The 72089-nt window shown below is 49.6% G+C and overlaps 1 protein-coding gene across 5 annotated transcripts; it reads left to right on the top strand.

Moving 5' to 3' along the window:
• The first annotated feature begins 23069 nt into the window (after window positions 1-23069).
• LOC147966039 (uncharacterized) lies at window positions 23070-40166 on the top strand. Of its 5 annotated transcripts, XM_087528589.1 has the most exons (6): window positions 23070-24057; window positions 27579-27643; window positions 27722-27803; window positions 27887-27997; window positions 28529-31650; window positions 31725-40166. In XM_087528589.1, the coding sequence occupies exons 5-6, from the start codon at window positions 31539-31541 to the stop codon at window positions 32591-32593; spliced, it is 981 nt and encodes a 326-aa protein (XP_087384715.1). In that variant the 5' UTR covers window positions 23070-24057; window positions 27579-27643; window positions 27722-27803; window positions 27887-27997; window positions 28529-31538; the 3' UTR covers window positions 32594-40166. The 5 variants fall into 5 exon arrangements, with proteins under 5 accessions (XP_087384715.1, XP_087384717.1, XP_087384716.1 ...); XM_087528591.1 differs by having other exon boundaries at window positions 27579-27803; XM_087528590.1 differs by having other exon boundaries at window positions 27887-31650.
• Window positions 40167-72089: the final 31923 nt, after the last annotated feature.

Raw genomic sequence — 72089 nt, forward strand, 5'->3', positions numbered from 1 at the left:
ATACAAGCTCATGTTGTTCCTGAGCCTGAAGTGTCTAATGAACAGACTGCTAATGAAGGATTTGATGCAAACGTTTTACATGCTCCTGGTGATGAACAGATAGTGTCTAATGAGGGATCTAATGCAAGCATTTTGCAAGCTCATTGAAGGATTTAGTGTCTAATGATGATCTACTATGTTGAGAGAGACAGAGATTTGCAGGCATTGATGACAAGCAAATTATAGTGCATTTTCATAGCTTGAGGAAACATCGAGGCCATCTACCAGAAAGTCCCCGTATCATGACAACATAGCATAAATACTTTTCTAATCTATTGTTTGAAACTATTGGCATACTTGTGCAGGATAGATATATTGATATGCAGTTTGCGCATTGGTTATACATGCAATTACACTTCGATATTTTCAGCCAGAGAATGAATAATTCAAGCAGGTACAGACCATGTTTGTAGTCCTTGTACACCATGTTGCATTTTGTGTTTTTTGGTGCTTGCATCATTTAGTGTTTATAATCTGAACTACTTTGGATCATTAGCTGGTTTTCAAAGTGCATGTAGCTTCACATTTCTCAAGTTATGTTGATTTCCGGAGTGCAAGTGCCTTCGTATTTTTTAAGTTAAATGTTCGCCCCTGGTAACTTGAATTCGTGGATCAGCCACTGCACACAAATCATACACGAATGCCAGTACGAATTAAATGAAATGCAGGGACTTACGCTAGCTCGTTGTACAGGCTCACTGCAGCTCTTCTTGCGCTTGGGATGTTGCATGTACAAGTCCATGTTACCACTTGCTTGGATGTGCATGCCTTGTGCTGCTTGCATCCCCCTCTGCATTTTTGACACGGCGTATGGTTGATCAAATAAGAGGAATCGACCTTGATGTTGTACCGGAGGATAGATACTTACAAGGTTATACGGGTGTGCAGGATGTGTACCAGATCCCGTAGCGCCGTCATGCTTCGCTAAAATATGGATTTGCTTGTTTCAGATGATATCTCTAGAAGAAATAAGAGTTAAGGTCAGAGTGGCATAGGCGTGTAAGCTAAGAGAGCAGTGAAAGGATATCCAAACATCGTCGGAACAGTGCACAAGGGAGTGATGTGTGGATACCTAGTTCGGGTCGGCGTTTGGGCATGCTCGCCTAGCTAGAGTGCGAGTCACTTCAGAGCCGTTGAGGGTGATGCGCTAGCGTTGGCTGGTCGCGCATGGATGCAGATCTTGAGTGGTAGCGGAGCGCTATGATGCGGTGGACGAGACCGTTGGTGAAGCCCCAACGGCCTCGGGGGGCGGAGGTGCGATGATGTGCTCGGTGAAGTAGCCCCGATGAGCTGGGAGACGGTGTCGGTGAAGCACACCTGATGCGGTGGAACTCGGTGTCTGTGAGGCACGTCGGTTGCGGCGGCCGACATTGTCGGTGGACCACCCGGTGCGATGGATGAGGGCGTAGATGAGGTAGCTCCGGTGCGGTGGTGAAGCGCGACCGTCGTCTTCGTCGTTGTCGTCCGGCACAGAGGTGGGGAACGGTGGGGAAAGAGACGAGACAAGGGGCGATTCGAGGGTTGGCGGCGAATTAGGGATTTGAGCAATCTGGGCGCGGAAGGGGACGGTGGAGAAGAGAGATTTTGCAGGGCTGGAATTGGGGCCGCCAGACATTTCAATCCGAAACGTGGAAGCACGAACTTATATTATCATCATCCTTTTTTTGGGGGCGGGGAGGGGGGTGGGTGGCTGGGTGCTACGCGTCCGTTCGACACACGCGACCACCCCGACAGGACTATGCTTCGGTGCCTTAAGGCACCTGCCTTTGTGTCCATGACATATGGGCCCAACAGGTGGCTGGCCCATATGTCAGTGAACCAAAGGCAGTTGCCTTTAAGGCACCAAAGCAGTGTCCACCCCGACACGACCCTGGTTTGCCTGGTGCGCGTACATTTGAGAATGCAAACGAATCTTCTTTCATTTGCAAACAAATCTATATGTATTACCATGCCCGTGTTTTCCTTGCAATAATTAGTCATTCGAAACGAGATACTCCATCCATTCACTTTTGTAAGTCGTTTCAGACAACTTAAAATGATCTGTTTTGCACATTGTCTGAAAGGTCTTCAAGGTCTTATAAAAGTGAACAGAGGGAGTACTATAAATTAATTAATGAGGAGTTATTTGAAAAAAAAATCGAAACGGTACCCACGCTAATGTGGATTAGAGTGTGTGTCACATAACTAGTTATTTGAACTAGAGTGTGTCTCAGTTAGTTATTTGAATTAGAGTGTGTGTCACGTAGGGATCTCCAATTCTAACGTGGATTTCGCATTTCACTGTATCCATGCTACTTTTTTTAATACAAATTCATATGTATATGATGAACACCATGGTAGTGAGAAAACTTTTGGATGGATTCAAACATATGACCTACAAAATAGCACAACAAACTGAGTCAATGTCAACTTTTCGAAACTTAGTATGGCACGAATTCGAAATAATTACCCATATGCCTGGTCCTCGGTTCAAATCTTACAATGTACACCAAATTGAAACATCGATATTAAGTCTCGTACTATGTACATTCAAATGTTATTTTTAGCCCCCCCCCCCCCCCCGCACAAACGCTACATACTTCCTGTATCGGTCAATCTTCCTCTCCTAACCACCTTAGGAAGCTATCGGTTTCCAACACACGTTCATTCTTTCTCTCCATGTTTCGATCTCTAAGTTTCTCAACTACACAACCCCTTTTTCCACTCTATTACCAAATGTATTTACCTCACACACCCGCCATTGCACCCCATGCCGCTCTCTCTCCCCTCTCCCTCTCACCCTCTCGCGCTAAATACATGCATTGCCTATCTAGCCGCCCAACCTCTCGTGCATGCGCACACACGCACGTTGTAGGTCACTCCCTCGAGACTGTCTCACTCTTTCTTCCGCACGGCGGGCCACACTCGCTCAATCTCGCTATCTTTATCTAAGTCTCATTTAACCTCATTTTCTTTCACACACAAATGATATATCTCCCTATTCGGGCCTCGATCGACACACTCTATACTATCTCATGCAGATTGTCTATCTAGGTCAGTCCATCCAAGCCGCCACCACTCTTTCGACCTCATGGTGGGCCACGCTCACTCAATCTCTCTCTCTCCGTATGTCTCGATTGACCTCGCTCTTTTTCGTACAAAAAAGATATGTCACCATGTTTGAGCCCAATTCGACCTATTCACATTGTATACTCTCTCACGCACATCGTCTATCTAGGTCACTCTCTCCAACCCGTCTCACTCTTTTGATCGCACGGCGACCCTATGTGATCGGTTGACCTTGCTTCCTCCCACACACAAAATATATCTACACGTATGTGACTGGATCATCTATCAAGCTCTATCTTACATCCCTCACCCTTGCCAAAAAGCTCAATCGGACAATATCTCTCCAGAGCATATATATTCGTTCAATGAATGTTGGACCACACTCACTTTGTCTCTCTATCTATATGTCTCTCGATTGACCTTGCTTTCTCACACCGTATCTTCCACGCGTTGAAGCTACTACCTCTCCATCCCTCGCAAAGCCGGAGCTATTTACATTGCGAGGGGCACTCCAACCTTAATTTGTGTAGGCATTTATTCCGGTCGGTTTAGATTATATTTTCGTAGCATTCGGCTCACAACTACTCCAATCACCGTAGCGGGTAATTAAGCTACGGGGAACACCTAATATGAGCACCGGGGAGCCGTTGGATCGAAGATGCAGCGGCACACACGAGGCCTGGATGTTTTATTTACAAAAAAAACTTTGGAGAGTTTGGAAATTGTGCATAATTACAAAGACTACTCCCAAGCCATTGGATCTCACTTCCAACGGTGTAAAAACTCGTATCACCATGGTATCTAACCTGCGGGGTGGATGTGATATTCTATGCCGCTGTCATTTTTGTTCGTAAACTTGCAAAAAAACGTGTAACTCGTGCCATTACTTGTCTAACTGCGCAAAGTGTTTGTTCAAAAAAACCATCCTACACTCAAATATCAGAACAACACACGGGGGTCCCACTTGTCATTAATCAAATTTGGACCTAAAACTAACAAATCTGAAAGACGATATTCGAACTGGCAACCTGGACTACAAAGCGTAAGTCGATAGCCTGAAAAAACAAATGGTTGTTGGCTTTGTCCCATAACTTGATTTTATACAGTACTTGCGTTGAGTAGAGTAGAGGGAGTGCCTCGTCAACACGTGCATGACCGTTATCTCACTTACTGGTGGGTCCCAGGTCTACGATCTCAATCTCTCTTCTCTCCATCGTCTAACCTTCGCACGGGCACACACGAAGAGCGGCGTTAGCTTGCCGTGGTGTTATTACAACTAAAAAAACTTGGAAAATAGAAGAATCGCCTAGAACAAGAGATGTTGTGGCTGGTCGAGATGGAGCTAACCACATCAATCCTCTGTGCCACATTTGCATGATGAAGCTGTGTGGCTAGTGGGGTGTTTTCAACTGACTGGCTGGGTCCCGAGGTCGAACCATAGGTACTACGTCTGATACAGTATATTTTTACACGCACATTTTTCCTCCGTGCCGAGACATGGCACACCCTACCGCGCGGTTTCGGGGTCCTCCCGGGTGGTGCACGCATATATTCTTCCTGATGTGGGACGCCCTACCGCGCGTTTTCTGGGTCCTCCTTGGTCGTAGCGCCGAAGCAAGTAAATGAGGGTCGTAAAATCACGAAAGACCACCTTTCCCGCCGAGTACATCAGTGAATCATGGTGGCTAGCTAGTTGGGCTAGTTCGACCGATTAGCTAGGCCGCCGCCACATTTGTTTTTTCACCCCTTTTTTTATCTACTTGCCGGCAGGTAAATTTAAATATCCACCGTGGTGTTGCTCTGGTGTTTGGGTGCGGCAGGATTTTTAATTTTTTGATTGACGGGAGCAGGCGCGGCAGGATTTTTATTTTTTTTATTGACGGGAGCAGGCGCGGCAGCAATTAGTCATGATGACTCCGCCTGTACCCACTGCTCCCTGATGTGAGAAGTCTTCGACTGGTGTTTTACCGTGGTGAAAACCAAAAGATTCCCCGCTCCCTCCGCCTTCCCGTATATTGCATTGCCTTTCAGCCATTTCGCCCCCTTTGCTTCCTCTCCCCATTGCTTCTACCTGGTACCATGGCGGCGCAGCAGATCATGGAGTCCGAGGTGAGGCTCCTGACACAGGAGCTCCATGCCAAGGATGCGGAGCTCAAGGCCAAGGACGTGGAGCTCCGTGAGCTCAAGGAGGAGAGGAGTGCCATGCTCCTCCGTTATATGCGGGAGTTTACGGATCTTCAAAAGCGGTAGGCATCCACCACAAAGATGCTCGAGGCATCGGCGGCATTGCTGCAGAAAGCGGGAGATACGATAGGCCGTCAGGGGAGCCGGCTGGAGCGTGAGCGGGCCGATAGTGATGAGGTCCAGGATCACCTCAGCCACTTGGTGAACCAAGTTGCCACGCACGTGTTGCGGCAGCGCGATGCCTACCGTCGTGCCAGCGCGACAATGCCGGTCATCGGGTTAAACCCGTTCGACCACCCAGTCGACTTCAACGAGCTGAGGCTTCCTGACCTGGTCTCCTTCTTCACCTATATCTCCGAGGAGCTGAGCCGTCTCCGCGCGATGGTGGGGGCTGAGCTGGACAAGGAGGGGTTGCGGGCTACCATCACCGTTGTCGGGCGAATCCTTTCAGGGCTCCGTCACCGGAATCCATTCGTGCCATTGGACGCCGTCTTTGACGAGCTGGCTCCCGTCGACCGGGAGCGAGCTCTGCAGGCGGTTGCACCCTGCATCACCAATGTCATGCGCCTCGAGAAGCAAAGGGACTTCCGTGGTGTTTAGGCGCCCTCTGCATGGGTATGTCCATGTCTCGGTGCAACATTACCGTTGGATCAAACTCAGACGGTGCAGATCGGTCACTGTAGCACAAAGCGTGTGGGTGTGTTTGGTTGCATTCTCATCTCAATATAGTTGTTTCCTCTTCATGTATTTTTGTCAACCTACTAGTGTGTACTCATGCACCCTTCATGCACTCTGCCAAACACCCAAAAGTGGGTCGAGAAGGGAACTTTTGCTCCCATCCCGTGCACCCTTCATACACCCTGCCTAACACTATTCGTGCTTCATATGGTTCATGTTTCATGGAGTACTGTAGCATCATACTCTCCGTGCGCTGTGGACCTAGTTCTGTTAACATTGATCTCACCGTTCATTCTCGACCGGACAGTCGAAAAAGCGGTACTATGTTACATATAGGAGTAGTTGACATGCGCACAACATCATTTGTTATCGTCATATCTTACTACACTAGCAACAAGATTGTGTAGTACTGACGTATGAACCATTGCACATGCCTAGTAGTAGGAGCACTGTCTATGTTCAAGTGGCTGCCGTGTTTCGCACTCCTCTGTCGTAAGAGTGGAAACGCTTGCTGTAATCATTTTTTCTTCTGAAAAACAATGGACACGCTCTACCGTGCGGATCCTCCTCCAGCCATGCACTAAATTACTCACTTTCGACGACGTGTGGAACAGCCAGCATCGGGGTCCACCAGCCATGCACTAAATTACTCCATAGTAGAGTGACGGTAGACTACCCCGATCGAAGCACCGCAGTAATGCCCAATGAGCCGTCAAATCACAAAACCCCCTCCTTTCCAGCAGTAAGTTGTACGGACGAAGCAACCATCATTTCACTCTTCTCTCTCAGCTTCCTCTCTACCCGACCCTCGCTTCTGCCTCATCCTGTTCCTCATTTCTTCAAGAAAACCCCGACCTAATTCTGCCATTGTTCTTCTCTCCCAAAGAAGGAAAGGTGAGCGCATCAATGGTGTTGATTCTGGCCAAGGCCCGGTCTTGCAACCCCAAGACTGATCCTATAACTCCCTCTCTTTTCTTCTTTTGGGTTTGTGATTATGGTTTCTTTTCTTTTATTTCTATTTGACAGTTTCTTGATGGACGCTGGAGCACCGGCCGAAGTGATGTCTATGGCTCCGGCCAAAACCATCGAGGCTCATGGTACGAAGAAGTGCAAGCACCCCGCCGAGACTACCGCAGACAAGCTCAAAGCCATCGCCCTGTCCAAGCCCCCCTCTCCGGGATCCCTCATTAAGAAAGTCCAGGTAATATCTCTTCTTGACGATCTTTTTCTCAATCTTGATCGTGTTTTTTCATCTAACACGCAGTACTAGTACTAGTAGTACAAATTTCCGGGTGATCTTGCATGTGATTTTTGTGTGCCAAATGACGGTTCTAAATTCCTCTTTTGACCAAAACATGCGAGAGGTTGACACTGATTTCTTATAGATTACTTTCAACTACTCCCTCTGTCCCAAATTTCTTGTCTTAGATTTGTCTAGATACAGATGTATCTAATACTAAAATGTGACTTGATACATCCGTATCTAGACAAATCTAAGACAAGAATTTTAGGACGGAGGGAGTACTTTATGAACATCAATGCTACCTTTTAAGAGGGTATATTTGCCTCAGTAACTTGTGTTATGGATATTGCATGTAATCCCTCTGCTCTCATGCCTTTGAAGACATGTTCTAGTGTCTTTGTTCACTCATTTCTGTGCGTATATGTAGTCATATATGGAGTATAATATCGAAAATCATCTTATATTTCTGAACGGAGGTAGTAATAAAATATGGTTTCTGTTTGAATTAGAACCAGGTCCGCGGTGGAGATGAAGTTCTCAAAGTCATGCCATGTGAACTGGAAGACCTGATGATGAGTTCTACTGCTGAACTATCCAGCTGCTGTGTCCTTGTCGCCACGTGTCCTGAACTAGTGTTTTCCTGTAGCATTGTTGTCAGGCGTGTTCTCGAGCTGTACTTGACCACAACAATTTCCTGGTTGTGCCTTCGATTACAAAGGGTGTAGTTCTTGTAAAGCTTCCCAACAAATCTGATGCGGCCTGTCTTCATCATCATGTTTATGAGTGGAAAGACCACTCTGTTAGGTTCTCCAAGGTTGACAAGATGGTGATGGTGCATGTAGACATCTCACACGAAGTCCATGGCCTAGTCAGTTATGCGGGGTTCATCCCGTCGGTCAGTGGCAAAAAATAGTCTGCAGAGTTTAGTTAGTGCAAATTTGCTTATCTGCAGTAAGTACTATTGTTCAGTACTTGATTTGTGTTTGTGAACCCTGTATTGTTTATTAGTACTGCCGCTTTTGGTGTGTGGTCAGTCCTAAGAACGGTCTATTTCAATGTCTATCCACTCAATTCAGTCTGTATATTTTGAAGTATCCATATCATATTTTTTGTGAGGACGGTCTTTCAATTATGGTTACACTCCAATATCTGAATGCATTGCAGGGTTTATCGCACCCACCAGGATTTCCAGCCCCATGGATGTTCGGTCCATACGATTTGTCACAACCTTTGGACTGTCCTGCTTGTGGGAGTAGGTGGGGCCCCTGCATGCCACGCGTAGTTGGACGATCAATCTTCTGTTTAGTACTTCAACATAGTGATTTCCTGGTAAGGATTCACTCGTGTCACATCAAGTAAATCTTATTGATTCACTGTCTAAATCTTATTGATTTAATGTCATGTTTTTTTTCTTTTCCTGCAATTTTTCTATGCAGGTTTTGCCATGTGACATTCATCACAGAATAAACCGTTTGGTTTGCTCTACGATGTCGTGTCAGTAATGAAGGCACTATACATCACTTATATTACTGGAAAAAATTGGATCAGTATGTTGTCGGAGTACAAGCTGAATCCCTATGATGAACTGCAGTTTGGTTTAACAAAAACGCCACAATTAGTCCTTCTCACGTTTAAAAGAAATGAAGAAAAAGACTAGATCACGGTCATGGATCCTAGTCAAGTTAGAAAGCTGATCATAGCAGACCAGACACGATCGCCGCTGTCTTGCACAGATCGAGCACCGGCAGTTGCTCTAGCACTGACAGCGGCAGCAACTCAGTCTGATCCAGCTGAGGATTGGGCACCGACTGCGTCAGCGGATCAGTTTGATCTACCGAAGGATCAGGCATCGACACCGGCACCTGCTCCGACACCGGCACCAGTTCTACAAGGAGAACCATCTCCGGCGGCAGCAGCGGCTTCGGCACCTGCACCAACAATTGCACTTGCATCTGCTCCGGCCCGTGCAGTTGCACCGGCAACAGACTGGGCTGCAGTTCGCACTACATATACCAAAGTCCTTACAAAAACCGACATGTCCACCTTCTTGGTAAGCATTGGCCGCCCAAGTGCTTTGTTCTTTTTTCTTTCCATGTTGTTTCACATGATTCACTGTGTTGATCTAACTGTTTGGGTATGTCTTCTTGTTTGCAAACAGAGAATTTCTAGAGCAACAAGGGAGTCGTTCAACAATCCGGGCGACCGCGGCCAAGTTTCTCTTACCATGCACATCCTTGGTGTGAATGAACCTGCTCAATATACCGTAAGTACAAAGGATGGTCGCATGATGATTGATGCTAAAGGATGGTCAAGGTTCAAATCTAAATCATATCTTGCGGTAGGAGATGATGTCAAAATCGAACTTTCTCGGCAAGGAGAGCTGGTCCAAATCAACTTTGAAATTCTTCAGTAGCAGCACGCAACTACCGAACTGATCTATCCTCCGAGAGATTTTGATGTAATAATCTGGCATGGTGAAACAAGTGTCCTGTGTGTATAAGTAGTACGACAGTATTATTTATCACATGGTATATCGTTGATAGAATTGCAACTCTGATTCCTGGTTAGGAACTGTCGTTCGATTTCATTCCAACAGCTGTCGTGCTTTATTCAATTTTTTGTATTCGCCTTGCGACAGCATCTAAAACCAGCGCCGTACCGATCGCTTGCAATATGAAAAGCGCTGAGGTAGAACACATGGGCTCCCAAACATGCAGGGTCGGCCTGCGGCCCAAAGTCCAGAACCTTGAGCCTATCTGAGTATTATATTCTCAGCTGAACCCCCATAAAAAAAGCTGAACCCCCATAATGCCCGTGCGTTGCAGAGGGAGTATATTTCTCGGCAAGGTGAGCCTCTGATATAAAATATTTGTATATTTCTTTATAGAGGGAGTATCTCTCTGCCAAAATATATATTTATGTGTAACTAGTTACTCCTGTCTTTCTACTTCCTTTCGCTGATATGTGGGGCAACCGGCAACGGGGTCCACGTGCCATATGCACAAATTAGAGTGCACAACTTCACGGTAGACACACCCCGGTCGTAGCGCCGCAGTAATGCCCAATGAGCCGTCAAATCACAACCCCCCTTTCCAGCTTTAGCAGTAAGCTGGACGGACAAAGCGGCAATATTTCACTGGGCCTGAATCCCCTTCTCCCTCCTCTGCTTGTTCAGAGAAAACCCCCATCTCGGCGATTGCATAGGGTTTTCTCATGGAGAACTAGGTACGAATTCTTCATCCATCCCCGATAAACCCAAGTCCCTTGGTCGCAGGTAATCCTAGGATGGCAGTCGCCGCCGTTGATGCATTTTTCTTCCTACTGAATCTAGTGTGTTTCATTTGCAGTGCCCAAAGTGCGAGTACCCTACAGGTTTCTGCGCCCTCGGCGAGACGCCACACTTGTTCCTTCTCATCCTAACACAGCATTTTGAAACGCGCACAGTATGTTCCTAGAATCCTCTTTTCTATCCGGGAGGGTGGGTTTTTTTTTAACATGCTGTGTTCTCATATTATTTTTCCTGCAGTGTATTATTTGCTCTGCTAGAACACATGTACTCAAGATGCTCGGCCTTGCCATAACTGAATACACTAGTTTAATGGTCACAGTGAAGACAAGCCATGGATATAAGTTCCGAGTTGGGTTCATGAACCAAGAAGATCGCTGCTTTTTTATGGCCGAACTTGGATAAACTTTCTCAAGTGTTACGGACTGAAAGTTGGCGCACGAATGTTGATGGAAATAGCAGAACCTGGTCTCATCTTCACTGCGATCTTCCACCCCGACGTCGTTCCAATTGTTCATCCATGTTAGTTTTGTATCTGGTTCTTGCTTGTTGCCTCGATTACTTCTTAATCCACATGTTCTGTCTAACTAATCACAATTTAACTTTAGAAGTAGCAACGAATCTCTCACGAAGATGCTACTTCTAACTAATATTTTCTTATAATTGGTGGCACGTGTAGGTTTTTTAGAGTTAAGCAGTCTGCTCGTTTGTTACTCTGTAATAACTCGGCTCTTACTAATGGAACTGAAGTTGACTGGATCGACATCCACAAGTTCCTACACTTTATTGATCGTCTTGAGGTCCTTGTGGGGCGTTTCAATGGTGGAAGGCCACGTGGGATATGTGTGCCACTACTGCACTCGTTGAACATGTCCAACTGTGTCGAGAAACTTATGATACGAGCTGTTTTCTGTTATATATGTTGTTCATAAACTATTGCTTATACACAGTTTTACGACTGTGATCTTCTTGAAACAGGAACTGCCGAGTTCTATTGTTCCTATACAGATGCCTGACCATGGTCGGGCCAGACTTGCGCTTGGTCACAACATGATGTTTATGTCGACCGACTCAATTCCCCTTGGAGGTGAAAAGATACTTATTCATGGGTGGTCTCAAATAATGAAGGCCCGTCCATCTTGGAGAATAGGACAAAAGATTATGTTCATGCTTTTCCATGGCTCTAAAGCGAATATCCTGTTTATTGACTACGTTGCGAGATGAAGCCGCTTTCAGAAGGTTGTGGATGCGCGGGGTGGCGCCTGGGCCTTATCCTGGGGCTTGGCGGCCTCACCCTTTTGGTTAACTGTAGGCAAAGTAGCACTGTTCGAGGCGTGCTTTGTACGGTTGAACCTGTATAAGTACTCATACCGCTTTCATCTTTGGTTGTTAAGTGCCCCCGCTGGTTTCAATTAAGGTTGTTAAGTACTCCTGCTGCTTTTGCAGTCTGTCGTGTTTCTTCAGTCCTGTCCTCCTCCAGCTGCCAAAACCAAACCAGCGCCGGCGGGGCCGCCTGCTTCCGCCTCCCACGGCTGGCTGCGCCTCAGCGCACGCATCGCCGCCCCACCGTCTCCTAAATCGTTAATACCAACGTCCTCCGCGCGCTTTGGTGCGCTCGCCGCGGCGCCGCCCTCTCGCGTTGTCAACATGGTCATCAAACAACAGGAATCGGCAGAAGTACATGGAGAGGATGACAGTAGGGGCCCACCACGTCAGCGTATGGAAAAATAAAATGCTTCCTCCTAGTGTTTTCCTGACATCTGGGACCCACGACATTGTGAGCGTACATAGTCAATAGACAAGAGAACAACACAAGATCGGCTGACACCTAGGACGTAGCTACTCGAGCAGTATTTTTTTTGGTTTGGTATTGTTGAGATGGAGCAGGGTTTGAACTGGGCTGTGGCTCGTCTAGCCCAGGCTTATATTTTAGGTTCACCATGTGACCAGCCCAGCTATTTTTTCTTTGTGAAAGTGAGCCCAGTTTATTTTTTCTGAAGAATACCCAATCCAGGCCTACTTATTTTTCTACGCCCCGATGGGCTGCAACTCTATCAGGACACCTGCAAATCTTGAAAGTAATATGAAATGGGTTGTAAATATAAAAACAGATGACAAATTGGCAATTACTTTATAATTTCTGAATTTTATTACATTTTCATATTCCTATTTCACTGGCATTAACCTAATTTAAATATATCTTCAAAGTACTTTAAATCTGGCTGGACATTTTGGTATTAAAAATAGTTTGGAACCCACAGAAATATGCGAAATTGGCCCTGGCCAAAAAAACGACTGCAATAAATTGCATAAGAAGTTGCCATGAGCTATATATAAATTATTAAAAAAAGAGGGAGTGGTCTGACTTGTGGGCCTGTTTAGTTGACGCGTATGCAAGATTTTTTTAGTTATTATATACGTCAACAAACGATTCTAGCAGACATAACCATTGGTTGTCAATCCAACGACCGTCGTGTTTCTTCAATCTCTGATCTTCTTGCTACAGCCGTCAAAGTAGCGCCGGCGGGACCGCCTACTCCTGCCTCCCGTGGCCGGCTGTGCTGCCGCGCAGGCCTCAGTGCCCCCTACTACTCCCACCGCTGGCCAGGGCATCCCTCTACTCACCCACACCCCCTGTTATTCTGCGGCGACGGCAGCCTCACACCGCAGCCGAATCGGTGAACGCTCATACTCCTCTCCGCGTGGGCATCCACTGCCCCGTCTTCCCCGACTCCGCGTCGTCCCCTTCCTATGCCTCGCCGTCGTCCACCGCCATGGTGCTCTCGGCGCGGCGTGGTCAATGTGGTCAACGACCGACTTCCATCGGAAGAGTACTGTACGTGGAGAGGCTGACAGCTGGGTCCACGGCAGCCGCAAGGAAGTGCCTCCTTATTACGCGGAAAATAATTATTCCTCCACCTGACAGCGGGGACCCACCGGACGAGCCAACAGTATTTTGCGAAAAAAATCGTTTCCCCCTGACTGCTAGGACCCACCAGACGGGCCACCGTATTTCGCAAAAAAAACGTTCCCCCTGCTGTCAGCTCGGACCCACCGGAAGTGCCTCCATATTACGCACAAAAAAATGAATACTCCCCCGGCTAGCTAGGACCCACCTTGGTGGGAGGCTGACTTGTGGGCCTACTAAGTTGACGGGGACGAAGGGCTTTGTCAACTTAGTCAATATGAACAATTCTAGCTCCAGTGACCGTACGATGTCCATCCAACGGCCGTAGTGCTTCTTCAACCTCTGGTCTTCTTGCTCCAGCCGCCCAAAGCAGCGCCGGTCGTGCCGCATGCTCCTGCCTCCCATGGCCGGCTGTGCTGCCGCGGAGGCCTCACCGCCCCCTACTATTCCCACCGCTGGCCAGGCCCTGCAGCGACGGCAGCCTCACACCGCAGCCGAACCAGTGAACCCCCGTACTCCTCTCCGCGCGGGCTTCCACTGCCGCGTCTTCCCCGGCTCCGCGTCGTCCCCTTCCTAGGCCTCGCCGTCGTCCACCGCTGTGGTGCTCTCGGCGTGGCGTGGTCAATGTGGTCAACGACCGACTTCCATCGAAAGAGTACTGTGCGTGGAGACGCTGATAGCTGGGTCCTCGGCCGCAGCAAGGAAGTGCCTCCTTATTACACGCAAAATAATTATTCCTCCACCTGACAGCGGGGACCCACCGGACGGGCCACCATATTTCGCGAAAAAAACGTTTGCCCCTGACTGCTAGGACCCACCAGCTACATCTTCGCATGCAAGGAAGTGCCTGACAGTCGGGACCAACTTGGTCGATGTGTACGTAGCATTGTCATTCTAGTCGCGAACGTGTACGTACATATATACTGGTCGATGTAGAGGCACGCACGTGTCGTAGTAGAGGCGCGCACGTAGCATGTACACGTACGTACAGCGGCCAGGGTGCAAGAAAGAAAATACGGCAATGTATGTGTACATACGGGCGGGGTCTAGAACGCCTACTCGCGCATACGTACGGCCAGGGCTCATGTACATGGCTGGGTCGGAACGGAGAAACAACGACGTCATCGTGTTCATGGGGAGGCAACGGAACGCCTCGTGTTCATGGGGAGGCAACGGAATTCATCGTGTTCATGGGGAGGCAACGGAATGCGTCGTGTTCGTCGGGAGGGCTTGGACGGAACAGGCGATGGAAACGAGGCCTGGCGTACCGCAGAACGGAGGAAACGGCCTTGTGTTCGACCGGCCACATTTGAAATGGGATCCTGTTCATCGGGAGGGGTCTGGCGTACCGCAAAACGGAGGAAACGGACCTCCTACGGTCAAAATGGGGGTCCTGTTCATCGGGAGGGGTGTGGCGTACCGCAAAACGGACGAAACGGACTTGTGTTGGAGCGCTACGGTCGAAACGGGGGTCCTGTTCATCGGGAGGGGTGTGGCGTACCGCAAAACGGGACTCCACGAGATACTGTTCATCTCCACCGTCGACCCCCTCTAGCCTCCACGAGCTACTGTTCATCCACCGTCGACCTCCTCCAGCCTCCACCTGCGACTGTTCATCCACGGGCTCCTGTTCATCCAGCCTCCACCGCGCGCTACTCCACCGCTACTGTTCAACCAACCCTCTCCATGGGCTCCTATTCAACCACCCCTCCATGGGCTACTGTTCATCCTGCCCTCCACCGTCTATTGTTCATCCTGCCCTCCACAGGGTGGTCCTGTTCATCCAGCCCTCCACGGGGTCCTGTTCATCCAGCCCCAACCGGCTCGATCGATCGGGGTCCTGTTCATCCAAAGGCAACACCACGGGGTCCTGTTCCTCCACCCCCACCAGGAACTATTCATCCAACCCCCCCCCCCCCCGCAACGCTCACCGTTCAACCAGAGGCAGCATCGATCGGCTTCAGTTAGCAGCAGTAGCGAATGAATTGCTCGATCGGGTTCAGTTAACAGCCATCGATCGATCGCTCGGGTTCAGTAACGCATAGCCTGCAGTGCAATCACTCGGGTTTAGTTAGAGCCGAACGCCTCGCTCGGGTTCAGTTACAGCCAATGCCTCACACACGCGCGTACGTGTACGAGAGAAGCGCACATCGCTCGGCCCCCGACCTCCCACCGTAACTGGGAACTCCCCAAAATTTTCCTCCCTCGCTTCTACCACGGTTCTTTCCGTCATGGACGGCCCAAATAATGTCATGCAGCTGCATCTCCGGCCCGCCCAGGACGAAAATCCCATTTTCTGTCATGATTTTTTTGTCATAGAAGTAGGAGCCCACCACATCTATGATGATACCGGGTTTTGTCACAATTATCGTCGTAGAAGTGTCATATGTATGACGGAAAAAAATTTTGTTCGACCCAAAATGTCACGGATGTCTTTTTTTGTAGTGATATTCCATCTTGGTATCATGTGTTTGCCTTACATCAAAGTAGTGACTGTCAGTATCATGCATGAATGAGTTCTAAAGAGAGAATTTTATTGCTTTTTCTTGTCGGTTTACTTGACAATTCAAAATCAATAAAGCGGAAGGAAGTTAGCAAGGCAGTGGATAAAGCTGCTCCTTCCAAACGGAGGGCCTCTACAGTTTCTACCCCTCCATCCCCTCCAAGATGATTTCCAAGACAAAACATGCATAGACACTCAACATAGTTGTGTTTATGATGAGCACGTCTCCCCTAGTGCACCATCACCGGTGCTCCCTCTAACTTGGCACTGTTATATGTGGTTGCATGTTATGTGTGATGTCTAGCTTGTATTGCTGCTAATTTTGTTGAATTACATCTGCTTACTTTACACATTATACTTGAATAAGACACGTGTTCCTGTTTCTAGAACATACGATATCTGTCTATCACACCATGTTCTTACATCAAATTACTATTGTTGTGTAACCTGCAACAATCACTTATCATAAGACACGTTTGACTTCGGAGTGTGATATATGTTACATCTCGCATTCTTTTCTAGCTTATACTACTAATTTGTTGAAATGGCACTTATGACGAGACAGTTTTAACTTGGTAGAGTGATATTCGTTGCATCTTTCATATGGTGTCTAGCTTTCATTGCTTCTTATTTGTTGAAATGCCTTCTCCTGAGCTTACACATCATAAGCTGTGAATATGCAATGGCACTAATGACGAGAGACCTCTAACTTGGTAGTGTGATGTTGTTTCCATCTTGCATATGATTTATTTCTTGTACTGCTTCACATTTGTTTAAATGCCATTTATGATGAGACACTGTTAACTTGGCAGAGCGATATTTGTAGAATCTTTCATATGGTGTCTACCTTCCATTGCATTGTTTCTAATCTAGTGAAATGTCTTCTGCTTAGTTTACACATCATAGTTCTGGTTATCTCTTCCGTCCTGTTTTTCATACATATTACATCCTCGTATCATGTGGTTGTCTAACATCAAAGTTCAGTTCGTCTGTATCACACATCAATTTGTTCTGAAGAACTAAATTGTTATTCATTTTTCTTGTCGGCTTGACTTAACATGGCACAGAGAAAGAGGAAGAAACACAGAATAGCAGGGAACGGGAACCGGAAGAATCCTGCAGATTCTGCTGGTACTGATGGTGCAATTGAAGGTCAAAGTCCAACGGAAAATTCTACAAACAAGGTATCCCATGCTACACGGGCTGCAGAAAAAGCCAAACAGAAACAAAGAGCTGCCACCAAACAAGCAGAGACATCCCTAGTTCTTGCAACACCTTCCACAGTACTACCAGCTGCACGAGTTACTCATGCGTCAACTGAGCTAGCAGCACGTTCCCAAGCACCCTTGCCACCTGACACTACTTACCAAGCACTCTTGACACAAGACGAGTTGGCAAGATCAGATGAACCTTGTGAGCTTCGACAACAAGAAGGTAGTTGCTGGAGTCAAGTTACAGTTGCATGCTTCTTTATATGTAGTCTCACTGTTTGATGTACACTAACACTTCCTATGTTCGTTGTTGGACTAGCACCTAGGCGCAAGAGGAAACAAACATCAGGGATAATGCTCGATAGGTTAACTAAATCTAGAGGAGGAAGAATGGAGATCCGTTTTGAGTCAGGTTTAAAAAGGCCACGTGATGCTACAGAGTCAGCCAAGTTAGTATCAAAGGCAGCGGTTGTCGTTAGGTGTCATGTACGTATCCTCCCAACATGGATTCAGTATAGGAATGACAAAGACGAAACCCAGTTCAACACCCTCCTCGACCATTTATCTGTAAGTATGGTTATGTATGGAAACTAGTAATATCGTCTTGCTCTGTCCCATACTTTCTAGGTTGCTGATAATGAGACTCCCATAATTTTCAACAGATGAGGTTCAAGTTGGATAGCCAAGATGATGCAACCAGACAAGCTTGCACCCATGTTTTCAAGTCTGCTCTGCGACAGTATCGGTATATGTCGTGGAATCGGCACGGCAGATGTCCTAGTGTGAGGACTTAGTCGTGAGGCCAACACATCTATGTGGTAGCTTGAGAGGGGTTGAGTGGACTCGAGAGACGCAACGCAGGACAAGGGTTTAGACAGCTTCGGGCCTCGGGAAACATCATCCGGTAACAACCCTACGTGCTGTTTGAGGCTATCTCTCATTATGATCATGAGGAAGTTGCCGTAAACCGGCTCTCCCAGTTAACCCTAACCCTTTAAGATTGTTTCTTCTTACTTGTCCCTCTTTGGGGAGCTCTGCCCCTCCTTATATATGTTGAAGGGGCGGGTTACATGTAGAGTCCAACTCGGACTTAAGACTTAACTATTATGACTTCTCTTCATGGGCTTCTTAACATCTTGGGCTTCATAACGTCTCAGGCTTCATAACTCCTAGCAACCCAGTTACCACTGCCTACCCGGAGTTAACTGGTGCCAGTTTAAGATTGTCTGTCGGGAGTTAACTGGTGCCGGTTTAAGATTATCTGCCGGGAGTTAACTGGTGTCGTTTTAAGATTGTCTGTCGGGAGTTAGCTTCTGCCGGTTTAAGAATATCTGATGAGTTATCATCTGACTTAACCCCTGTCTTAACTGTCATCCGGTTTAACAACCTGCCGGTTTACCGTCTGACTTAACACCAACCGGTTTACCACCTGTCTAAACACCTGCCGGTTTACCACCTGCCTTAACACCTGCCGGTTTACCAAGTCCCAGCCGGGTTATAACTCTGGCCGGATCATACCGCGGGGTATATCCCCGACATTAGCCCCCAGTTTAATTTGGATTTATCCATGTTAAACTAATCCTGATCATCCTTAAGTCCTTGTTACTTCCTTCTTCTGTAAAATCCAAGTCAATAGGCCAGCTTCATAATCAATTTGCTGACAGTGGTTTGTCATAGAGAAATATTGTGAAGAATAACTCCTTTGACTTCAGCTCCCAATGCTTAACAAAAATATTGGTCTTTGAAATACTCATCTGATCTTCAGCCGGTTTAAGAATGTAGAACCTTGCCGGCTTATCATTGCCGGTTTACAAATATTGATGGCACCTGGTCATAATTGTAGTTAACATCAAGCTTGAAAATGTACCTCTTATATGCCTATCACTTGTAGCCCCCAAATCTTAAGAAGGTAGCATAATAATAGCTTAAGACTTGCTTAAATATGAATGTCACAATCTTGAAGAAATCCGGGTTGTTCATCTCAATCACCAGTCAAAACTGAGTATTCCACATATGTAGCCCCCAAGTGCCAGGTTGTCATGCTTGCCGCAACCTGGGACTTGAAATTGCCTTATGCTTATAAAAACTTCAACCAGTGTAGCCCCCAAGGGTCGGGTCATTATGCAATAATGAGCAGGGACTTTATAGATATGATCATGTAGACTTGAACATCAACGTGTAGCCCCCAAGGGCTGGCTCAGTAAGATAATATTGAGCTGGGACTTTATATATACTTCATTGAGAATAACATTATACGATGTAACCCCCATCATGGGGCTTGAATCCACATCCACAAGGTTGAGAGCTTTGTGCTTTACCAACTGAGCAGTGGATCCTTCAATAATAGATGAAAATTTGTGTACCTTGAATTGTTGACAGGAGAAATTGGTAGCCCCCAAGGGCCGGCTCATTACGATGTGATGAGTCGGGTCTTCAATAAGTGATCAAACAATGACTTTGCATTAGCCCCCAAGTGTCATGGTGCATTCTTGCGGCGACATGAGAATTGTGTATTTGATGTAATCCCAACTTGAATAATGTAGCCCCCAAGTGTCGGGTCGTAAGCCTGCAGCAACTCGGGACTATTCCTTCCATTGTATAATAAATCATATCTGTTGATAAAATAAGACGAGGATTGCGCTAAAGCGACTTTGAAAACCTCACTCATAATATTGGTTATTGATAACCATAATAAAAAATCCAGCCATGTTGGCTATTAAAGATTTGAATAAGTATAACCTGGTTTGCAAACCGATTCCTGCCATATAAGCCGGTATATCCATTCACATATGATACATGCTATGATGATGTAATGATGATGTATGATGTAATATATGATGATGTATATGTATCATCAAGAGGGTTTAAGCTATGGTTCGGATACGACCAGAGCCCCCATGTAGTCATAATTGTAGCATTGCGCCGATCAAGAGGTGTAGCTATGGTTCGAATACGACCAAGCCCCCAAGTGATTTCCCTAGTGCCCTTATTCTTATCAAGAGGTGTAACTATGATTCGAACCCATAGCCCCCAAGTGATTTTCCTGGCGGCCTTATGCCTATCAAGAGGTGTAGCTATGGTCCGGATACGACCAGAGCCCCCAAGTGATTTCCCTGGTGCCCTTATGCTTATCAAGAGGGTATAAGCTATGGTTCGGATACGACCAGAGCCCCCAAGTGATTTCCCTGGTGGCTTTAAGCCTATCAAGAGGTGTGACTATGGTTCGAACATAGCCTCCAAGTGATATTGTGAGCTGTGCTCATGGGATACCCATGTTTGAGTTGTGTTGTGCAACAGACTCTCTTTGGCCCCTTATGATAATATTGGCTTGATAGCTGGATTACCGAAGTAACCAGAGCAGTGCTCTTATGATAATATTGGCTTGATAGCCGGATCAAGAGGGTAGTAACACTATGTTCTCTTTGGTGAACACACCTATGTTTGAACAGGAAGCCCCCAAATGATATTGTGAGCTGTGCTCAAGGGGTACCTATGTTTGAGTTGTGCTTTTGCAACAGACTCTCTTTGGTCCCTTTAATGTTTCCTGAAAACTCGAACTTGCGAGAAATTACTCTTTTTGAATCGGAAATTGTTAAACCGGATATTGAGAGCTTCAAAGCTTTGTGGGAGATATCTTTACCTTGAGCCGGATTTTTAAACCGGAATCCTTTCTGATGATCCGGAACTCCTTCATTGAGCCGAGATTTTGTGATTTTCATATACTTTTTAAGCCGGAATTTTTCTGACGGCCTTTAAATTTTCACCAATATGGCGATAGCCTTCATGACTGGGTTATCTTCCCTCCAATGACCTGGAGTTCTTGACTTGCTTTAAACTGCCAGTCATTTACTGAGTCATGTCATCGTAGCCCACAGGTCTTAAGACGACTCGAGGAGTTGGCTTGAGATTCTCCATATTTGACCATGATGTACACCGGCATATAGTTGAACAGCGAAATGCTGTAATATGTTAAAGCTGGAAACTAGGTAGTGAGTTGATGATCTTGAAGGAAATATTCCCTAGAGGCAATAATAAAGTTATTATTTATTTCCTTATATCATGATAAATGTTTATTATTCATGCTAGAATTGTATTAACCGGAAACATAATACATGTGTGAATACATAGACAAACAAAGTGTCACTAGTATGCCTCTACTTGACTAGCTCGTTAATCGAAGATGGTTATGTTTCCTAACCATAAACAAAGAGTTGTTATTTGATTAACGGGATCACATCATTAGATGAATGATCTGATTGACATGACCCATTCCATTAGCTTAGCACCCGATCGTTTAGTATGTTGCTATTGCTTTCTTCATGACTTATACATGTTCCTATGACTATGAGATTATGCAACTCCCGTTTGCCGGAGGAACACTTTGTGTGCTACCAAACGTCACAACGTAAATGGATGATTATAAAGGTGCTCTACAGGTGTCTCCAAAGGTACATGTTGGGTTGGCGTATTTCGAGATTAGGATTTGTCACTCCGATTGTCGAAGAGGTATCTCTGGGCCCTCTCGGTAATGCACATCACTTAAGCCTTGCAAGCATTGCAACTAATGAGTTAGTTGAGGGATGATGTATTACAGAACGAGTAAAGAGACTTGCCGGTAACGAGATTGAACTAGGTATAGGATACCGACGATCGAATCTCGGGCAAGTAACATACCGATGACAAAGGGAACAATGTATGTTGTTATGCGATCTGACCGATAAAGATCTTCGTAGAATATGTAGGAGCCAATATGGGCATCCAGGTCCCGCTATTGGTTATTGACCGGAGACGTGTCTCGGTCATGTCTACATTGTTCTCGAACCCGTAGGGTCCGCACGCTTAAGGTTACGATGACAGTTATATTATGAGTTTATGCATTTTGATGTACCAAAGGTTGTTCGGAGTCCCGGATGTGATCACGGACATGACGAGGAGTCTCGAAATGGTCCAGACATAAAGATTGATATATTGGAAGCCTATGTTTGGATATCGAAAGTGTTCTGGGTGAAATCGGGATTTTACCGGAGTACCGGGAGGTTACCGGAACCCCCCCGAGGTATATGGGCCTTAGTGGGCTTTAGTGGAAGAGAGGAGAGGTGGCCAGAGATGGGCCGCGCGCCCCTCCCCCCCTTGGTCCGAATTGGACAAGGAGAGGGGGCCGGCCCCCCTTCCTCCTCTCTCTCCTCTTTCCCCCCCTCCACGAATCCTATTCCAACTAGGAAAGGGGGGGAGTCCTACTCCCAGAAGGAGTAGGACTCCTCCTGGCGCGCCTCTCCTGGCCGGCCGGCCCCCCTCCCTTGAACCTTTATATACGGAGGCAGGGGCACCCCCTAGAGACACAAGTTGATCCACGTGATCATATTCTTAGCCGTGTGCGGTGCCCCCTTCCACCATAGTCCTCGATAATATTGTAGCGGTGCTTAGGCGAAGCCCTGCGATGGTAGTACATCAAGATCGTCACCACGCCGTCGTGCTAACGGAACTCTTCCCCGACACTTTGCTGGATCGGAGTCCGGGGATCGTCATCGAGCTGAACGTGTGCTAGAACTCGGAGGTGCCATAGTTTCGGTGTTTGATCGGTCGGGCCGTGGAGACGTACGACTACATCAACCAAACGCTTCCGTTATCGATCTACAAGGGTACGTAGATCATACTCTCCCCTCTCGTTGCTATGCATCACCATGATCTTGCGTGTGCGTAGGAATTTTTTTGAAATTACTACAAAACCCAACAGATCTTCACAGCACTCATTGTATATCTTTAGCGTTAATAATGCGATATGAATCCACGGAAGGTTGAAGTCGATCATGGCGGGTTATAAATGATCCTGTTGGAATTGTATCAGTAACCCGGCCAGTGGGTCATACACGCTGATTGTTGAAATTACCCAAACTGCAGTGGCAACAATTTGTACTCCAATTCATTGAGCCATCCGGTGGAAACTGATAATATATTATGATTTGCTCCAGATTTGTTGAAATAGACTGGACCGCGGGGCGACGGTTTATAAACGTCCATTGGGCAGCTTGTATGGGCGGGTGCGACCCTGATATGCCGATATGGATTGGTCTGCAAGGGCAGTAGCTTGGGTGCTTCTATTGAGTGGCACGAAGAACAAATTTCCGCGATATAACGTCATTTGGAAATAAATAATTGCCTTGCACACAAAAAAGATACAGATCAAAGTAATTGTTTTTTATTAAAAACATGTATTAAAAGTAGATAGAAACAATATCACCTGATATATTTTGTCAGACGAATCGGACGCTGATAATGGATAAATACGTTTCCTCTGACTTTTTCATGCAATAGTGCTTAGTAGTAGCTTTAAACTTCTAATACAACAGCCACCGCCCTCCTTATCCTTCTCTTTTTTAATGAGATTTGGGACTGATTTGCTTTCAACTTCGGCGGTAGTAGGCCACATAGTAGTACTCCCTCCGTTCTTGCACATAGACTCCAGCACAGGTACCAATGTGTGCGCTGGCTACAGGGACGACGACTCGGATGGTCGCGGGTGCGGATTCAACGACAGCGCGATGCAGCAGAGGGGTTGAGCCGTAGCAGCGATGGAGAGGCACCGACGACTTAGCACAAGGCCACAGTTGTTTTGTTTGACAACTACACCCGGCGACGGGTCGGAGCCTGCGGGCGAGCGATAGCGGGCGGCTCGGGACTCCCGTGGTTTTAATAGCAGGGGAAGCCGGCCATAACGGCGCGTGAAGGCAGATGGCGACAGCAACTTGACAGCCCAGCAGAAGCTCAGGCGGCGACGGCAACTTGACAACCCAGCAGAAGCTCATATCCGTGTAAGCAGGGACGGGCCGCGTCAACGGCGGTTTACTGGCAACTTCAAAGCGAGGCGGCGGTCTTGGCACGGCAGCAGCCGCGGCGGTTTTGAAGCGGTTACGCCGGTTCAACGGAGTCCATCCGAGGTGAATTGCCACGGCAGATCACGTAAGAGCTTCCGTTGGTATTTTCTCTGTAGGAATTTGCATTGCTTGATCTGATAGTACAGAGATGGCTCAAAATGAGGCCAAGTAGGGGCAGCCTTCTTCCTACTCCAGAAGTCGTAGCCGTGGTCAGTGTGAGCCGGCTAGATGGACTGGTTAATTGTCTGTCATGCTCACGAATTAGGACCAGTGATGCTAGTAAATTTCTTCTTCCTTGATGGATGGATTAGCAGTAGGATGGTTCAAGGACTGGATCGATTGTTTGGCTGTAGAAGTCACTGAAAGAACACGTACAATACATCGTCCATGTTGTAGAAAATCTTGGTTTGGTCAAACGATGCATCCATTGCCTAGCATTGGTTCTGTTCTGTTGAACCGGGGCATGTACACACAGCGCCGCGGCGATGGCGACTTGAAGCGGAGTGACGACGAGAGAGGCGGCGGTTCTGGGACGAAGCGAGATGCGGCAATGGTGGCTCGCAGTGTATGCAGGCGGTTTAAAACTGAAGACGAGGCTGAAAACGAAGCGCCGCGACAACGGCGCGCGGACGACGGCTTGCAGGCAACGCCTTGCAGCTAAAGATGAAAGTAGGACCCATGGTTGGTGCAGTGGTTCACGGCAGAGGCGAGGCGAAGCTGTAACCACGAGGGCAACTTGTGATGACGGATGGCTCGATAACGGCTTGGTGATTCACTGGAGAGGCCGCACCGGCGGGGGTGGCTCGGTGACACCGCTCGACGGCGAAGAGGCGAAGCAAAGCGGCAGCAGGAGGTAATTTGGTGGTGGCAAACCGACCCACAGGCAGCGGGGCGAGTCCGCGGCGACCCGGCAGCGGCTCGAGTAGAGGTGAGCCGGCGACGGCGACTCGTGGAGGAGTGCGGCTGAAGCGGCTCAAGGCCAAGATGGCGGCAGGCGACTCGAGGCTGTACCCGCGGCCGCGGGCTGTCGGCGGCGGCTCAACGCACGTCCGTGACGGCGGGATTGAAGCAGAAGGAGGCCGTGGCCGGTTTAGCGCAAGCGCAGAGCACGAGGAGGTGAGGGCGGTTTAAGGTAGAGGCTACTGTAGAGGTGATTGAGGCCAGGGCCGGCGAGTCACGGCGGCAGCTTGCGGCGTAGGTAGCGGCAGGAGCACAGTGGAATAACGCCGAGGTACGAGCCGACACGGCAGAGGCCACGGCGGTTTAGCAGCGGAGACGCTCGGAGAGCCCCGACGAATCCACAGCGGAGGGGTGGATGGTTGAAGTCTTGAAGATGGCGAGAATGAAAATCCAACTCGACACACGCATTCAAAGCGCGAGGCCACTTCAAGGCCGCGAGCGATGAGGTGGCACGGTGAATCGGAAGCGATACGGCTCAACCGCGGAAGCTCGGCTTCGGCCGTGGGTGCAAGGCGAATCACTCTGCGACGATTCCTGCGGGGGACGTTTGATAAGCCGTGACTACCGCGCCCCTCGGTGACTGAAGGCGAGGGTGTAAGGCAGCGACGGTTTGCTGGTACGGTGGCGTGAGGCCACTCCCGATGGAGGTGAGGTGGAGGCCTGGTTCAGAGGCGAACTCAGGGCAACAGTTGCTTGACACACAACCCCGGCCACGGCACAGGTCAACGACTCAGCACGGCCGCGTTGCGGAGGCTTTGGTCGAGGAAACGCAAGGCATGATCTGGCAGTGCGGCTTGCAGCGACAGGTTACAACAACGGCGAGTCACCTCGTTGTAGTGGATGCGGACCAGCGGGCATGATCCGGGAGGGCGGCTTACAGCGACAAGTCACAACGACGGCGAGGCCGCATTGCGGTTCAAAGCAGAGGCAGCATGGTCACTCGGCCGCATTAGACGGCCGATGAGAGCGGCACGATGTAGGAATAGCCACGGACGCAGGGCCGTGTGAATCGGAGCTTGCGGCGACGGAGTCCGGCGGTTTAACGTGCGGTAGGTCGCAGAAGCCTCGACAGTGGCCAGGGAGAGGTCGTGAAGTTACGGCTCGAAGGAAAACCGGGAGCTTGTTAATGAAGCGGCAGCCGTAGCTTCAGAGGGGACCAGGTTACGGTCGTTGATTCTGGGTTGGCCTGATTCGATTGTAGTATTGATTTGAATAATATAAAACACGAGACCGAGTCGTGATCGTATGGTCCCTGATTGCTTGCCCACTCACAGGTGTTTTGACATGGATTGCAGCGTTCGGTGGCTGCAGCAAGATTCTTGTATGTCTTAGTGACCCACAATAGCACATGCGAATATTGACCTCCTCCATGCTGTAGTAGCTTTTGGACAATCCACGTCCGGATCATGGTGGTCTTCTATTCAAGAAACGCATACTTAAAAATTCCTTTTTGACACTTCTCGTGTTCCAAGATACTGATGACTCGCCCAAATAGAAGTTTGTCTCGGCTCTCATAGCGGCCACTGTAACCGATATCGATTCGTCTCCATATCCGACGGATCGCCGGGTCATGTTTATCACGCACGCGTAACACTAATTTTCTCTTGACCTCAAATCTCAAAGATTGCAAATTTAGACTAATGAATTTGAAGCTGACGCAGATCCTTCTAAACGGGAATTTTCCCCTGCGAAAAATTGTGAATTTCTCGATCCCTAGAAGAGATCCCTCCAAGAACTCCTCACCATCATGCGCAGGTCCCACGATGGGCGCCAACTGTCGTGGAATCGTCACGGCAGATATCCTAGTGTGAGGACTTAGTCATGAGGCTAACGCATCTATGTGGTAGCTTGAGAGGGGTTGAGTGGAATCGAGAGACGCAACGCAGGACAAGGGTTTAGATAGCTTCGGGCCCCGGGAAACATCATCCGATAACAACCCTACGTGCTGTTTGAGGCTATCTCTCAAAATGATCATGAGGAAGTCGCCGTAAACTGGCTCTCCCAGTTAACCCTAACCCTTTAAAATTGTTTCTTCTTACTTGTCCCTCTTTGGGGAGCCCCGCCCCTCCTTATATATGTTGAAGGGGCGGGTTACATGTAGAGTCCAACTCGGACTTAAGACTTAGCTATTATGACTTCTCTTTATGGGCTTCTTAACATCTTGGGCTTCATAACGTCTCGGGCTTCATAACTCCTAGCAACCCAGTTACCACTGCCTGCCGGGAGTTAACTGGTGCCGGTTTAAGATTGTCTGCCGGGAGTTAACTGGTGCCGGTTTAAGATTGTCTGCCGGGAGTTAACTGGTGCCGGTTTAAGATTATCTGCCGGGAGTTAACTTCTGCCGGTTTAAGATGGTCTGTTGGTTTAAGAATATCTGCCGAGTTATCATCTGACTTAACCCCTGTCTTAACTGTCAGCCGGTTTAACAACCTGCCGGTTTACCGTCTGACTTAACACCAACCGGTTTAGCACCTGTCTTAACACCTGCCGGTTTACCACCTGCCTTAACACCTTCCGGTTTACCAAGTCCCAGCCGGGTTATAACTCCGACCGGATCATACCGCGGGGTATATCCCCGACAGTATAACTTGAGGAAAACTCACTTTGAAGGCAAGGCTAACAGTGAACTTTCTCAAACATCTCCAGTGGAAAATATATCCGATGAAGACTGGAGGGGCCTCGTTAAACACTGGTCTGATCCGAAGTATCAGGTACATTATATATATGTAATCAGATCACATGTTGAAGTCCTATTTATGCATGTGCCACACAAATCTATCTTCTTGTAGGTGAACTGTTCAAAGAACAAGGCCAACCGTACGAAAGTGAAATTCCAACAGACGACATGATCTCGTAGCTATATTGCACACTGTGAGGCTCTTGTAATTAGGTGTTGTTTCACTCTTTTCGTTGTACCATATTATCAGATCTATATTGACTTGTTCCAAATGCAGAGGAAAGACCGCAAGGACCAAAAAGTACCTGAACCAAATGCTGTGGAAATCTTCAAGGACTGTCACACCAGCAAGAAGAAGGGCATGACTACACTAGTCAAAGCCGCTGTTGTAAGTCCTTAATCCTCATGCCTTTTAACTACTACTTACTCTGACTTGTGCCTTGAACTGCATGGTTTGCAACCAACGTCTATTACTCTTTTCAATTTTATACACAATTGTCTTAGCGTATCATTGCACCTTAGAAGGTTTAAAAGAGAGGAGTGATGTTCCTTTGATCTTGACCTGTAATCTAGTTCCGTGCTGGACTTGCCCACACAACGTTATAATTGCCTGTTTTTCTGTTCTCAGTTGTTTTGTGATATGAATGATGTCAAACTATGCTTACCGTATTATAAACTTCGTCCCTTTATCCTTAGCCCTCAATACAATGTGAATAAATACGCAATACATTAGCGATGGTACATGGTCATATGTTTGGAACCTGGTTTTATTATGTACTTTGCAATAAAATACAACTAATATTTTACATGGGTTCACCAGAATAAGTTCTGTATATATACCAAAGATATTTTGTTTGGTTTCGCTACCTCCTTAATATCTCCTGTTCTGGTACTACTAATGTAAACCTCAACTTTTCAGCGAGCTATGGAAAACATGGTGGAACCGCCACCTTCTGAAGGTGGCGAGGCAACTATAACCGCAATGTCAGCTCTTGCTGCAGTGGGTCAGTACCTGTCCACTAATAGTGCCAAAAGCACATTTGTCGGTGTCAAAACCGGCGGATCTCGGGTAGGGGGCCCCGAACTGTGCATCTAGGCCGGATGGTAACAGGAGGCAGGGGACACGAAGTTTTACCCAGGTTCGGGCCCTCTCGATGGAGGTAAAACCCTACGTCCTGCTTGATTAATATTGATGATATGGGTAGTACAAGAGTTGATCTACCACGAGATCAGAGAGGCTAAACCCTAGAAGCTAGCCTATGGTATGATTGTTGATGTGTATGTTGTCCTACGGACTAAAACCCTCCGGTTTATATAGACACCGGATATGGTTAGGGTTACATAGAGTCGGTTACAATGGTAGGAGATCTGAACATCTGTATCGCCAAGCTTGCCTTCCACGCCAAGGAAAGTCCCTTCCGGACATGGGACAGAGTCTTCAATCTTGTATCTTCATAGTCCAAGAGTCCGGGTTGAAGGTATAGTTCGGCTATCCAAACACCCCCTAATCCAGGACTCCCTCAGTAGCCCCTGAACCAGGCTTCAATGACGACGAGTCCGGCGCGCAAATTGTCTTCGGCATTGCAAGGCGGGTTCCTCCTCCAAATACTTCATAGAAGATCTTGAACACAAAGATAGTGTCCGGCTCTGCAAAATAAGTTTCCACATATTGCCATAGAGAGAATAATAATATTAACACAAATCTAATCTGCTGACGTATTCCGTGGTGCGACACGCCACGGCCAAGCCTTTATCCAAATCGTTTCATTATCCCACCTCAGCGTGTTATGTGAGGTGGTTTCCTTGGCACGTCTTGTCAAAGCAGAGATCGTGTCCCCTCATTACGGGATTCTCATCAATATGGGCGTGGGTAACCCAACCGCTTCTAGGACTCCTAGATCATAGGCAAGTCCAAACGGACACGGGGAGGACGCTTGATATCCACCCTCTTTATAAAGGGGCAAAGCTTTTACTTTTTCCTCCCGTGCTCAATCGAATCCTTCCCCCGCCCCAAGCTCAAACGCCCAAAGCTTAGGTCAGGTGCTCCGAACCTTCAGTCATGTCCGGATCCATCCTTCAAGGTCGATGGATGCCCTCCTCCGTCACAGAAGAAGACATCAAAAAGTTGAGGGAGGCCAGGTATCTAACCGCCGAAATATCGCATCGGCTGCCTCCCCGGGGGCAGGCCGTCCCCTCTCCCAAACCCAACAAGAGCATTGTGTTCGTCCCCCACTTCCTCCGGGGTCTAGGTTTTGCACTGGATCCTTTCGTCAGGGGCTTGATGTTTTATTACGGGCTAGATTTCCATGATCTAGCTCCGGACTCCTTCCTGCATATCACGACTTTTGTTGTCGTATGCGAGGCCTTCCTCCGGGTTACCCCCCACTTTGGCTTATGGCTCAAGACCTTTGAAGTAAAGCCGACGGTGATTGAAGGGCAACATACAGAGTGTGGAGGCGCCTCAATATGCAAGATGACGGGAGCTCCGTGGCCCAAAGGTTCCATCCCAGAGGTGTCTACATTGTGGCAACAGGAGTGGTTCTACATCACGACTCCTAGCAGTGCCAAGTGGGCGGCCGCCCCCGTTTTTCGCTCGGGCCCTCCACCACGACTGATGTCATGGATCAGCAGAGGACTGAGCTGGGGTCCAGCCAAGGATGTGCCTTTACTGCAAAGCCGCATTCGAGATCTCTTCAACGGAGATCTCAGTTTGGTCGCGGTAATACAAGTTATGCTGGTTCGTCAAGTCCAGCCTTGAAACGTCGGCCCTTCGCTTGTGGGAGTTCAATCCCGAGGGTCCGCGTGTCATTCAAAATTTTCTCGGCCTGACGCATGAGGATATGTATAAGCCATTCTTCGAACATCAGGTAGATTGTCCGGAAATCACAGAGGACGTGGGCTTGAGCAGTAACCGCGCCGCCGAACAGGTAAAGAATCTTCCGGCCAAACATATTATCTTTCCTTCATTACGAAGTTATTGAGAGTTTGCTTTTTCGACCAGGACTGGCTAACAAAGGCGAAGTTGACTCGGTGTTCGGCCCCCTCCCTGAGGGTTTGGAGAATCCGGTACTGGAAAAGATGCTCCAGACCGCACCTTGCCCGGATCCCTTGAAGGAAGATACTGTGGAGGGTAATGCGGCGGACGCGGGCCCCCAACGCTGCCTATTCTAACCGAGGGAGCGAGCGTCTCCACGAAGGAAGACGACCGGAAAAGGAAAAGGACTGCTCCTGGGAATTCGGAAGCCGATGCTTCCAAACGGGAGAAGAAATCTTCTACCGGGGGCCCTACCTTGGGGGGCGGTGCTGCTGCACAAAGTCCGTGGGGGGATCAATTCTCCTGGGAGTCGTAAGTGACCCGAAAACTTTAATAGTACAGATATGCCATCTTTTTCTTCTGAGAAAATAACCACCACATATATTTATGCAGTTCGGGCCTTAGCCCCTCTCAAATGAGCTCGTCTTCGGGGGATCTTCTTCCAGAGATGATGGAGAGCGAGACGCCTCCTCCGGACTCCTCTGCTCCGGAAGCGGGCGACCCTGAAGTGTCGTCGCGGAGGGCCTCTCCGAGTGCGGAGAAGCCAGAAGGTGATCCAATTGATCCCCAAGGCTCCTAGTGTCCGGCTCCCGAAGAGGGTAGACAAAAGAGTCCGGCGCCTTCTAGTGTGCGATCGGCCATCTCAGATGATCACCGTGTGTTGATGAATATGGTGATGGAGAGGATATCGTCCACCGAAAGCGGATTGCATGAAGCTTTTATGAGTCTACTGACAGGCTTTGAGGTACGTGAAAAGGAATGTGTAATAGTCCTGCACATGCTAGGCGTGCCGTGTGTAGATAATAGCCCCTGAGACTCTGGTTGTCGTCGGAAACGATGACGAACGGAGGATCATATTCCCAGGTAATAACCATACTGCCTTTATGTGCAGGAGATGGAAGCTCCGGTGGCCAGCCGGACTAGCCAGTTTGCCCATTTAGAAAGGCGGTTGGATGCGGCAGATGCCGACATCGATCTTGTTAACAGAAGGCTTGACGAGGCGCAGGGTAAGTATCCTTTTCTGGTAAATGCCAAATAGGAAGAGTATGATGCCAGTGTTTTTAACATGTTATGACTGCAGATGGAGCTGCCACTGTTGAAGCCTTGCGGGCGGAACTTGCCCGAGCCAAGGAACAAGCAAGATTGGGTAATGCAGCTGCTTTGAAGGCGGCCGAAGAGTTGCGAGCCGAGAAGGCCGCACATGGCGAGAGCCGGAAGAAGATGGCCAATATGGCCGTAGAATTAAAAGCCGCCGTAGACCGTTGCCTGGCTCTTGAAAAGGAAAACCAGGCGAAGGCATCAGACCTTGAGAAGGCTGCTGTAACGGGAAAAGACCTCCGCTCTGCTATGAGGGCAAAGAAGGAGGAGCTGCGGGAAGCTGGGGATATTGTAGCCGGGAAGTCCTTTATGCTGCAGAGGAAGTACGGAGATCCACGGTATGCCCCTCTGGATCGGCTATGGAGTTCGGAGGATGCGTATATGGATTTGGCGGCGAGCGTTGCCGATGCGGCCAAGTACTTCCAGAGTCAGACGGACCGTGAAGTGGACCAGCTGTTTTGGAAGCAATTCCTTTCTTCCGAGCGTCCGCTTTCGTTGACGGACCAATTAGCCGAATGGGCCGAACTAAATAGGTTGTCCGGACTCTCCATGAGGTCTGTTGTGGATCAACTATGGCCTGGAATGTCAATACCGAGCAGCTATTTCAGCTTGGTGCAGCAGGTCCTTGATGTGGTGCTGCGCATAAATGCGATGAAGAGGTCGGCGTGCATAGAAGGCGCACGGATGGCCTTTGCCCGTGCTAAAGCATACTGGGCAGAGATGGATGCTACCACTGTTGCAGCGCAGGATTCGGCCATAGGTCGAAGGGCTGCGGAGCACTACTTTGAGGAAGTTCTTGAGGGTGCTCGTTTGGTAGAGACCCAGTGCTCAAAAAATATTATGTTTGATTGACATGTAATCTCATCGTAAGAGAAATGCTTTTTAAATTTTTATGAGGCTACTTTTATACTTTTGCCTAAAAGTAATGTGATGCCTCCCGGGCGGCCGTTTATGTATACATCTGTATAACCTGAAAGATTGAAGTCGTCGGCTTCAACCCCCACGCATATAATGCGGAGGTGTTCGCAGAAACACGTGTTCACACTTAACCCAACGTCTTGGTCCTATTAAGGAGGTGATAGCGGAGCGAGCAAGGCAACCGGACTATAATGCTTTAACACTTTCACTTAGCCATAGGAGTTTGACAGTGGGGCTACTAGATAGCCCCTGGTGGCTCCGCACTCTCCCGATCCCGGGGTGCGTATATTCCTGGCCGGAAAGCGGCCCTTCGTTAAGGTGGAGGAATTCTAACATTCCCATGGGTCATCGAGTGGTTGACCAGTCTCATGCTAGATCATGACAGTCAGTTTTCGACTTTCTCTACTGAGGCGTCAGGGCACAATCGCAGTAGTTCTCCTGGTGCTACCTTAGCCGGTAAAGCGGAACGTAAGGCACCCAAACATAGGAGCCGGGCAAACCCAACATTTGACCAAAGACAATGATTCAGAGCTGATGCATATAGGGCCAAACTCGCGACGCCGAACACTCCCTAAGGTATTCGGTCTTTGTGGTATAAACCGGGCCTGAAGAATGGCCTTTGTAAGAAGCCCCTTGTGTCCAGGTACATGCATTGTTCTGGCGTGGCCACATGCCAAGACGTCAGCACCCTTCTCAACGGTGGATATGTATCAACAAGAAACAGTAAAAAAGGTTTACGTAGGGTCTTAATCTAAAAGGAATCCTTGGGTCGGGTCCCTGCCGCACGTCTGTTCATGTGTCTCTGTTGTGCCGTATCCTGGACGGGTGTAGCATGATGATCATCTGTAAAAGAGAGGAATTTAGGTAAAAAGGTTGTCGTGCAAAAGGATAGTTTTCTAAAGAAACCATGTATAATTCAAGATAAGAAGAAATCGCCACTCGTCTGCGTGTGTTGAGCCCCTTGTACTTTTGAAAGATAGGGGTGTGACCGTTTATTTGATATGAGTAGCGGCGTCGGATTTGGTTAGTTGCGTCTGAGGTCTTGACGACTTATTGGATGCTTTTGCTGGTCCGGGCGCCTTTAGTGTGCGGCTGCCAAGGCAACCTCACTCTCTTCGGCGCGCAGAGATCGCTTGATACTTCCGTGCACTGAAATGATGCCATGTGGACCGGGCATCTTGAGTGTTAGGGAGGCGTAGTGTGGTATTGCATTAAAGCGAGCAAAAGCTTCGCGTCCGAGTAGTGCTTGATAGCCACTTTTAAACGGAGTGATGTGAAAAGTTAAATGCTCGCGACGGAAGTTGTCGGGGGAGCCGAATATAACTTGTAGTAGGAGGGAGCCCGTACAACGAGCCCCTGGGCCTAGCGTTACTCCTTTAAAGGTAGTATTGCTATGGCGAATTTGTGTTGGGTCTAACCCCATCCCGCGGATTGTATCTTGATATATTAGGTTTAGGCTACTGCCGCCATCCATCAGGACTTGTGTGAAGTGGTATCCGCCAATTACTGGGCCTAATACCAGTGCAGCCCATCCTGCGTGCCGGATACTTGATGCATAATCACGATGGTCGAAGGTGATCGGTTGAGACGACCAGTGGCGGGACTTCGCGGTGATGGGCACTTGGGTATATTTTTCAGGGAGTGCCGCATTGTTTTTTCTCTTGATCACGTGTAACACGTTTACTATTTTGACGTCGGGTGGAAATTTCTTTTGTTCCCCTTGTCTTGATTGGGAGGTTCGTCCTCGTCTTCACTTGGTGTATCTTCCCCTTTGTGTATGACGTTAAGCTTGCCGGACTGCTTGAAGACCCAACATTCTCTGTGGGTATGATTAGCAGGTTTGCTAGGGGTACTATGGATCTGACATACTTGGTCTAGAATTTTGTTGAGGCTGGACAGTTCATCTCTGGTGCCTTTGGAGGGCGGCTTTTGGTTTGGCCGAGGGACTTTGAATCCGGCATTTACTGCCGTGCCCTTCATGCTGTCTTCTTTATTCCGGCGTTTGTTATTACTGTTGCGCCGTGATTTCCCGTTTCCATCTCTAACTTCAGATGTACTGGGGTTGCTGGTGCTGCATCTGGCTAGCCAGCTGTCCTCACCCGCGCAGAAGCGGGTCATGAGGTTTGTTAATGCGGCCATCGTTCTCGGCTTATTTTGGCCGAGGTGTCTGGCGAGCCATTTGTCACGGACGCTGTGCTTGAAAGCCGCTAAGGCTTCAGCGTCCGGACAATCAACAATCTGGTTCTTTTTAGTAAGAAACCATATTCCAAAGCTTTCGGGCTGACTCTCCGGGCTGTTGAGTTATGTGACTCAGGTCGTCCGCATTCGGAGGTCGGACATAAGTCCCTTGAAAGTTTGCCCGAAAGGCGTCTTCGAGCTCTTCCCAACTTCCAATGGAGCTTTCGGGGAGGCCTTTGAGCCAGTGATGAGCTGGCCCTTTGAGTTTGAGAGGTAAGTACTTGATGGCATGGAGATCATCCCCTCGAGCCATATGTATATGAAGGATATAGTCCTCAATCCAGACCCCAGGGTCTGTTGTTCCGTCGTATGCCTCTATGTTTACGGGCTTGAATCCCTCTGGGAATTCGTGGTCCAGCACCTCATCGGTGAAACATAGGGGGTGTGCGGCACCCCTGTAGCTGGGTGTGCCGCGTTGTTCGGATGCTTGTTGTGTTGCATTGTATGCTGGGGCGCGCTTGCGTGGTCCATAGATGGATCTTGTTGCACCGTCCTTTGGGTGCGAGCCCTCACATGGGTCGCGTGTTGTATTGTGAGCGGCGTTGAATGTCGTTCTGTGGTGGTAGAGGGGTCGTCTATCCAACCAGGTGGCTGCTTTGATATTTGGTTGTGGGGGGGTCTGAGGCCTCCTCATCGAATTCGGGTAGCAGCTTCCGCTTTGGGTAGCTCTTGGAGGGGCGATTGTCGCCGTACCTTGCTGCAGTGTTGAGTATTTTGCTCCATCTGAACTGGAGCGTGTTTTGCGTGGCATTGAGCCTCCGCTTCTGCTTTTTGAGGCTCCTTGCGGTGGCGACGAGCCTTTTACGGGCATTCTGCTGCTCCGAGTGCCTGTCCGGCGTTGTGTCGTCCAGACCATTATCATTCATAGGGTTTGTTTGTTTTGTTTGATTATCCGGATTGCCGTTGTCTGGCAGCGGTTCGCCTTGCTCCAGCGCTGGATCAGTGTGATCGCTATTTCTGTCGAGGCGGGATTTGGGGCGGCGCTTGCGTCGCCGCTTTGACTGCTTTTCGAGGGAACAATCCTTCGGTGCGTCCTTCCGTTCCTCGCCGTCATCTTTGGGTGCGTCCACCATGTATAGGTCATATGACGAGGTGGCGTTCCAGGGCTCGCTAGGCGCTGATTCTTCATCGTCTCCTTCATCGGCGTCCATACAGTCAATGTCGTCGGAGTTGAAGTCGAGCATGTCGGTTAAATCATCGACAGTGGCTACCAAGTGGGTGGTGGGTGGGTTTTGAATTTCTTCATCGTTCGAATCCCAACCTTGCTGACCGTAGTCCGGCTAGGGTTCTCCTGATAAAGAGAGAGATTTTAGTGACTTCAGGATATCGCCGAAAGGCGAGTGCTGAAAGACGTCCGCGGCCGTTAACTCCATGATCGGCGCCCAATCGGATTCGCTCGGTAGGGGCGCGGAGAGTTCGGAGTCCGGAGAAGAATCCGGCTCCATGGAGTCACGAGCCTTGCAGAGTATGGGGCTGGTGTTCGGCCCAACCGCCGTTGGGATTGCAGCCCCCGAGGCGGCGTCCACCCGCCCGTCCTCGATCGACGCAGCCGGCTCCGAACTAGAGGTCGGAGCCGATGCGGGTGTGGCCTCCAGGGCACTGTTCGGCGGCAGAGCTAGATCATGCTCGTCGTGACAGTGCGGCGCGCTCGGCAGTGGTTCAAATCCGTCGAAGATCAAGTCCCCGCGGATGTCGGCCGTGTAGTTTAAACTTCCGAATCTGACCTGACGGCCAGGGGCATAGCTTTCGATCTGCTCTAGATGGCCAAGTGAATCGGCCCGCAGCGCGAAGCCGCCAAAGACGAAGATCTGTCCGGGGAGGAAGGTCTCACCCTGGACTGCATCGCCATTGATGATCGCAGGAGCCATCGAGCCTGACGGCGACGGCACAGAGGAACTCTCAATGAAAGCACCAATGTCGGTGTCAAAACCGGCGGATCTCGGGTAGGGGGCCTCGAACTGTGCGTCTAGGCCGGATGGTAACAGGAGGTAGGGGACACGAAGTTTTACCCAGGTTCGGGCCCTCTCGATGGAGGTAAAACCCTATGTCCTGCTTGATTAATATTGATGATATGGGTAGTACAAGAGTTGATACCACGAGATCAGAGAGGCTAAACCCTAGAAGCTAGCCTATGGTATGATTGTTGATGTGTATGTTGTCCTAAGGACTAAAACCCTCCGGTTTATATAGACACCGGATAGGGTTAGGGTTACATAGAGTCGGTTACAATGGTAGGAAATCTGAACATCTGTATCACAAGCTTGCCTTTCACGCCAAGGAAAGTCCCTTCCGGACACGGGACGGAGTCTTCAATCTTGTATCTTCATAGTCCAGGAGTCCGGGTTGAAGGTATAGTTCGGCTATCCGAACACCCCCTAATCCAGGACTCCCTCAACATTCCTGCGTAATATTGGGTTGGTTGTTAGGGAAAACTCGTCCCAACTGCCTCGTGATCAAGATATGCAAGCTCAAAACAATGTTGTATTTGCGCTCTAGACACAAGTCCATTCCCTAACAGAGACCCGTTGTGAAACAAGGAGAGACATTGTTCGATGTTGTCAAGATATGCATGGTTTTGAAACCAGACTATGAAACATTTGCTATGTTGTTCAGGAGCCTAGGAGAACTGAAGGCGAAGGTTATGGTGCTCCATCAGACAATACAACATGAAAACATAACAGTCACGTCAAATGAACTGAGCTTCTGAACTTCTGGTGGTGCATTTATCTGCTAGACTGTTAACTTTTATGCCAACCTTCCTTTTGTTTTATAGTTGTAATTTGATTTGGTGCGATACAAAATTTATTCTTAACGTGCAGCCACCGGCTGAAGAAAACAGCAAGCCATTTTTCTAAAGTGTAGGGTGTTCCCTATATTTGCACTAGTGGTGAACTTTGATGCCCACCGGCTGTAGTTAACATGGGCCTCCTATGGGCCGTAGAAACAATGGGCCTTCTAAGTGCCGTAGAAACAATGGGCCTTCTAAGTGCCGTAGAAACAATGGGCCTTCTATGTGGCATAGAAACAATGGGCCTTATACGGGCCGTAGACACAATGGGCCTTCTATGGGCCGTATCATCAATGGGCCTTCTACGGGCTGTATGATTGGTTGGCCAAACATGGGCCAATAATAGACCACACTATGGCCGTACATGGGCTAGAGTTGAAATTGTCCGTTCATGGGACGACCATAACGGGTCGTCGTTAATCGGCCGTCTTTGATGACGCTATGAAAACGGCCCAACGTATTAACGGGCCACAAACGGGCCGACTGTAACCACGGGCTGAATTTGGCCCACAAGCAGAAAATGACAGTAACGGGCCGTAAGTAAACGAATGCTGGAAATGATCCCAAGAATAAATGGGCCCTGACAAGGCCGAAAGATAACATGGGCTGGAAACGGCCCAATGGAATAATGGGTCGTTAATGGGTATAAAGTGATACACTGTTCATTACGGGCCAGTTTCACCATGTGCCGTTAATGGGTATAAAGTGATACACTGTTCATTACGAGCCATTTTTACCACAGGCCGTTAATGGGCTGGGAGTAATAAGGGCCTCATATGGGCCGAAAGACGCCATGGGCCATACATGGGCCAGAAGTTAAAATGGACTGGAATTATATTGGATGGCCCAGATGATGCTACTTGGCCCTAGGTTAGCGGCTGTAAATGGGCTATATGCGAACGGGCCGTTAACAGGCTTGCCATGGGCCGGCCCGCCACCTTTTGACCAAGTCAAACGGGCCGGCCTTTTCACAGGAATGGGCCTCTATTGGGCCATGCCATGTGTCGACGTATCATAGGCTCTTTGGGTCCAATGAGTGAAAGACATCTGTCCCAACGGTGAGCCGACACGTGTTTCCTCCAGCCAATGATGATTTCACACATGGAAAATCCCTATTGGTCGGGGCTGTTAATGGGTTAGATCCAAAACTAGACCCAATAGCTTAACGGCGTTCCGTTATGGTGGATGCCACGTGTCAGTCACCCTTGACGAAAGCACTTCTGTGATGTGCGATTTATCGTCATGGAAGTGGACACCTTCCATGATGATAATTTTGGTAATGTCATGGAACACTTCTACGACAGCACAGGCATGACTATCTTGATCCTGTCATAAAATTGTCATGGATGTACATGCATGACAGAAAACGTGACCTAGTGTGACAAACACGTATCATCACGGAAGTGTATTTTTTTTGTAGTGCTCCTATGGTCGCGCCAGGACTACGTGAGGGAGGAGATGGAGCGCCAGCATCGTGCCCTGGAAGAAATCATCATGCGATGCCGCGACTCCGACAAGGGTGTCATCGTAGTGCTCTCCGACGGCGATGACAAGGTCGCTGCACCGAGCCAGCTAGTCCGCAGCGGCGATCCATGGCAGGGCTGCAGCAAGGACGCTCCGAAGGACGGGCCGCCTAGTGACGGCGGCGATGACTACACCGCCTTCTACAAACTCCTCAACATGAACAACTAGAGTAGTTTTTTTGTTTTAATCTATGTAAATTCGCCTAAAATATCAATGAAATCGCATAAATTTCATCTAAATCTATGATACATCTCCATCGTATCTACTTTTCCAAACACTTTTGCCCTTGTTTTGGACTCTAACTTGCATGATTTGAATGGAACTAACCCGGACTGACGCTGTTTTCAGCAGAATTACCATGGTGTTATTTATGTGCAGAAACAAAAGTTCTCGGAATGACCTGAAACTTCACAGAACTTCTTTTCGGAAATAATAAAAAATCCTTGCAAAAGACGAAGACCAGGGGGGCCATACCCTAGCCACAAGGGTAGGGGCGCGCCCCCTACCTCGTGGCCCCCTGGAGCTCCTCCGACCTCAACTCCAACTCTATATATTTGGTTTCGGAGAGAAAAAAAACCAGGGAAAAAGATTCATCGCGTTTTACGATACGGAGCCGCCACCAAGCCCTAAAACCTCTCGGGAGGGCTGATCTGGAGTCCGTTCGGGGCTCCGAAGAGGGGAATCCGTCACCATCGTCATCATCAACCATCCTCCATCACCACATTCATGATGCTCACCGCCGTGCGTGAGTAATTCCATCGTAGGCTTGCTGGACGGTGATGGGTTGGATGAGATTTATCATGTAATCGAGTTAGTTTTGTTAGGGTTTGTTCCCTAGTATCCACTATGTTCTGAGATTGATGTTGCTATGACTTTGCTATGCTTAATGCTTGTCACTAGGGCCCGAGTGCCATGATTTCAGATCTGAACCTATTATGTTTTCATCAATATATGAGAGTTCTTGATCCTATCTTGCAAGTCTATAGTCACCTATTATGTGTTTTGATCCGTTAACCCCGAAGTGACAATAATCGGGATACTTACCGGTGATGACTGTAGTTTGAGGAGTTCATGTATTCACTGTGTGTTAATGCTTTGGTCCGGTACTCTATTAAAAGGAGGCCTTAATATCCCTTTGTTTCCGCTAGGACCCCACTGCCACGGGAGGGTAGGACAAAATATGTCATGCAAGTTCTTTTCCATAAGCATGTATGACTATATTCGGAATACATGCCTACATTACATTGATGAATTGGAGCTAGTTCTGTGTCACCCTAGGTTATGACTGTTACATGATGAACCGCATCCGGCATAATTATCTATCACCGATCCATTGCCTACGAGCTTTCCATATATTGTTCTTTGCTTATTTACTTTTCCGTTGCTATTGCTATCATCACTACAAAATACCAAAAACACTACTTTTGTTACCGTTACCTTTTGCTACCATTACTACTACTATCATATTACTTTGCTACTAAACACTTTGCTGCAGATATTAAGTTTCCAGGTGTGGTTGAATTGACAACTCAGCTGCTAATACTTGAGAATATTCTTTGGCTCCCCTTGCGTCGAATCAATAAATTTGGGTTGAATACTCTACCCTTGAAATTTTTTGCGATCCCCTATACTTGTGGGTTATCAATCTACCAAATTTCGTCAACTTTGGGTTCTTAATTTTTTGGCCGATGTTGTTGTGGTCGCGGCTGGGAATCGAACCCCCCCCCCCCCCACAACGCTGGAATTTTCGCCGGCCATGCCCCAAGAGGCCCTATTTTTGCCCAAAACACGCCCTTGGGGGCGAACGGCTGGAGATGCGCTTAGCTATAGATGCAGTTGGATAATGATCTATAGATAGAGGGATGTGATGCTCATATGTTGATTATGCCATGGATATTCACACCATGTTATCTTTCGGAGAGAAGCAACTAGTGAACCTATGGATCCCGGCCCATCTTCTTCTCATAATATTTCTATCGCAAATGATGCTTTCTTTTACTTTCTTGCTGCAATCAAATCTTCTATACAGTTGTGCTTCTAATCCCTTGTAACTAGCAATGCTAGTGAGACTGACAATCTCACTAATTTTGTTTGGGGCCAAGGTAGTATTGTATCTATGTGCGCATGTGTTGATCATTAGATTGAAGGAAATATGCCCTAGAGGCAATAATAAAGTTGTTATTTATATTTCCTTATATCATGATAAATGTTTATTATTCATGCTAGAATTCTATTAACCGGAAACTTAGAACATGTGTGAATACATAGACAAACTGAGTGTCACTAGTATGCCTCTACTTGACTAGCTCGTTAATCAAAGATGGTTAAGTTTCCTAACCATAGACATGAGTTGTCATTTGATTAAATGGGATCACATCATTAGAGAATGATGTGATTGACTTGACCCATCTGTTAGCTTAGCAAAATGATCGTTTAGTTTGTTGCTATTGCTTTCTTCATAACTTATACATGTTCCTATGACTATGAGATTATGCAACTCCCGAATACCGGAGGAACACTTAGTGTGCTATCAAACGTCACAACGTAACTGGGTGACTATAAAGATGCTCTACAGGTGTCTCCGATGGTGTTTGTTGAGTTGGCATAGATCGACATTAGGATTTGTCACTCCGTGTATCAGAGAGGTATCTCTGGGCCCTGTCGGTAATGCACATCGCTATAAGCCTTGCAAGCAATGTGACTAATGAGTTAGTTACGGGATATTTCATTACGGAACGAGTAAAGAGACTTGCTGGTAATGAGATGTGATCACGGACATGACGAGGAGTCTCGAAATGGTCGAGATATAAAGATCGATATATTGGAAGGCTATGTTTGGACATCGGAATTGTTTCGGATGAGTTCGGGCATTTACCGGAGTACCGGTGGGTTACCAGAACCCCCAGAGGAGTCAATGGGCCTTATTGGGCCTTAGTGGGAGAGAGGAGGAGGCGGCAGAGGTGGGGGCGCCCCCTCCCAAGCCCAATCTGAATTGGGAGGGGGGCCGGCCCCCCTTTCCTTCTCTCCCTCTCCCTTTTCCTTCTTCTCCTACTCCAACTAGGGAAAGGGGGAAACCTACTCCTACTGGGAGTAGGACTCCCCCCTTGGGTGCGCCATGAGAGGGACGGCCCTCCCCTCCTCCACTCCTTTATATACAGGGGAGGGGGGCACCCCATAGACACACAAGTTGATTGTTTAGCCGTGTGCGGTGCCCCCTCCACAGATTTCCACCTTGGTCATATCGTTGTAGTGCTTAGGCGAAGCCCTGCGTCGGTAACTTCATCATCACCATCATCACACCGTCGTGCTGATGAAACTCTCCCTCGGCCTCAACTGGATCAAGAGTATGAGGGACGTCACCGAGCTGAACATGTGCAGATCGCGGAGGTGCTGTAGCTTTGATACTAGGATCGGTTGGATCGTGAAGACGTACGACTACATCAACCGCGTTGTCATAACGCTTCCTCTTTCGGTCTACGAGGGTACATAGACATACTCTCCCCCTCTCGTTGCTATGCGTCTCCTAGATAGATCTTGCGTGATCGTAGGAATTTTTTTGAAATACTGCGTTCCCCAACATAGATGTGTACTCAAACTCGTGTTGATTCGATAAACCTTGAGGTCACTTGAGGAACATTGTTGCTTGCTACAAACCATTACACTTGGAGGCCCAATACCTTCCTAGTTGAAAGGAAGCACCCTCCTAGCGCACTATATATAAGTCGAGAGGAGGGCGCCGGGTTGAGGGTTGAACTCTATTGTAACATTACATGCAAATGGAAAAATGCCACACACGAGTTGGGTATTACCTCCTCCGATGAGGGCCCGAATATGTATAAATCCTTGTGCATACTCTCATTTATACCTTTGGGTAGACACAACGCTCCTCCATACACACCCTATACTATTGTCAGGAAAATAACCACTACAGGACTACTCAAATATCACAAATAAAAGACACAAAATGGTCGTTGTAAAGTCAAGCCTTGAAGAAGAATGATTGTAAGTCTTACAATGACACTCGCACTACTAGGGAAAAGCCTAGCAGTTGCGAGGGCACCTGCGCTACTAGTAAGGTGCTATAGCTAACTTGTAGGACTAGCGATGTTTGTCCCTCGCTACTACTATACATACTTAGCAGTAGCGTTGTACAGACCAACACTGCTGCTAATTAGCTGTAGCGCTTGTTTACGGCGTTGCTGCTTCCTGCTAAAGAGCACTACTACTATATTCTCACATATTTTTTTGCTACGTATTTGTGAAGTTTTTGTACAGGTTTTATACAGTATTATAATCATATTATAAACATGCAATATACTCATGATATCATATACATAATAGTCTCATCATATCATCCAACACAAATCATGTCATCACATCATAATCACGATATAACGATACAAGTTAACTGACATGTCTTATCATACATAATGTAGTACTTCTTGAGGTGCCGGTTCGGATCCCTCTCTCGCACTAGCATGAAGCTAAACTAACTATTTTTCGCTTCGGCTCTGCTATCGAACACTCTCTGGTTGTTGCTCGGAAACCGGTACACCTGGGCCTAACACTCAGGCCACTCGTCATATACTCCTGAAACCTTCTCTACGTACACGGCATAGCACTTCTTCGCCATCGATCATCTATGTACCTACATCATCGCATGATTCAATAATATGCAACATAATATATAGTTGAGCAACAGAAAGAGATAGAGCTAGCAAAAATAGAAGCAACATATCATAAACATGAATGGCAAAGTTCATCATACCCAAACTGCCCTAACTAGAGCGATCTACGCTAGTTGAGGAGGATGGTTTAATTACATCACAAAGTTTCATTGTGCATACGTTTAAAGTTTCGTCATAGAGAAAGTAGTGACTAAACAAACACATTGTCATTGTCAATCACTCCAACATGTCGTGCCAACCATCCAAATCAGGGAGGAAGTCCCCGAGTGAAGTGAAAGGCTTCAGGTCGAGGAACGTGGATCTTTTACAAATGTGACTAAACGTGCAGTCGAATTGATCAGAAGCTAAAATTAGGGGTAAATTAATAATTACTAGCAGTCTCATAAACTCCTTCGTGACCGCGTTTGTATTGAAAACCTTGTTGACTGGGTCCCAATGGTACCGGGCCCTGATGAAGTCACGCTCCTAGGGGACGGTGAACTCTGCCAAGGGGTCTGGGATCCCCAGACTTCTGTGTTCCGCGTCCTCCTTGGCCCATATGGGCCTCTTCCCCGCATAACCACGGCTTCCGAGGTGATGGCACCCCATGTTCCTCTCTTGAAGCCCCTTCATGTACTACGACTTTTCTGTGGCAGCTTCGGCAATGCAAGCCTTCTTGAATATGTTGAAATGCTCTTCCGTAATTGTCGGATTATCGTTTACAACCTTGGAGTAGGATTCCTCTTTGATGATGATCCGATGTTTCACCCTTACTTTCTAGGCAGACAACTCGCCACTAAACTTGCCCATGGCGCGTCTATTTATCTTCTTCATTGCTGGTTCTTGCCACGGTCAAGTATATTTGATTTCATTCCGGCCCGGGAACAAGAATCCATGGGCAACTTCATTAGGAGGGAGGGTTCCATATTTGGTATCTTCTTTAATTTATCATAGTTGATGGTGGCGGTTCCCCGTAGGATGTAGCCTATCTGATTGTCGTAGCACATGTGCGCTTCCGCATACTCTTTTGGATCGATATTGCCGGGGTCCACCTCCGTGACCACCAGTCTAGTAGTGTTGAGCTGGTTTGGGCATCGTATCCTCTTCGGTTTCGGTTCTATACCGGCTAATTCGCCAGTCTCAGTGCTGGTCTCGGCATCGGTGTCGGTCTCAGCGATGGTCTTGATGTCGGTCTTAGTTTCGGATGTGACAGGTAGGCATTGCAACAACTGTTTCTCCTCGAGATAGTGCAATCCGGTGTTTGCCGCCTCGTAGACGTTGCAATCACCAGAACCTTGTCCTTCATCATTGCTAGCCATGTTTCCTATGATTAAATCATCAATTAATTCTAGACCTAATAAAACGAATAATGACATAAAAAGGCCTATGTTTTTATAGGAATGTTGATTCATTCCTGTTGTGGCAATTCCCGGGCACTCGATATGTCCTAGTTTGTAGCACAGGTCATGCCAAAATTCACGAAAAATTTCAGCATGACCTTTGCTACAAAGTGCAAATCGAGCGCCTAAAATTTGCCGAAACGGAAATGAATCAACATTCCGGCAAAACATAGGCTGCTCGGAATTATTCCCTACAAACAACAAAAGGCCACTTGGTATCGAACCACTTCAATGTTGCATATAACAGGACCACTTAAGATCCTATACATGAGCAACTAACAAAAAATATGTCCTGATAAAAATTATGAACCTTAGAACTCATTTTCTGTCATATATTCCAAATTATGAACCCTAGAACTCTATTCAAATTATTTCCTAAATTTCAATCATAATAAAAATCAGTAAAAATTAAGAACCTACTAGACTTGCAACACTAATAGAAATTTATTTTTTTAATGAATTTTTCTCTAAACTAAACCCTACTGCCCTAATTAACATCTAATTCAAAAACTAAGTGTAGAAGAAAATCCAGTTAACTACTAATAGAACAAAATTCAGTTAACTTTAGTGCTCTATAATGATGAAATGAAAATAATTTAGTTAACTACTAATTTCATTCATTTAGGTCATTCATTTAACTTCACCTAATTAACCTACTATACCACTACTACTAGCAGCACTACTAACCTAATTAACCTAGTAAAACCCTACCGCCCTAACTAAAAAACATCTAATTAACATCTACTAGTACCACTACTGCCTTAACCTAATTAACATCTACTAGTACCACTATATATACTACTAGCAGCACTGCTGCAACATTTTCTTTATTTTGTTCTTTAAAAAAACATCTATGAAAACAAAAAACCAAATTAAACCATATTTCCCTAACTAAATGTTTGCTCTAACCTAGCCAACCTAGTTTACCTAGGTGTTAACCTAATGAACCAAATTAACCTAGCTAGTTAACTTAGTTAGTTAACCTGCTTAACCTAGCTAATTCCTAGGGTTCATAACTAAATTCACCTAAGTAAATTAACCTAGAGAAGAGGGGTGGGGGCTTACAGAGAGGGTGCTCGGGGGAACGGTATCGGGGAGGTGCTCGGGGGAGACGGTGGCGGGGAGGGCGTCGAGGGTGGCCCGGTGGCGTCTACGGCGGCTCTAGTGACGGCAAGATAGGCAGGGGTGTCGAGGGAGGTAGGGGCGGCGAGGAGTGGACGGGGGTGGCTCCGGGGGTGTCGAGGGCACGCAGCTCTGGTGGCGGCGATGGAGCGCGGCTCCAGTGGCGGCTCTGGTGACGACGATGGAGAAAGGGCGGCGAGGGAGAGGTAGGAGACGCGAGAAGAATGGGGAATTGGGGGGAGGAGGGACACCATAGCGCTGCTTGGGGGAACACGCTACTGCTATAGATAAGTTAGCTATAGCGCGTGTTGGGAAAACGCGCTATAGCTAAAGTAGCTATAGCGCTTTCGTCAAAAGGCACTACTGCTATTGCTTTTATTTTTTATCTTTCTTTAATTTTAATTTTTCTGTTTTCTTTCCTTTTTATTTTTTTTCCTTTTCTTAGTTGCAGCATCGTCGCCTTAAAATGCACTGCTACTATTTGATTAGCAGTAGCGCAGTCCGTAGACGAGTGCTACTACTATACCAAACCTGGCGGCAACGGTGTAATAGTCATAGTAGTAGTAGTTTTTATGAAGGGCCCGCTACTGCTATTTATATAGCAATAGAGGCCTTTATCACCCCGCACTACTATTAGATAGCAGTAGCACCTTGTTTTAACAAGCGCTACTGATAAGACTCTGTGTATAAGCTTTTCCGTAGTAGTGTCGTCACAATGTACTCTTGATTGAAAGTAATATGGCTAACATAGATGGAGGTGGATATGGATTTGGGTTGTCTGCTATAGATGGGAATGGAGGCAGCATGCCAGCTCTTGGTGAATGAATTGCATCCCTCCTTTGGCAAAGGGCTTCCCTCTCCTTTATAGGGTGTAGAGCAGCGAAATAGGGTTTAATTCGGAGCTCCTATGATGCGAACCAGCCTATGGCCCTGACGGTTTCCTGGACTAGAGGGTGCTAACCACGTAGGCATGTTAGTCATGGGCCCTACCAAGGACCCCAGGAAACCGTAGAATGGGCCATGTTTGCCATGACCCATAGCGTACTCAAGATGGAATCCTCCAAAGACTTGGCACACACTTCAAGAAACATTTGAATCATCGACAAGCTTATGCCTAGATGTAACCGACCTACATGTAACCCTAGGTACCCCAGGTCCCTACATAAGCCGAGGGGTTCGGTCCGTAGGGTTTAGTGAGAAAACATACACACACGATCTCGAGTTAGATCATCCTATACTTCGTACTTCATCCCAAATTAATACAATAGAAGCATGATATAGGGTTTTACCTACTCGAGAGGACCCGAACCTGGGTAAAACATCGTGTCCCTCTTCATCCTGTTACCATCAAGATAAGATCACTAGCTCGGGACCCCCTACCCAAGATGTGCTGGATATTTAACACCAACATGCCCTTTTACGGAAGTCATCAGGGTGGATTATGTCACAGATAAAGTGACGGCTAACAGGAGCGTCAGTACGAGCAGTCATGATTGTACTACACACCGTCTTCTCCTCTGGACATTGCTTTGGCGACTCTGGTTGATTGGATTTGATCTTCACGACCATTATATTCCTTTTATGAGTTGATTTATCACCTCAAAACCCCATTTTTGCAAGAAAAAATAAACAAGGATCTTCGCAATTCTTAGTTATTAGTAGGCATATCAAAGTGATTATCTTAGAAAAACCTGAGAATGTCTGGTCTAAACATGGGGGAAAACGAGTGAGAAAGCCAGTATCAAGGGCATCGGCCCATCGGCCAACACGTACCACTCGGGGGAGCATACTGCAAAGAACTAATGATAACCTAGCCCTACACAGAGCCATGATACCACTGAGAATCTGGCCTAGCTGCCACGAAGAACTCACTAAACATGTACATGGCCACTATCGGTGTCAAAACCGGCAGATCTCGGGTAGGGGGTCCCGAACTGTGCGTCTAAGGATTGATGGTAATAGGAGACAAGGGACACGATGTTTTACCAGGTTCGGGCCCTCTAGTCAACCAGGACTCCCTCAGTAGCCCCTCAACCAGGCTTCAACGACGATGTGTCCGGCGCGCAAATTGTCTTCGGCATTGCAAGGCGGGTTCCTCCTCCGAATACTTCAAAGTAGTCCTCGAACACAGAAAACGTGTCCGACTCTTCAAGACGGGCACCACACATAGCCGCAAAGAGTATAATATTTCACAAGTCCCATCTACTGACAAGTTTTTGTAGCGAGACGTTACGTCCCTGCCCGGTCATTATTTTGAACCGTTTTTAGCCTCTCGCTCCATGTTTCAAGGTGCGGTTTTCATTGGCACGTCTTGTCGAAGCAGAGATCATCTCCGCTTATCGCGGGATTCTCATCAATGCGGGGGTGGGTAATCCAACCACGCCGTCCGCACGACCCTTGGGGAATAGGCGAGTTTTAAGGCGAGTGGAGCTTGATATTCACTGCCTTCTTCCTCTCCGCCCATCCGTTCTCGAGCTCCAACACCCAAGATTCCATCCTTTCCGCCTCCAAGAAGCACTCTGACCATGTCCGGATCTGGAACGCAGGGCAAGTTGATGGCGTCCTCCGTCACGGAGGGGGACATCACAGAGCTCCAGGAAGCGGGGTACTTGGCCCAGGGAATCGCCCACCGGCTTCCGGCCAAGGGGAAGATCGTCCCCACCCTAGAGCCCAACAAGAGGGTGGTATTCATCCCCCACTTAATCCGCGGGTTAGGATTTCCCCTCCACCCCTTCGTCCATGGAGTCATGTTCTACTATGGCCTAGATTTCCATGATCTAGCCTCGAATTCTTTCCTCAACATCTCGGCATTCATTGTCGTGTGCGAGGCCTTCCTCCGCATCCCACCCCACTTCGGATTATGGCTGAAGATCTTCAATGTGAAGCCGAAAGTGGTGGACGGTTAACATGCGGAGTGCAGAGGTGCCATGGTGAGCAAACTATCCAATGTCACATGGCCCACTGGCACCTTTGTGGAAAACGCAAGGGGTGGCAGCAGCAGTGGTTTTATATCACTGAGCCCCGCGACACCACCTAGGCCGCGGCTCCTGAATTCAGGTTCGGGCCCCCAATGCGGCTTACCTCCTGGCTAAAAAGGGCCTGGACTGGTCGTCGTTAGACGAGATATCAGCGTTGTAGGCACGCGTCAAGAGCATGGTGCACAAGAACATCAAGCTTGTCAATGTGATCCAGGTGATGCTTTTTCGCCGGATCCTTTCCTGCCAAAGCCGGACTTGCCATTTGTGGGAGTTCGATCTTGCCAAGCACCAGACCTTGCAACAGTTCTTCGGCTCCACGCACGAAGGTATCTGGAAGGTGCTTTTCAAGGATAATCAGACGTGGTCGCTGACGTCCGAGGACCGCAGATATGACCTGACCTATCTAGCCAGTCAGGTAAGTTCTTCATACTTCAAGGTGTATCTCTTCCTGTGCATTCAAGGAAGATGTCTAAGTTTCTCCATTTGTCTTTTCAGAGCTGGATAAAGAAGGCGGAGTGGATCCAGTGTCCGGCTCCGCTGCCCGAAAACCCAGCTATACCGCTCCTGACGAAGATGCTGGTTCCGGCGCCCTACCAGGCGTCGGGGAAGAAGCGGCCTCCGTCGTAAAGGAACTTCGAATGCAACATCCGAACACGCCGAAACCCACTCCTCCCCCGCCGAGAACGACGAGGAGGAGGAGGAAAGCAATTCTCCCCCTGAGGAGGGAAGGAAGAAAAGGGCGGCCTCCACAGATCTAGAGGCAGAGGCAGAGGCGTCCAAGAAAGGGAGAGTCTCCCATGCGGACGATTCCAAATCGGACACCGACAGTAGCCCTGAGTGGCATCCCAGGAAGAAGCCCCTGGCCGGATCGTAAGTACTCAAAGGCACTTATACACATATATATCCAGCTCCTTTACTTTGTGGTTTTAATATGTTGAATCATGCGATGCAGTCCGGCTCTCGCCCACCTCCAGCGATCCTCATCTTCGGGGAATTCGCTGGAGCCAAATGTGATGGACAGCGGGTCGCTTCCGCCGGCCTCCTCCCCCAAGACTACAGATGACGCTGAAGTGTTGTCCCGAAGGACCATCCCAGGCTAGGGAGAGGTACAGGAGGCTGCCGAGGTGGTGCCAGAGGGTGATACCTCGGCCGCCGGACACATGGGGGAGCAGACCCCCCTGGAGACTGGCGATGGGGTCCATATCCAATTAGGCCTCGAGCCGAATACTATTCCGGAGGCCCGTACGGCTCCAGAATTAGGTAAGCAGCCTCCTTCGAAAGAAGGAGGTGCATCTATTCCGCTGGTGATCTCTGTCCATCTGATGGCACCGAATACTCCACTCGAAGCGCTCCAAGGTGCTTCCATTGTATAAGAACATCGTATCCTTACGGGTATGGTGGTTGAGAGGGTTCAGTCCGCTATGAGCGGACTGACCAAAGCCTGCGCCAGCCTTCTAACAGGCTTTGAGGTACGTGATGCAATTATGCAAAAAGAACATTGTAGTATAGACAATAGCCCCTGAGACTCTGTCCGGTGTTTGAAAAGAAAGGCCGGACAGAGGATCGAATAATTTTCGCCGGAGACTAATCATATATGTCTATGCGAATAAGCAGGCTTTGATGCTGGTTGCGACCTCCCATTCTGCCGAAGTAGCCGAACTGAAGCAGAGGCTGGAGCAGGGCGATGAAGAGCTCGGCCATGTCAAAAAATAGCTTGAGGACAAGAAAGGTATGCAATGGCCTATTCAGATTTTTAAAATGATAAGAATTGTTTTTGTAGATCACGTTAATATGATGCTTCATAGGAGCTGCGACCGAGGTGGAGTCCCTCCAGAAGGCTCTGAGCGAGGCCTAGAAGAAGGCGGAGAAGGAACAAGCCGCCTGCAAGAAACACGAGTCAAGGGCCAGGAAGGTTCAGCAGGAGCTCGAGGATGTCGTAAAGAAGTGCGAGTCCTTGGAGCGCAAGATTGCGGACCAAGAGTCTGAACTTGCTAAGGCCCACCAAAGCGCACAAGATGCCCGGGTTGAACCCCAGGGCACCCTTCGGGAAATCCAGGAGGCCAAGCAAATTGCGGCGGGTAAGACCTTTATTATGTAGAGCAAATTTGTGAAGAAAAGATACCTCTTACTGACCCGGATTTGGAGTTCTCCAGGAGCGTTTGCGGATCTGCCTCGTAGTGTTGCTGATGCTGCAGAGTTCTTCCGAGCCAAAGAGGGGAGCTCATTGGAGAAGCTGTTCTGGTCGCAATACCTGGCGCCAGAGCATCCGGTGGCCCTCAGCGATCAGCTGAAATAGCTGTCCGAACTGCATAGGGTGGCCGGATTGGCCATGAAGGATTTAATAATCCATCCATGGCCTGCCAAAGCCGTGCCTAGCAGCCACTTCGGGCTCGTGAAGCGGCTGGTCGATGTGTACCCTCGACTTGATGCTATAAAGTGATCGGTCTGCATCGAAGGTGCGCGGATGGCCTTCGCCCGTGTCAAGGTACAATGGGCGAAGATGAACGTCGTCAAGCTCGCGACCGAGGGGCTGCCTGAGGGCAAAGAGCACCGCACGCCCGAGCGCTATTTTGATGACGTCCTGGAAAGATCCCGCATTGTAGCGGGCTAGTGTGCGAAGGACATTATGTTTGAATTAATGTATTCATGTTTATCCAGTCTTGTGTTATGGAACAAAGCCTATATGTAATATATTGCTTGTTGTTTTTTCGAAAATATTTCCTCCTGTGCGGCCGTTTATTTAAATCTGAGAGTTGGCCAGTCATCGGCTTAAACCCCCACATAGATAGTACGGGGGTGTTCGGATTGGAACCTAAACACACTTGACCCAAGAGTTTGGTCCTTCAAGGAGGTGTTTAGTGCATCGAACCAGGCAATCAGACTATGTTGCTTTATCACCCTCACTTAGCCATAGGAGTTTGAAAAATAGGAGTGTAGGCGCAACCCATAGTTTGTTTATCTGGACTAGGGGCTATAAACACCTGATCGGGTGGAAGCCGATTCGTCGAATAATGTGGAAAAAATCGCAAGAGATTTTAGCCATCGAATAGCTGACCAGCTCTCGCCGTATCATGACGGTCAGTTTTCGGCTTTCTCTACTGAGGTTTTTATCCAGACGAACCAGAAACACAATCGCAATATTTCTCCCTTACTACCCTAGCCGATAAAACGGAACGTAAGGTAGCAAGCATAGGAGCCGGGCAACCCAACTATTGACCAAAGACATGATTCGGAGCCGATGCATATAATGCAATATTCGGGGCGCCAAATTGTACTGTAAAAATTGTTCGGACTTGTTGCCAACATACGGAGCGCAATGGAGCCCCTGGCAAGTTAAGTCGTACTAAAGTGTACGGGTGATAACCCATAAGTATAGAGGATCGCAACAGTTTTCGAGGGTAGAGTATTCAACCCAAACTTATTGATTCGACACAAGGGGAGCCCAAGAATATTCTCAAGTATTAGCAGCTGAGTTGTCAATTCAACCACACTTGGAAACTTAATATTTGCAGCAAAGTGTTTAGTAGCAAAGTAATATGATAGTGGTGATAACGGTGGCAAAAGGTAACAATAGTAAAAGCAATGTTTTTGGTATTTTGTAGTGATGATAGCAATATCAACGGAAAAGTAAATAAGCGAAGAACAACATATGGAAAGCTCATAGGCAATGGATCGGTGATGGAGAATTATGCCGGGTGCGGTTCATCATGTAACAGTCATAACCTAGGGTGACACAGAACTAGCTCCAGTTCATTGATATAATGTAGGCATGTGTTCCGAATATAGTCATACGTGCTTATGGAAAAGAACTTGCATGCCATCTTTTGTCCTACCCTCCCGTGGCAGTGGGGTCCTTACGGAAACTAAGGGATATTAAGGCCTCCTTTTAATAGAGAACTGGAACAAAGCATTAACACATAGTGAATACATGAACTCCTCAAACTACGGTCGTCACCGGTAAGTATCCCGATTATTGTCACTTAGGGGTTAACGGATCATAACACATAATAGGTGACTATAGACTTGCAAGATAGGATCAAGAACACTCATATATTGATGAAAACATAATAGGTTCAGATCTGAAATCTTGGCACTCGGGCCCTAGTGACAAGCATTAAGCATAGAAAAGTCATAGCAACATCATTCTCAGAACATAGTGGACACTAGGGATCAAACCCTAACAAAACTAACTCGATTACATGATCGATCCCATCCAACCCATCACCGTCCAACAAGCCTACGATGGAATTACTCACGCACTGTAGTGAGCATCATGAAATTGGTGATGGAGGATGGTTGATGATGACGATGGCGACGGATTCCCCTCTCTGGAGCCCTGAACAGACTCCAGATCAGCCCGCCCGAGAGGTTTTAGGGCTTGGCGGTGGCTCCGTATCGTAAAACGCGATGATTTCTTCTCTCTCATTTTTTTCTCCCCGAAACTCAATATATGGAGGTGGAGTTGGAGTCGGAGAGGCAACAGGGGGCCCACGAGGTGGGGGCCTAGGGGGCAGGTGCGCCACCCACCCTCGTGGCAAGACGGTGGGCCCCCTGGCCTTCATCTTTGGCAGGTATTTTTCTTATTTTATGAAAAGTGTCTCCGTGAAGTTTCAGGTCATTCCGAGAACGCTTGCTCCTGCACATAAATAACACCATGGTAATTCTGCTGAAATCAACATCGGTCCGGGTTAGTTCCCTTCAAACCATGCAAGTTAGAGTCCAAAACAAGGGAAAAAGTGTTTCAAAAAGTAGATACGTTGGAGATGTATCAACTCCGCCAAGCTTAAACCTTTGCTTGTCCTCAAGCAATTCAGTTGACAAACTGAAAGTGATAATGAAAAACTTTTACAAACTCTGTTTGCTCTTGTTGTTGTAAATATGTAAAGCCAGCATTCAAGTTTTCAACAAAGATTATAACTAACCACATTCACAATAACGCATAGGTCCCAAGTTTACTCATATCAATAGCATAATCAACTAGCGAGCCATAATAATAAAACTCAGATGACAACACTTTCTCAAAACAATCATAATATGATATAATAGGATGGAATCTCGCTAGCCCTTTCTGAGACCGCAAAACATAAATGCAGAGCACCTTTAAAGACCAAGGACTGACTAAACATTATAATTCATGGTAAAAGAGATTCAGTCAAGTCATACTAAATGTAAACTAACAATAATGAATGCAAATGAAAGCGGTGCTCTCCAACTGGTGCTTTTTAAATAGAGGATGATGACTCAGCATAAAAGTAAATAGATAGGCCCTTCACAGAGGGAAGCAGGGATTTGTAGAGGTGCCAGAGCTCGGTTTTGAAACAGAGGTGAATAATATTTTGAGCGGTATACTTTCATTGTCAACATAACAACCAAGAGATGGCGATATCTTCCATGCTACACACATTATAGGCGGTTCCCAAACAGAATGGTAAAGTTTATACTCCCCCTTCCACCACAAGCATCAATCCATGGCTTGCTCGAAACAACGAGTGCCTCCAACTAACAAGATTCCCAGGGGGAGTTTTGTTTGCAATTATTTTGATTTAGTTTGCATAAAGCATGGGACTGGGCATCCCGGTGACCAGCCATTTATCTCGTGAGTGAGGAGCGGAGTCCACTCCTCTTGAGAATAACCCACCTAACATGGAAGATACAGACAACCCTAGTTGATACATGAGCTATTCGAGCATACAAAACAGGATATTTATTTGAAGGTTTAGAGTTTGGCACATACAAATTTACTTGGAACGGCAGGTAGATACCGTATATAGGTAGGTATAGTGGACTCATGTGGAATAACTTTGGGGTTTAAGGAGTTTGAATGCACAAGCAGTATTCCCGCTTAGTACAGGTGAAGACTAGCAAAAGACTGGGAAGCGACCAGCTAGAGAGCGACAACAGTCATGAACATGCATTAATATTAATCAACACTGAATGTAAGCATGAGTAGGATATAATCCACCATGAACATAAATATCGTGAAGGCTATGTTGATTTTGTTTCAACTACATGCGTGAACATGTGCCAAGTCAAGTCACTTAAATCATTCAGAGGAGGATACCACCCTATCTGTCGGAGTAATGGGCCACGGGTAGGCTAACCTGAGCCCCAGAACCTTTCAAGACATCGGGGCAAGCTGCGCCCCTCAAGACCCCAGGACGAAGAGCCGCCTTCTGAGAAGTCGGCGGCAAGACGACCGACTGCCCACTCACGGCCGAGTCCTAGGGACGACTTCAGATAAGCCGACTCTTGACTGGCGACTTCCAGAGAAGCTGGCCTTGGGGAGTCGGCCCACGATTCCAGCAAAACCCCATGTCCTCATCAAGAGGGACAGGACATGGGAGTGGCTACAGTGAAGATTGCTCCCACCCCTTTCCAAAGGCAAGCATGGTCACAATACGCCGTACTGAGGAGATCTCCGTGCGGCGTGGCACTATTGCCATGCCAGCCCTGACATCAGCACCAAAGGACCAAATCCTGTGCCCACGACGGCTTGTCTGTACGACCCTGGGGTGGCGGGTCCCACCAGCCAGTGGGACCCCAGGAGACGGCAAGTACACCGCAAATCGGACCCGTCAGGAGTCAGCCCCGAGAGTCGGCCGGCTCCTCCCCCGGGGCCCACGCGCCATTAACCAGATGTGACGGAGAGTGGCAATAGTGATCGCCGCCCAGGCGGTGGGGCTGTTGCCACGACCATGACGAAGCCCGCGTCATTAGAAGCGCGGCTACAATAATCAGCAGCCGGCAAGACCCGCCCGCGGCGGACGCGGCCTGTCGGCTCCGTACCTAGCCAGCCGGCAGGGCCCACCAGTCAGCGGGCCCCAACAGTCGGTGGAGAAGACGGAGGCTGGAGGCGCTGACGGCTGGGCCTGCGCCCAGCCGGATTACCGTTGTACCCCTGGGGGTAGGCCTATATAAACCCCCCAGGGCACCCATGCAAAGGGTTGGAATCCAGTAGCTCTAGACCAGATCATATAGGGAGGAGAGAGCTAGACTTGCCCTCTCCTGCCTCCAGAAAACAGCTCAAGGAGCAATCATGTAAACACTTTGCCGTAGTGATCATGCGGAGACCCCGCAGAGCAGCAGTAGGGGTGTTATCTCCCCGGAGAGCCCTGAAGCTGGGTAAGATTCGCCGGCGTGCATGTCTACGCCTCATCCCGTTTCCAGCCACCGGCGATGTTCTACTCGCCCCCACCATGATAAGCCATCCTTTGGCATATGTCGCACCCAACCCCCGACATTTGGCGCTCACCGTGGGGCTAGGTGCACCGCCGTCCGGAGACCTGTTCTGGACGGGAACCCTTTTCCTCCCTGGCGAACGCAGCCAGCCAGGCACGCCAGACGGAGTTTGCGCCGACGCGCTGCACGGCGTTGAGATCGCCTGCGCCACTAGCCGCCTTGCCGAACTTGTCGGCGAGGTTCGCATCTCCGACGAACCTGCATCCGACGCAGGCACGGGCGGCTCTGAGAGCCTCCTCGCGGGCCTCCTCGATCAACTCCACGTCGCCGGCGAGCCTGCCGTAGACTTAGAGTCTGTAGGCTCCACCGACCCGATGCTGGTCGACTCCGACACCGCGTCGCTCGACGCATTCCCCACTAATGTGGTGGTCTACGACGAACCTCTCCCTCGCGCGGAGAGCGACGGAAGCACCGTCACTGAGGTGCTCGTCATCAGCCATGACGAGCTCCCCGGCAGAGGAGCGCATGATCCGCTTGGCGCGATGCTACAAGACCTGACTGCGCCCATTCCGGAAGATGCTGACGCGGAGACGTTGGAGGCGCGCTGCCTTCAACTCGTCAAAGTGCGAAGAAGTTGGCTAGCATGAGACATTTGTCAGAAGTCTACCAGCGAGAGATGGATCGCGCTGTTGGTGGCTCGCCAGCCCCGGCTGGGCCCAGCCGCCTTGGCACGGTCCAGCAGCGCGGCGTAGCCATCGCCGACCTGTTCGGGGCAAGACGCCATGTGTACGCTACACCTGCGGAGAACATTCGAGCCGCCCAGGTGCGGCGGACGAGCTGGACAATTTCGAGGGCAAAGAGCGCCGCCTGATGATGGAGCGAGTCCAGCGGCTCCTCGACGCGGCTGCCGCGCAGAACGAGGCCGGCTGCCACACAGAGGCGCCGCAGTGGCAAAACGACGACCTCCGCCGAGACCAAGGTGTGACGTCCCGGACGCCGACTGGCGGTGCCCGAGGAAGAAAGGACAAGGATCCGACTGTCAGCCATAGTCGGACTCACATTACCATAGAGCGCGACCGAGACGGCCGCCCGAGAGCAGTGGAACGACGGGACGACTGTCCGCCTCCTCCTCCCTCAAGGAAAGGCGAGTCTCCCCGCTGCCTGTTGATCATCCGACTCTTGGCGACCGCCTTGGCCGCCGAGAGGGAGTCGGGGAGAACGACGCCCGCCACCGGATCGACCGGCTTCACCGATCCCTGGTGTTGGAAGAAGAAGACGAGTTGGGTCTGCCTTGTTTCAGGCCCCGCATTCGAGACAAGCCCTTTCCCAAAGGGTTCACACTCCCAAGAGACACGCCCAAGTACACCGGCTCCGTGAAGCCGGAAAACTGGCTAGTCGACTACTCCACGGCTGTCAGCATAGCGAACGGCAACAAGCGTGTCGCCGTAAAATACGTTCCTCTCATGCTCCAGGGCACGACCCGGACATGGCTGAACAGCCTGAAGCCCCGCAGCATCAACAGCTGGGTCGACTTCACCGAAGCATTCGTCCGCAACTTCACCAGCATGTACAAGCGTCCTCCCAAGCCTCGTCAGCTCTCCTTGTGCATGCAAGGTCCCGACGAGTCGACTCGCGACTACCTCACGCGTTGGGCCGAGCTTCGGAACTCCTGCGAGGGCGTGCACGAGGTGCAGGCCATCGAGTACTTCACCGCCGGGTGCAGAGAAGGCACCCTCCTCAAGCACAAGCTCCTCTCCGACGAGCCAGAAACCCTCGACGAGCTGCTGATCATAGCAGACAAGTACGCCACGGCCGACTCCTCCATGAAGGCGGAGATTCGAGTCAGCGGCACTGGCAAAGTGGCTCCTGAATCTCCAAGAACTCCGGCGGGAGACGCCAGTCAGCGACAACAGCAGAACGACCACAAGCGCAAGGCCCCGCAGTCGGCTTCCAGCAGCCGGCAGGTCGCGACAGTTGAAGCCCAGCAGCCGGATGGGCAGCCTCCGCCCAAGCGACAGAAAGGCGGCAAGCCCAACTGGTTGCCGGCCTTCTCCTACGAGCAGACTCTGGATGGACCTTGCAAGTTCCATAGCGGCGTGAAGCCGTCGAATCACACCACCCGGAAGTGCCACTGGCTCACCAGGATCGCCAAGGGAGACGGCCTCCTACCTCCCCCGCCTGCTGGGCAGCCGCCTCCGCCCCAGCAGCCGGCTGTCAGGCCAGTCGGCGCAGTACAAGATGAATACCCCGAAGAACATGGAGCCTACATGGTGTTTACCAGTATGGCTGATGATCGACGCAGCAGGCGGCTGCAGCGAATAGAGGTGAATGCAGTAGCATCAGAGACGCTAGAGTTCATGCACTGGTCCGAGAAGCCTATCAGCTAGAGCAGAGCTGATCACCCAAAGGTGATGCCGAGTCCAGGCTCTTATGCTCTGGTCTTAGATGCCACCTCTGCCATGGATAGACGAGCTTCTCGTTTCTCGTGGGTTCTGATAGACGGAGGCAGCAGCATCAACATCCTGTACAAAGACACCATGGAGAAATTAGGAATCAAGCAAAGACAGCTTCAGAACAGCCGGACTGTGTTCCACGGCATTGTTCCTGGGCTTTCCTGCTCACCAATCGGCAAATCCTGATGGACGTCCTCTTTGGAGACAAAGATCACTTCCGTCGAGAGTCGGTTTGGTTTGAGGTGGTGGACCTTGAGAGCCCATACCATGCACTACTTGGCCGACCCGCCTTGGCCAAGTTCATGGGAGTCCCCCACTACGCCTACCTCAAAATGAAGATGCCCACCTCCGGGGGAATTCTGACTGTAGCGGCGACTACCGGAAGTCGTCTGCCTGTGCGACTGAGAGCAGTCGGCTAGCCGAGTCCCTGGTGATCGCAGCCAAGAAGCAGCACCTGGAACGGGTTGTGGCGATGGCCGGCAAGCAGCCAGAGGTGTCGCCCAACCCAAAGGAATCAGAGGCTGAGGATTCGTTCAAGCCGGCCAAGGAGACAAAGAAGATACCCTTGGACCTGGAGCACCCGGAGAGGTACGCTGTCATAGGCGCAAACCTCGATAGCAAATAGGAAGGCGAGCTCGTCGATTTCCTCCATGAGAATCGGGACATCTTCGCATGGTCCCCCAAAGACATGCCAGGTGTACCGACGGGATTGGCCGAGAACAAGCTACATGTCTGATCTGATGCAAAGCCGGTCAGGCAGCCCCTGCGCCGCCTATCAGAAGAGAAGAGAAGAGTTGTCGGAGAAGAGATAGCCCGGCTCCTAGCAGCCGGCTTCATTATGGAAGTATTCTTTCCAGAGTGCCTGGCCAACCCGGTACTGGTACTGAAGAAAAACAAGCAGTGGCGAATGTGTATTGACTACACGAGCCTCAACAAGGCCTGCCCCAAGGACCCGTTTGCTCTGCCAAGAATTGATCAGGTGATAGACTCCACCGCCGGATGCGAGCTGTTGAGCTTTTTGGATGCATATTCAGGATATCACCAGATCAAGTTGAACCCAGCTGACAGACTAAAGACCGCCTTCATCACGCCGTTTGGAGCCTTCTGCTACCTCACCATGACGTTCGGCTTGAGGAATGCCGGCGCCACCTTCCAACGTTGCATGCAGAAGTGCCTCCTCAAGCAGCTCGGCAGGAACGCCCACGTCTACGTGGATGATGTGGTGGTGAAGACGGAAAAGCGTGGAACACTGCTGGAAGACCTCAAGGAGACCTTTGAGAACCTGCGCCGATTCTAGATCAAGCTCAACCCCGAGAAGTGCGTCTTCGGAGTACCAGCCGGCCAGCTCCTTGGCTTCCTGGTCTCTGAATGTGGCATAGAATGCAACCCCGTGAAGATCAAGGCCATTGAGAGGATGGAGGTACCCAGCCGACTACTGGACATGCAAAAGTTCATCGGCTGCCTGGCATCCATCAGCCGATTCATCAGTCGGCTGGGCGAGAAAGCTCTCCCCTTATACCAACTCATGAAGAAGACCACTTTTTTCGAGTGGAACCACAAGGCGGACGAAGCTTTTCTCCAACTGAAAAAGATGCTGACTACTCCACCTGTTCTGGCGGCTCCGACCCCTAAGGAACCTATGCTCCTGTACATCACCACCACCAGCCGGGTAGCCAGCACGGTCATTGTAGTGGAACGCAAGGAGGAAGGCAAGGCACTACCTATCCAGAGACCGGTATATTACCTGAGCGAAGTACTGTCGACCTCCAAGCAGAACTACCCCCACTACCAGAAGATGTGCTATGGCGTACACTTTACCGCCAAGAAATTGAAACCTTACTTTCAAGAGCATCCAATCACTGTGATCTGCATGGCTCCACATGCCGAGATCATCGGAAGCCGAGATGCCTCTGGCCAAGTGGCCAAGTGGGCCATAGAGCTGGCTCCCTACACCATCCACTACCAGCCCTGCACCGCCATCAAGTCACAAGCACTAGCCGACTTCCTCGTCGACTGGGCCGAGACCCAGTACCTACCTCTAGCGCCCGACTCCACCCATTGGCGGATGCATTTCGACGGCTCCAAGATGCGCACCGGCTTGGGAGCCGGCATCGTCCTCACTTTCCCTAAAGGCGACAAGCTCAAATACGCACTGCAAATCCATTTTGCCGCCTCCAACAACGTCGTCGAGTACGAGGCGCTCATTCACGGGCTCCAGCTTGCCAAAGAACTTGGCATTCGCCGGATCCTGTGTTATGGCGACTCGGACTTAGTGGTCCAACAGTCATCTGGCGACTGGGACGCCAAAGATGCCAACATGGCAAGCTACTGTTTCCTCGTGCAACAACTCAGTGGGTATTTTGAGGGGTGCGAGTTCCTCCATGTGCCAAGAAACGACAACGACCAAGCAGACGCCTTGGCACGAATCGGCTCTACCCACCAAGCAATACCATCCGGTGTCGCCCTTCAATGCCTTCTCAAGCCGTCTGTCAAGCCTTCACCAGAATCAGACTCCATCTTCGTGCCGGCTCCTCCCGAAGAAGTCGGATCCGACTCCAGAGCCCCGGCAGACGGTACGGGGATTTTGGCAGATGGCTCCAAAGCCGCCACAGCCGAGGCCGGCCAAGGGACTGCAGTACCCAGCCCGGGGACTACGGCGGCGGGCTCGAAGACTCCAGAACTCGGCCCAAGAGCTGCGCCAGTTGGCCTGGGGACTTCATTAACCCAGCAAGCGGTTGTTGACTCCAGCCCGCCGCCTCCCAGCCCAGCCGCCCTCGTCCAAGTCGCAGTTCTGGCAGTCGAAGAAATAGCAGCACCCTCATGGGCCCAAACCATCCTCAAATTCCTGGTGAGCAAAGAGCTGCCGACTGATGAGACCTCAGCTCGGCAAGTACAACGCCGAGCGGCAGCCTACACCATAGTCAACAGAGAGCTGGTCAGGCGCAGCGTCATTGGTGTCTACCAGCGCTGCGTAGAGCCAGAGCAAGGCCAAGCAATTCTCAAAGACATCCATCAAGGCGAGTGCGGCCACCATGCGGCTTCAAGAGCACTCGTCGCCAAAGCCTTTCGACATGGTTTCTTCTGGCCGACTGCCTTAGAAGAGGCCAAGGAATTGGTCCAAAAATGCAAAGGGTGCCAGAAGTTCCGCTCCAAGCCGCATCAGTCGGCTTCTACACTCAAGACCATCCCCATTGCCTGGCCTTTCGTAGTTTGGGGTCTAGACATGGTGGGACCATTCAAGACGGCATGAGGTGGCTTAACTCACTTACTTGTCGCAGTGGACAAGTTCACCAAGTGGATAGAAGCGAAGCCAATCAAGAAATTGAGCGGTCCGACTGCTGTGACTTTCATCTCCGATATCACAATTCGATACGGCATACCACACAGCATCATCACCGACAACGGCACAAATTTTGCCAAAGGCGCCTTGGCCTGTTTTTGCGCAACACAGGGCATCCGACTGGACCTAGCGTCCGTCGCCCATCCACAATCAAACGGCCAGGTGGAGCGAGCAAACGGCCTAATCCTGTCCGGCATCAAGCCCCGACTGGTCGAGCCTCTGGAGCGCTCGGCTGGCTGCTGGCTCGATGAGTTGCGAGCCGTCCTATGGAGTCTGCGCACGACTCCAAACAAGTCAACCGACTTCACGCCTTTCTTCCTCATCTACGGTGCTGAAGCCATCATCCCAACGGACATAGAGTTTGACTCCCCGCGAGTCACCATGTACACCGAGGAGGAGGCAGAAGAAGCACGTCAAGACAGCATCGATCTGCTGGAAGAGGGCCGGCTGTTGGCACTCAGCCGGTCCAGCATCTACCAGCACAGCCTGCGCCGATACTACAACAGGAAGGTCAAGCCAAGATCTTTCCAAGAAGGCGACCTTGTGCTCCGGCTGATCCAGCGAACAGCCGGCCAGCACAAGCTGTCGGCACCTTGGGAAGGACCTTTCATCATCAGCAAAGTGCTGGGCAACGACTCCTACTACCCGATTGACGCTTAGAAGCCCTGAGCACGCAAGAGGGACGACTCCGACAAAGAGAGAGAGCGGCCATGGAATGCAAATCTCCTCCAAAGATTTTACAGTTGATGCAGTACGTACCATGCTACCTTTTGTATTAAAGTATCAAGACTTCGCGCCCCCCGAGACGAGCTCGGGGACTGCCCTCTTTTGTCTATATGATAAAAGTTATGCCTACAAGTATGTTACTCTTTGTTATGCCGCTTGGCACCGGGCTCGACAGGTCGGCCCGGGGACTTGCCGCCTTGCACTATGAAATGCTTCCTGCAGCCGGACAAGTAGTGTGTGGCGCCTAGGCCATCTCCTGTCAGAAGTCGCAGCTCGCAGAGCGACTGTACAGTGGGCAGGAGTAAGGTAGAATGGGTGTTCGCATGAAAAATGGCTAAGGACTCAAAGCATAAAACATAGCTTAAGCCGGCTTCCAGCCTTCCTTTTTTTCGCAAACCGACTATTAAGCAGTCGGCTCACAGCCTTCTATTCAACTTGCTAAAAAACTCTAAAAAGGCTAAGTACTTGCCTTCCCAAAGTAGCCAAGCATTTGATCCAACGGCAGTCCGAAGAGCAGCTGTCCGACTGGCAAGACAGGCAACTAAGGGAAAGCGACAAAGGAAAAAAGCCAAAAGAGCAATGAGCAAGAAAAGATAGAATTTGGATAAATATTTACATAGCATAGGCCCTTGGCCGAATCTTCGAGCAGAAATTCAAAATACACCCCGCGGGTGGAATTGTGCAAATTAACAAGTTCTTCAAGACTACTAAAGCAGATAAAATAAAGATAAGGCGGCAGCTTAGGAAGCGGCAGACGGATTCGGAGGGTCGGAGGAGGCGGCAGCGTCAGGCGTTGGGGCGGCCGGCCGGGCAGTCTCGGCTTGATCGCCTCCGGCGGCAGTCAGCTCGGTCGCACGCGACTCGTTGCTGGAGGCGCGGTCGAGCTGAGGCTGGCCGTCTGCTCCGTCTTCTGGTGCTTCCGTCTCGCCTCCGTCCTCCGCCTCACCTTCCTCCTCGGCGCTGGAGCCGATCACCTCCGTCGAGTCCTTGCCGTAGTCTGGGTTCATCCCAAACCACTCCGGCGGTACCTCCTCGCCGTCTTCAGACCGCTCGGGGACGAAGATGCTGGTGTCGGTGTACTCGGCGATCGCCGCGGCACGCTTGACGAGGGCATCTTTCGCGGCTGCCAGCTCTGGCTGGGCCTCTGACCGGAGTGTGGCCAGCCAGTCTAGATCCAGCCCCGGATACCATGCCTTGATGAACTCCAAGGCCCGGCGCGCTCCAGCTCGGGCCGAGGAACCCTTCCAGGCCTCAAGACGACCAGCCGCGACCTCTAGCCAGTCTGCAGTCAGGCTGGGGGTGCGCGGAGCCTGCATGTCCGGCCACAAGGCGGCAATCGCCTGGGCACCGACACGTTGAAGCCGGCGCAGCATCCGGTGAGTCGGCCGAAGGCGAGCCTCGATGCTCAGGATTTGCTCATCAAGGGTTCGGGGGGCGTCGGCGGCGATCTCTGCACCTTCCGCCCTCCGACCTTCATGGTCAGCCTCGATGGCTTGGATGGCGGCCTGCGAGTGCCCAGGGAAGAAGTCTGCCAAGACGGAAGAAACAAAGAAACAAATCAAAAATCAGGAGTCGGCATGATTTATAATCAGCAGCTCGAAGAAAGAAAGTAAAAGAGACTCACCATCAGCAATGTCTTCAATCTCATGGAAGCCGGAGGCCAGCATTGCCTCTCTGTCAGTCCAAGAGGAGCGCTCCCTCGCGAACTCGGCCAGAAGGGCGGTTTTCGCCTCTTCCGCCTCCTTCTGCATCTTCGCGAGCAGCTCCCTCTGCCCTGCCAATTGAGTGGCCAGCAGATCACGCTCTGTGGCGAGCTTGCTGCACTAACGCAGAGTTGGCTTCGCTCAGCTGCTGTTGAAGAACAGCGTTGGCTTCTAAAGAGACGGAAGAAGGAAGGCGTTAAGTTATCTGTAAAGAAGGTCGTCGGGGAGATCCGGCCCGACTACTCAGTAGTCGGCCCGAATCTCGGGGACTACAGCCCGTGGGTGCGCCAGCGCGCCCCCACAAAGAAGAAAAAGGATTTACTCCAACTCTCCGACAAGTGGGCGGTCCGCTTGCCCAGCTCTTCAACGTTACGGTTGAAGGCAGTAACGCGGAGGTTGTGGTAGTCCTGTGACAAATATTTCAGACAAAAGTTAGTACCCAGAGCTCACCAATTGGAGTTCCGGGCCGCCTGCTCAGCAGCCGGCCCGAAACTCTGGGACTACACCCAGTGGGTGCGCTGGCGCGCCCCCATAGAGAGGAACAAGAAAATAAGGACCGAAGAGAAAACATACCCGGACGGCTGCCCGCGATGCCAGGTACGCCTTGGTGCAGTTCTGGATGGCGTCGCCCTCAACTCGAAGCTTCGTTTGGATGTCCAGAAGCACCTGGTTCAGCGGCCCTATGCCGCCTCCTCGCACCCACCCAATGGGCGCGGCGCTTGTCGCTTCGGCGTCTGGGATCGCCGAGCTGGCGGTGCTGGTCTCCAGGGGGCGTGGCGCCGAAGTCGCTTTCTCAAGACGGCGGCACGTTGGCGAGCCGACTTGAAGGAGTAGCCTCGCCACGGCCTCGTCTTCAGTCGGCGGCACCGGCGGATCCACCGGCTGTTCGCCTTGCGCGCTCCCAGACGGCGGCAGAGGTGGCGGCGGGACGATCACATCCGGCGTGGAGGAGCCGCCGCCTTCCTTCTCCATGACGGGGTTCTCGTGGCCGGCTTCCCCAGTCTGCCCCGTGAACTCTGGAGGCGGTGGCACAGAGTTCAGCGGGGTGACGAACACCGCCGATTGGCGGTGCGCGGCCTCCTCAGCCTGCCGCTTCGTCGCGGCGACGGCTTCGGCCTCCGCCAGTTTCTTCTTGGCGGAGGCCTCCGCCTTATCGGCCTCCACCTTCTCCAGGCGGGCGGCCTCTTCCTCGTTGCGCTTCTCTTGCGCATTCCGCTCGATCGCCTCCCGGAGGTCAGCAGCAGGGTCAATCCGCCGAGTGGTGGCGGACGTCTCCGCTGACCCCATGACGGAGGCGGCGGCAACCCTCTCAAGAGTGAGGGGAGCCCTGAAGCGAGGGAAGCAAGTAAAAGACTTAGACAAAGCTACAGATAAAGAATAAAGCGTCAAGACGGAATACTCACGCGGAGACCAGTGGCGGCTTCTTCACTTCCTTAGGGAAGCGGATGGCCTTCGCAGCCGCCTCCTCCCGCCGGGTCGCCGCAGCCGAACTCTTGGGCTTCTTCGGCCGACTGCCGAACAAAGTCGGCATGGCCCTGCGCTTCTTCCCGCCGCCTGGAGCACCCGGCGCGGCAGAAGAGCCCGCGCCGAGATGGCTCGCTCCTGGTCGGGGGCGGGGGGCAACCTCCTCATCATCGTCAGGCCAGTCCTCTAGACTGGCCCCGAGCCGTGGGCCGCCTCCTCCTTCGGCGTCGTCTTCCAAAGCCGCCACCCCTAGATCACGGTCGTTGACATCGCTCTCCGCCCGGTCGGCAAGGAACTCGCGGGCCGGCCCCGAGGTGTCGGCAGGTGGATGGAGGAGGGGATTTTGACCAAAGCCGACTGGTCAGGTCGCACAAAACAGACTCGGCAAGAAAGAAGACAACTCGAAGAAAGAAAGAAAGGGCAACTCACTGTGGGTGGGGGGTTGGCGCGGGAGTACGGCTCCTTGCCGAATCGCCAGTCCTCCAGTAGCTTGTTGTCCGAGAGGTAGTTCACCATGTAGGCCACCTCCTCGTGAGGCATGTCCTTGGTGCACATCCGACTCGGGTCACGGCGCCCGCTCATTTGGCATATCATGTGGGGGCGGCTTTGGAGCGGGAGAACTCGGCGCGCCACGAAGGCGGCCAGCAGGTCCGGACCAGTCAGGCCCTCCGACTGTGTCAGCACTCGGAGTCGTGTGACGGCACCGGCTCCCGCAAGCATCAGCGACTTGTCCCGATACGACCAGTTGGGCAGTCTCCCAACCGACGGGCCGGCTTCGAAAGCCGGCAGGTTGACCCAATCGCCCCCCGCGAAGACGCTCTTCACGTAGAAGTATGATCGCTGCCACATCTTTACCGACTTTATCAGCTTGATGGCGGGGAAGGGGTTGTCGGCTCCTGATCTCCGCCCGGCGATGAACGCGCCGCATTGAGCCGGCACGCCTGCAGCCTGGGTGCCGAGCTTGCAGTAGAAGAACTCCCCCCAGAGCTCAAGGGTGGGGAGGACTCCGAGGAAGCCTTCGCACAAGGCCACGAAGGCGGACAGCAGCACCACCGTGTTGGGCGTGAGGTGGTGCGGCGGGAGGCCGTAGAACTCTAGAAAAGAGCAATATATGGAAAGCTCGTAGGCAATGGATTGGTGATGGAGAATTATGCCAGATGCGGTTCATCATGTAAAAGTCATAACCTAGGGTGACACAGAACTAGCTCCAGTTCATTAATATAATGTAGGCATGTGTTCCGAATATAGTCATACATGCTTCTGGAAAAGAACTTGCATGACATCTTTTGTCCTACCCTCCCGTGGCAGTGGGGTCCTTACGGAAACTAAGGGATATTAATGCCTCCTTTTAATAGAGAACTGGAACAAAGCATAAACACATAGTGAATACATGAACTCCTCAAACTACGGTCATCACCGGTAAGTATCCTGATTATTGTCACTTCGGGGTTAATGGATCATAACACATAATAGGTGACTATAGACTTGCAAGATAGGATCAAGAACACTCATATATTGATGAAAACATAATTGGTCCAGATCTGAAATCATGGCACTCGGGCCCTAGTGACAAGCATTAAGCATAGCAAAGTCATATCAACATCAATCTTAGAACATAGTGGACACTAGGGATCAAACCCTAACAAAACTAACTCGATTACATGATAGATCCCATCCAACCCATCACCATCCAGCAAGCCTACTATGGAATTACTCACGCACGGCGGTGAGCATCATGAAATTGGTGATGGAGGATGGTTGATGATGACGATGGCGACGGATTCACCTCTCCGGAGCCCCGAACGGACTCCAGATCAGCCCTCCCGAGAGGTTTTAGGGCTTGGCGGCGGCTCCATATCGTAAAACGCGATGATTTCTTCTCTCTGATTTTTTTCTCCCCGAAACTCAATATATGGAGGTGGAGTTGGAGTCGGAGAGGCAAAGGGGCCCCACGAGGTAGGGAGCGCGCCCCCACCTTCGTGGCAAGACGGTGGGCCCCCTGGCCTTCATCTTTGGCAGGTATTTTTCTTATTTTTTGAAAAGTGTCTCCGTGAAGTTTCAGGTCATTCTGAGAACGTTTGCTCCTGCACATAAATAACACCATGGTAATTCTGCTGAAAACAGCATCAGTCCGGGTTAGTTCCATTCAAATCATGCAAGTTAGAGTCCAAAACAAGGGCAAAAGTGTTTGGAAAAGTAGATACGTTGGAGACGTATCAATGGGTGCAATTGATAAAAATAGTTTAAATATAATCAAGGAGTAAGCCAATGCCACATATATTGGGCCGCAAACTGTTTCCATTATAATCTGATTGATACATCAAAGCGTATTTGTACAAATAATGCAATAAGAAACCAGGCTATTTAACATGCCGAGGCCAAGGGGAAGCTGCGTGCGGGTCCTGCAAATAGGCGAAGTGATCATCAAGAAGATCATCTAGGTGCCTCTGCCACACGTCTATGTTGCTTGCCTCCTTGGTATGTTTATCCTTCAAAAGGATCGATGATGAGGCCGTCGTGAGGGGCCTGTGGAAAAGAAACCCGAAAAAGGATAAAAAGAAAAAGGGAAGTATGAGTGCCCGGATATGGTCGAGCCGTATTGTGGACCATGATCGAGTTATGCCTCCGTCTTTGCCCATGGTATTTTTAGTGCGTAGTTATTTATGTACGACGTAGTTCAGTCGGGACTGAGACGGAGGCCGAATTGCTAGTCCGACTCCTGATGAGCCAGACTGTCATGCTGTGGAATAATCCGGACTCGTTTAATAGTGTCCGGGGGCTTGGCCGCCGAATTGATGTTCTTGTCACAGCCCTAGAATATTGTTGTAAATAGTTGCATCTTCATCCAGGCATCATATTTAAATTTCTGAAACTTCAATTGAGGATTGTTGAAGCCTCAAAACTTTAATTAAAAGCAGGGCAAAGAACCCTGGAAATTGCATTCAGTGTTTCCAAAATGGCCTTAAATAATGTTGGTTATATTTGGCAAAGGTTTTTGCACCAAACCAAAAATAATGAGCATTTTGAGGAATATTTTGGGCACTGAATTTAAATCATTATTTTATTTGCATTTGGAATTATATTCATAACTTGTATAGAATATATTTCCAAATACCCTAAAACATTTTATGTGCTTTCGTAAAAGTCCATTAAGCAACATAAAAATATTCAGAGGAATTTTGTCACTAGTTTGGATTTGTTCTATTTGAAAACAGTGGCAAAAGAAATAAACAAAGAAAACAAAATAGAAAATATAAACAGAGAGAAATGAAACTAACCTGGGCTTACATCACGTGGCCTACTCCTGTAGCAGAGGCCCAGCCCACCTGGCAGCCCAGCCACCTGGCCGGCCCACGGAGGGCAGGGGCGTCTTCTTCCTCCTCCCAGAAGGCAGAGGAGACGACAGCCACGGCGCCGCGGCGTGCCACGCCAGCAGCTGCCTGCCTGGCTGCCCCTTGTCGCCCTAGACTCCTCCGCGACACCACGCTACCCCCCTGGATCCCCTCGACCGCTCCCCGCTCTCCCCGCCTCGCCTCTCTCGCTCTCTCTCCCGAAGCCGAGCGGAGCTCGTCGCCGCCGTACGCCGTAGACGCGGCTTCCGTGCTTCCCTCGCCTCCCCGGCGTGTCCACGAGCATCGCCACGCCTCCCTCGTCCTCTCCGTCCAGCCACGCCTCGCCGGAGGCCTTGCATCGACGCCATCTTCATCGTCTTCGTCGCCGGCCACCAGAGATGCCTATCGCGGCCCCGCTCGCTCCGGTGGTTCCCCGAGCACGCCGAAGCCACCTCTGCACTCGCCATGAGCTCCTCTACCGATCCCACCTACTCCGATGTCCATTAGCTCATCGTAGCCAACATTTCCGTCGAGACCGAGACCTCACCGGCGCTGGACTTGTCACCGTCGTCGTTTTGGTTCGCCTCCGTCCAAACCGAGCGTGTCACTGCACTCAGTGCACCCCCAGGAGTCTGTAGGGGCCGGCCCTAACTGGATTAGTTAGGTGTTAGTTACTGTTAATCACCGTTGTCAGGTGTTAATCCCCTCACTAAACTAACCCTGAGCCACTGACATGTGGGCCCAGCCCTGCTGACATTCTTATTAGAATTAGTCTAACTCTAATTAACCCAGTTAACTAACTGAGTCACTGACCAGTGGGCCCCACTGGTCAGGTTTGACCTGGACAATGCCTGTTGACCTGCTGACGTCATCATGACCTAATGCTGACGCAGTATTACATTTTCTGGATTTATTAATAACCAGGAAATTCCAGAAAATAGTATAAACTTCTGAAAATCATAGAAATTCAACCATAACTCTAAATGAAACAAATTATATATGAAAAATGATTAGAAAAATCCAAAGAATCTGTTTACGGAATTTTCATGCATGTTAGAGCAACTTATATCCTCTGTTTAGGACAATTCAATTAAATGGCATTTAAGAAAGCACATATGGAGTTTGAATATGAACCTAGTGTTTGAACCAACTCCATTTAACTTGTTGCTAGTTGCATTAGGCCAATCAACAGCATAATGCCATGTCACATTCATGCATTATATTGTTGCATTGCATTGATTCTGTCCTTCTCTGTTTGCCGGTAACCATCCCCTCTTAGTCGACGATGTTTACGACGACGTGATCGATGACACCGATGAAGAAATATATCATCTTCAGAAGTGCCAGGCAAGCAAAACCCCCTTGTTCATTCCGATACAATCCCACTCTCTCGCTCCTGCTCTCTTTTACTGCATTAGGACAACAACGATTCATCTGTTACTTGTTGCGATAGTTGAACCCCTTATCCTCTGCATGACCTGTCATTGCCACAGTAAATAGATGAAACTCACTAGCATGAGTAGGAGTTGTTTGAGCCCTGATGTGCCTACTCATTCATGCTTGTTTGTCATGCCTGCTATTGCTTAGAGTTGTGTCAGGTCTGATTCATCGGGGATGAATTGGAAAGTTGTGAACATGTCCTACTGTGTGTGAGCTAAGTGTGTTGAACACGATTTGGTAAAGGTATCAATGAGAGGCCATGTAGGAGTACATGGTGGGTTGTTTCATTGGAACCGTCCTTAAGCACCGAGATCTGTATGTGTGATTTAAGAATCAGTTACTACGATGCATTGGGATCCTTAATTGACACTCTCAGCTTCTTAACCACCCTAGTCCTCTGTCCAGGAGTTGCAACTAGTTTCTGGTGTTTATAGGATATGTGTTGACGGCCGTGCGTAGCGCTGACCCTAGGGGTGGGCTATGATGCGGTAGATACACCGTGTCCGGGTATATCAGGCGCCCGTTTGGTGTCTCGGAACCCTGTACACATCGTTCGGGGCCGTATGTGGAAACCTCGGCCGGACTCCCTGCGGATGGAACCTGGATAGGCGATAAACCTAGACTAGAGACTTGAGTGTTAGGCAGACCGTGGCCGACACCCTCGTTGGGCTTCCGCTTGAAGGTTGCCGAGTACATGTCGTGTAAACGACGGTAAGTGGTGAGAGCGTGTATGAAGAAGTACACCCCTGCAGGTTTAACATCATCTATTCAAATAGCCGTGTCCGCGGTAAAGGACTGCTTGGTTGCCTATACAATTCATAGATAACTTGAAGTGGATACTCTAAAACTCGCAAGATAAGCATGAGTGCTATGGATGACCTTCTCGTAGGGAGACGGAAACGGATCCATAGTGGTGTATTGATATGGTGAATATGTGGACTCGTGTGCGCCACCTCAAAAGAGTTACTTGTAGTCGTAGTTCAGGTTAGCCGCTGAGTCAAAGCTGGCTTGCTGCACTTAGACTCCACTACCCCTTTGTTGATACCGATGCATATGTAGTTAGTTCTGATGTAAGT

This window comes from Triticum urartu, chromosome 6A (genome assembly GCF_056163025.1).
Source record: "Triticum urartu cultivar PI428250 chromosome 6A, HENAU_Tu73, whole genome shotgun sequence".
Lineage (NCBI taxonomy): Eukaryota > Viridiplantae > Streptophyta > Magnoliopsida > Poales > Poaceae > Triticum > Triticum urartu.

What these genes read in the sequence shown, in the direction of transcription:
- LOC147966039 (XM_087528591.1), top strand. Translation starts at nt 31,539, where the DNA reads ATGGAAGCTCCGGTGGCCAGCCGGACTAGCCAGTTTGCCCATTTAGAA. An exon ending in AAGGCTTGACGAGGCGCAGG is followed by an intron (nt 31,651 to 31,724) that starts GTAAGTATCCTT and finishes TTATGACTGCAG; the next exon opens with ATGGAGCTGCCACTGTTGAA.